The sequence below is a fragment of the Larimichthys crocea genome, chromosome X, assembly GCF_000972845.2.
Source record: "Larimichthys crocea isolate SSNF chromosome X, L_crocea_2.0, whole genome shotgun sequence".
NCBI lineage: Eukaryota > Metazoa > Chordata > Actinopteri > Sciaenidae > Larimichthys > Larimichthys crocea.
In genome coordinates, this window is record NC_040020.1 from 6,394,099 (window position 1) to 6,446,738 (window position 52,640).

Sequence of the window (52,640 nt, forward strand, 5' to 3'; positions counted from 1 at the left end):
ATGAATTAACTCTGTAATGCAAATTAAACCTGCACAATTCAATAAACCCAATCACAGTTTTAGCAACCACAACTAAACCTGATTAACTCCATAACAAGCATTAACCAGGATCTGCTTCCCAAGCATGATTGCAAACAGATTTGTCACTGCACAGACGACCTGCATGTATAATATAACTATGTGCTGCACAGAAGGGCAAATCCTTTCGGTCCATGTTTCTTTGTCGTTACCTCCTAAAGCAGAAAGGGCTGCTGACAAAAAGACAAGCTGAGCTTGCAAGAGTGGTGGACGCACACACATGACAACAGAACAGATCTCTCTTTTAAACGACTGGTGATTTTCACATCAATTAGCACTTGGATTTAAACAAAGAGAATGAAAGAAAAAATCCCATCTCAGCAACAAAGACAGCACAGAAGACAATAAATTGCTGTGTCCACTGCATTATCGGACAATCCATGAAATAAAAGTGCCACACACTGGGTTAGTTCGTTAGCCTTCCAAGTGAAGCTAAGCACATATAAAAAGGCAACTTGTTTTTGTTTGATTCTAACACAATAAGCGCCTATATCATCATCAATAAAGTCACTCAGGCAGTTGATAGTACGATGTTGAAGCCTGAAGGAATAGAGAAGACGACAAACAAAATCGACAGGCCTGTGGATGTGCAGCAGTTTATAATGAGGGCTTCTGTGAAAACAAATTGTCGTCGATATATATTGGTAGTGACTCAAGCTAGATGCTTTCATGTGGGAGGATGAGAGCACTGGTCCTTTGTGGCTCAGCTCTGCCTGTGTGACAAGGCCAGCGTGTGGGAGACGCTACCTACAATAAGCAGGCTGCCTTTTCTTTGGAAAAACATTTAATTAGTGTCAATGAACGAAAGAAAATTGGGGCACTGAATGTAGATCAAGTTGTGCAGGTTTGCAACAGTAAAAACAATTTGGCTGCTCATTCTTATTTCTAATTTAGGTAAAACATGAACATTTTTTCACATAATGAACACCCTGCTGTGCGGTGCACATTACTGTGTGGTGGTGTCAGTCTGTAGAGGTGTTTCATATTCCTACATATAGCTCATTGCCATGAAGCTTTCTGATCACACAGCTGTAGCAACAGAAACACCAGAATTAAATATTATTTTAATCTTGTAAAAATCCCTGTGTGAAAGGCTGCCCACATCATTTAATCACCACTGTTCAAAAGTAAAAATCATTTTTATGGGCGAAAGATTCGGTCAGCTTTGAAAATCTGATAAAAACACAACAACAAAGAGGAGGAGTAACAAGTTAAACAGTTACTTCACATTCAAAGATCTGCCATGATGTAATGTAAGCAAAAAATTTAATACGATGGCTGAGGTGTGAGGCTGAAAAGGTTCAGTAGTTTGTTTTTAGTCAAGACAAAAATGTACCCAACGTATCAGACACCCACCTCACAATATTAACAATTACTCTCTTCTTTTGATCCAGATAATGCAATGATTTATTTAGCCAGTGCTGATGTAGTTTTCTTCTCGATTAACTAATAATAAGTTAATAGGACTTCTATTTTTGAATATTCAAGCTTTTATCTGCAGGAGCAGCTCATTGAATGAACAAGGACGCAAGATCTGTGGGCACTGGTAACCCTTAGTAACAAATCTAAGCAAAAAGCAAAATACACAAATTACTTTTTTCTATATATTAGTCATCATGGAAGCTACAGTCTTTAAACTCGCTATACATTATTGTAGACTTCTAAAAAAACTGATATTACTGTTCTTTCGAGCTTAGTTCCATTTTAGTTGTGAAAATAATCAATAGTGTTACATTGATGATGTCAATGTAACACTCGATGCACTCTGCCCAACATCGTGCCCTATCGTTTTGTCTTATCATAGCTCTGCAGATCCATTTGCCATCAAGGGTCTCTGATGAGTCATTATAAGAAATCTAATCCTGTAAGATCACATAATGCCTTAGTCATTAGTCATGAGTGATATGTTAAAATTAAGTCCAAGATGGACGTGCAGCGGTGTACTGTAGGGAGCCTAAAATGGGTATAGTATGTTCCTGTCTATTCTTATGACAGTTTAATATAACTTAAGATTTTAAAGACTTTTCCATTATGAAAATCAAACTACTAACAGTCATAATCTTTTATAAGCTGTTGATGTAAAACAGTAAAACACATAAATTAAAGCACTGAGCAGTATGAAGTGATCCAAATCCAAGAGGTTAGAGTAGTGGTACAGCAGTAGTCACGGTACATTCAGAAGTCCTGTGAGCTTCTGCTTCGGTCTATATGTTTGCTAATTTCAATCTTTAGATTGGTGAAATCTGTTAAAATGAATACTGCAAATGCAACAAACATTGTTTTTTATTAGCAACGGGACTTTTCCGTAAAGATGCCCACCAATTTCTCCAACATGTTTTAACCTTTAACACTTACTTAAACAACCTTCAACATTTTTTCCACCAGCTAATGTCAAATAAGCTTTGCAGCCTTCACAGGGACTAATGTATACAAGAAAGTATGTAGATAACACCACCTGCTTCAGCTCGACCGCTATGAGCCTCATGCTAACCCAACACCATACATCCTGTCATTCAACACATGAAAATGTCATGCGATGCATGCCCTTGTTAGTAGCATTGAATAGAAAGATATCTGCTGAAAACGTAAATCTGAACGAAGTTTTGACTGAATATCTTTGAGCTTTAAGTCTGCAGGGACGTTAATGCAGCACTTAAATACTGAGTTATGGAGGTATTTAACAATTTAAAAAGGTTAAATGATGGGAATGACCCCGAATATCAGCACGTTGGCATGGGGTCAAAACACAAGAGTGTCAAGTAAGAAGAGGAGATGAAGCGTCTAATTCTGGTGACCTGAGCCTACAGCACCTGGAGCCCGGGAACACAATCTGTCCTCACCAGAGACATGCTAAAACATGCACAGACAGCTAAACAGCATCATATAATAAGCTTTTCCAGTGCATCGTCTACTTTAAATGTTTACACGTGTAGTTATTTGTGTTTGGACATTTCTGCCACATATATAATGCATGAACTTCATCTAACCCTACAGGGCACAAACATTCTTGGTCCAAACTTGGGTACAGATCCTCGAGAACAGCCCTGTGGCCGCTTATTTGACACATTCACACCACAGCTGTCAAAATGCACATATCATAGTTTGCAAGACTGCATACATATGATCTATGGGAACACACACAGGACCTTTAAGTGTAAGTAAGATATGAGTGTAAGTGATATGAAGGTAATCTATATCCTACGATTGCTACTACTGGTGCTCAGCACTTTGTATCCCTGAGTTTTTGAGTATAAATATATATAAATTAGGTTTCACAGGAGATAACTGCATGACGGTTTCAAATTCAGGTGAAATAACTGGTCTAAGATAGTTTTCTTCTCGATGAACTAGTCATCAGTTAACAGGACTTCTATTTTTGAATAGTCAAGCTTTTATCTGCAGGAGCAGCTCATTGAATGAACAAGGGCGCAAGATCTGTGGGCACTGGTAACACACAAACAACAAATCTAAGCAAAAGACAATCACTTTTTTCTATATATTGGTTATCATGGAAGCTACAGTCTTTAAACTCGCTATACATTATTGTAGACTTCTAAAAGAAAATGATTTGAATTGTTCTTCAAGGTGCCATTCAGCTGTCTTGAGAGCTTTTCAAGCATTCAAGCACTTTCGAGCTTAGTTCCATTTTAGTTTTGGACCTACGGTCGCACAAAGCAAAACATCTGAAGATGTCACCTTGCGTTGTGAAAATAATCGATAATGAAAAGATGCAGCCCTTCAACACTAGAGGAAACTGCAAAATAGTAGCTTAGGATCTAAAAACTGTTGTTCAACGTATTCTCTCTAGTTTTCTCTACTTTATTGTTTCATCTACCTATGTTTAGTATCAACTTTTTTGATCATTATGAATTTAAATCTGTTAGAGCTGCAACAGTTGGTTGATAATACATTGTTAACCATTACATTAATCGCAAACTTTCATCATTTTGAGGTATTTCTGTTAAGAAAAAATGTTCAGCTTCTTAAATGTGATTATTATTTTCTGTGTTCTTTAATCAAGTCAATGTCAAGTCAAATAAATCAAGTTAACAGACTAAACAAACCATTTGAGGACATTGCTTTGGGAAATAGTGATGGATCAAACAACTCATCCATTAAGCAAAATGACCGACTGGATGATAGAAAATGAAAATAATTGTTAGTTGCAGCCCAAAACATTACTTGGTTTTGCTTAATCAAGGCCAGATGAATCTGTCTTTTGCATCAATGAAATGTTAATTCTGATAAATTATTTACAGACTTTCATTAGTAATAAATGTTGATCTGTTCTTTCTAACACCACAAAACACTCCCAGCTGAACAAAACGTGTACATTCAACATCAAAGCCAGATGGCACACTAAAGCGACTTAAGACCCTGACAAACCTATCTGACAGCTGTGTCAGATGGTGAGAGGCGCACAGGAGCAAATTCAGACTAACTGCTATATTTAGGCCGATATAAGCAAGGGAGATATCTCCATCCAAGGCTCAGGCGCACATAACGCCGCTCTATATTGAGACCATAGGTATGACACAATATAGGAGACAACTGTGACAGTTAAGAGACAAACGCTCTTCAACAGTAATAATTAAACTCAATTGCTGTGCAGCTTCCTATTGTCAGAGGGGTGTGGAAAGGACAGCACACTAGTCATGAGACTACACTGCTGATGACAAATCTGACACAGCTTTAGTCATTACTCCCTGTTGAGATGAGAGTATCATCTCTGGTGTCCTTTATGTTAACATTAAGGAGAATGTGCCATATAAGAGTATAAAACATTGTTCAGGTAAGTATTGTTAACACAAAACACAAATTAAAATAGCACAAATACTGGATTAGGAGGGATGATGCTGATTCATACACATAACAGATGCACAAACTGTGCTGAAACAGGTTTTCTATAAACAATCTTAGGGCCTAAATACATAAAGATATGACATATCTATGATAAGCTAATATTTAGAGATGCTAGATTAATTGGATTTTCTCTTGTCAAAATCCACGTTGATGGATTGCAAACACAGCTTCTAGAAAAAAAATCTTGGCCAAGTCCATTTCCTCCAAATACAGGCCTGCTGAAACACAAAACAACAAACAGTCATGCCATCCGTCATCAGTGGAACGAGACACTGGCATCAGCATCCAAACACTGGTGCTGTGCTACATCAAAGCCTTTTGAACCGAGCACATTCATTCTGCTACTGAGGAAAGATCTGACAATCTGTCACATGTGTCTCTTCAACATCAAGCGCTCTTCCGTCTACAACCACAATCGTCGCTCATCGTGTCAGCGAGCGATCAATCAGTGAGGCATGAACGTGTTTGAAATTTTAACATTTCCTGAAACAGGCTTCCGTACGCTCTAAACATGAATGAAGTATTTACGAGGAGGCTGTGAAGTTATAATTACATCATGGTGTGCACTCATTCCTCGCACCTCGATCACAAACTGCAGAACTAAATGTTGACGATGCAAAGAAAGACCGTTCACTTTTACTTGTGTTAATCTGTTTTTCCAACAATTCTGCAGTTGTGACTACACTTGTATTGACACCGGTGATAAATGTTGCAATTAAGCATTTGTCCATTTATCTCCTGTTTGCTTGCACCGATTTTTGAGAGAGAGCTTTATTGGCCGAGTATATACAAGGAATTTGACTATCATTGCTCTCAATGTACTTAGAATAGACCACTAAAGACAAGGACAACGAAGCTCAACATATACAAGGTAAAGAATAAACAAATACTTAAATACCTTTTGGTACTGATGGCAGCAGTGTAATGTACTTCACTTCATCTTTCCATTTCACAACACTGTGATATGTTTCAGCTTTTATCTTCCCATCCAGCGAAGCAAACGTGTAGTCTTAGCGAGCTGTCGGGGCCTTAACAAATTCAGTGCTTCTTGTGATAGATTTTAAAAGCCCTGGTTTGTGGATACCATCGGTCTCCCTGACGGATAAATACTAAGTGATGTTTAAAAAACCCAGGAGGTCATTTAACAACACTTGCCATTTATCTAAATGTATTTTCAGAATCCTCAAAGACTCTTCAGACCATCTGGAGGAACAAATATTCAGCCTGCTGTAACTTATGACTATATGATACTAGTATTAAAGAAAGGTACTTGATACATCGTTCAATACTACAGCAAATTAAACAATTACTAAAGAAATAAAAAGGAGTCCTGAGGGAGGTCGCAATCAGAGAGCCTTGAAAGTAACGCATCACTTGCCACCTGCACTTTGACTCAGGATTGTTGTGCAATGGACAACATTCACTCGATGCAAGATTAGGAGAGACAGTAAAAGGTTCAAGACGAGACGGGACAAAGTGGGAATGTGAATAAATAAATCATGACTGGGTAGGTTGAGAGAGAAACTATACACCTTTTACTCTTTTCACAATCGGAAACGCTCCACAGTCCAGGCCTTTACTCACCAGTCACAGCTGTCATCTCTACTCTGTAGTTCAGTTTTTTAACCTCAGTTCATCATTGGTCTGTTTGGGCTTTTCCAAATATCTAATGTAGGTTTAATAGCCTATCTTCCTTTTAGTGCACTGCATGACTGTGCTGTGTAGTAACAGGTTTTAGCCAAAAGAGGGAGCTGTTGTTTTAAATATACCAGAGCACTGCACTGTGATGATAACCAAACACTGCCTGTGAGAAACTTCTGATATGTGTTATGCCTGCTGAAGACATATCCTAAAAAGGGTAGGCCCACCAAAATTACGTATTTTTACAATAAATTGGTTTATGTTTTATTTGCCTAAGACATAGATATCATTCTGAGATGTCTGCCTTTGCTCAAATACAGTGGAGGTACATCAAATATCTTCAGGGAAACAGTGTCCCTGTCATCTCTGGAGGCTTCACTGAACCGTTTACATAGTGTCCAACAAACAACAGCTGTGCTTACCTTCTTGTTGGAAGAGCTTTGGTGTGTACAACCGGAGTCCAGGTTGTTATTGGGGACAGACACATTGTTCCTGAGAGAGGGAGACCGCAGCCCTTCCTCCCCTTCTCCTTCCTCCTCCTCTTCCTCCTCCCTCCCACTCTCTGAATGTTCAAAGTCATCGCTGTCTTGGTCCATCTCCTCCTCGTCCTCATCCTCCTCCTCTTCCTCCTCGCCTTCTTCCCTCTCCTCTTCCTCCCTTCCCTGCTCCTCCCCTCCCTCTGTCCTCTCCTCCGCCTCCTCCTCCTCGTGCTGACTGCTGCTGTTGTTGTTCTCCTCCTCTTCCTCCTCCTCCTCCTCGTCTTCCTCGCCCAGCGGCTGGCCCCGTAGCCGCCTCTGCTCGGCCCCCCACATCCATCGAGCTCCTTTCTCTCCTCCGTTCACTTCGTTTGGAGGGCCCTCCTCGTCCTCCTCCCCCTCCTCATCTCCCCGAGGGCCGTTGCTGGCTCCCGACTCACTTGGCGCCCATGGTGGTTCTCTCTCTCCATCAACCTGCGACGCCTCAGGCTGTGAAGATTCACACAAAGAAAAACAATGCCACAGAGAAAAGGTCTGATGAAAAATTCAATCTGTTGCACAGCATACTTGCATAAAAGTTTCTCCTTGGTTACCACAGCACAAGTTTCCACAGTTACTTGATTTGATTTATACACTTTCACACCCCAGCTTATAACTCACTAACCCAATTTATCCTTATAGGTTTAATGCTTCATATCCCTCCATGTGATTACAGCATAATTTGTTGACTGTCAGCTGGCCTTACCCTTTGCTGCAGCTGCTCTTCCTCCTCTACTACCCGGTTGATGTGCTCATCCTCATCACCCTCCTCTGCTGCCTGCTGAGGTGCCCGGGCCGTGGAGGAGGCGTTACCTCGCACTGCCGGACCCGCCGGCCCTCGACTCCGCCTGCTGCTGCTGCCCCCCGACAGCAGATCCTGGTTCATTTCCAAAAGCCAGCTTGCTACCTCCTGGACCTTCGCTAGGCTGTCTGAGGAGGAGAAGGGCTTGGCATTCTGCATAGAAACACATAGACAAAAAAAAAAAGAACAAAAGACAGATGATCAGCATATGTTGATTGTTTTCGTCTCAGCTTGTGTTTCTGCTAAAGAGAAAGAAAAGACTTTTATTGGATATTATTTCATACACACAAACACATGCTCATTGCTTATTTCTTCCAAAAGAAAGTGTGAATGTCTGTGTTCATATTCTATTTTTGCATCTAAATTAAAATAATTAAACATTTGCTCTTGTAGCCACATTATTGCTGCTCAGCAGCAGACAAGGAAAAAAAGGTGGGTGTGATTGTGTTTGGCTTCACATCACACAGAATGGATGGGCAAAAAAAAAAAGCCTTGAGAGCTACTACTGTTCTAGCTTCCAACAAAGCCAATAAACAAAGTCCAATCTGTCAAATACAAAAGCAAAAAGATGGCTCAAATGTACCAGACGACACTCTTCAGCTTCAGAAAAAGGAAAGATGGTGTGCATCCCCTACATCTGCTGTTTAGCTGCTGCTATGCATTCACCAGTTTATAATGGCAATACCTACTGAATAAACACAAAGTCACATCTTGCTTCTGAAAAGTCTCAAACTGTAAGTAGAACTGAAGGAAAGGCACCAAAACTTTATCTACAATGAGGCAGCTTCTCCCCTGTGCTGTCACAGATGCAGCAAGGCAGACGAGGACTCGAGAGACAGTGCTGATCTGTCACCATCAAAGCATCCACTTTCATGAGCTTAGTTTCTCCGAGTCCATATGTCCTTCCGACTGCACATATGATGCTCCAACAAAATCGCTACGCAGTTAAACTACTCACAGGGATGTTGACAAAGACTGACCAGCCATGCTAGTCGAGAAGATTTGACCCAACGGTTACGATCAGTGCGACGATTCTGCTTTTTCTATCCAGACATCAAATTAAATAAACTCACTCAGGGTGTTGTGGGGTCACATGAGGCTCCTGTACACCTCTTCACTGTGAGTGTTCATGCAACAAAGCTTTCTTCAGGCTTGTGCAGATTTTATTAAAACTGTTTGTAAAGTTATTTATAAAGTCAAAAAACTAAGAAACAGTATTTATTGTGGATGATCAATGTTTCTGTTTTTCTGTGACAACATTGCCACCCGGGCATCAAAGTTGTTAAAAGGTTAATGTCTTTATAACCAACCAAAGGGTTCCCACACAGAAGACAAGTCATACTCATGCCCAAGTGTTTCTCATGTTGTGCTTTGATGCAGACTCTTATATTTTTTTACATTTCTAATTGCTAAAAAATTAACAGGTTGTTCTACCTGCAGATTCTGGATAGTTCTCCCGTGTAAACGTCTCTACAAGACCATGGGTAGCCTAAAAAAACATCAAATGGTATTACCATATCGATTGTATTGCAGAATTTTAATGGAGTTTTTCTTTATGTGTATTAGGAATCGAAGGAAAGAGGGTGGGTGTTGTAATTTATACAGATTGTAAAGCCCTCTGAGGCAAATTTGTGATATGTGGAGCAAAATAAATATAACTGACTTAATTCTTTCAGACATCTGGAAATGCTACCAAACAATCTGAGCTGTGATTGTCACTCCCAATCTATCCGGATTTAAAACACTAACAAACCCACATGATGTCAGTGGATTGACTAAATTGTTGAATCTAAAAAGGTCCCATCACAGTCTGTCTGTTACAAACTGATACTTGTAAAACGTTGGCTTGCTCTGTTGACATACACGCTGAATCTTACGTATGGTCTCACAAACCAAAAACATTTTTTTCAAAGAAATTACTGGCAATTTCAGTTCAGAGACGGTCCAAAAAAGTGGAACAAGCAGTACTAGTACTACAACTGCACACGTTTTTTGGGAACGTATTAGAGTTGCAAGTCGTTATTTTTCTACAGGGGCTGTCTTTGAATGAGTGCCAAGCATTCACAAGCAGCTGTAAGTGTTTTTTTTACTTTTGGAGGAAGAATTTTGGATGCATCATCAATGTTTCCTCTGTATTCATTTAGCAGTAGTGCACCATCACAGCCATGAAATTACCTCCACTGCAAACATATGTATGTATTCAAGACTTATTCTTAAGGCACTCAAAAGGAAATCGATTACACGTTATTATTTTATTCTGCTGATGCGAAAGTACATCTCATTCAACCATTCACACACTGATGGTGTGCATGCAAAGTGCCAACTGCTCGTCAGTTTTTGGGAGCCAACCATCCTTACACATTCACACACCGATGGCACAGCCTTAGGGAGCAATTTGAGGTTCAGTATCTTGCTCAAGGACACTTCAACGTGCAGAGTAGAGGAGCCAGGGTACGAACCACTGATCACCCGATTAGTGAGTGCTGGAGTGGAGCTTCTTTATGCAAGGAAACCAACTGTTTTTACATTAGCAGAAGCAGTTGTAGCATCGATAACAGATTATCTGCATTGTCATAAAATGTATGTACTGTGTATTAGAAGACATTAAAACATCACTGTAGCTGAACAAACACTTTCCCCCTGTCACTTAACCATTTAAAGGTCACGCTGTTACATAAATTCATCATAGTAGTCCACAAAATATATAAAAGGGGTCTCCCAAACAGATGTGAACAACACAAAGCAGTGACATTTGGCATAATTTTGGTCTAATCCTTAATCAGTAATCAATTCTTTCAGTTCAGTCAGTTTTAAGATTTTATTCTCTTGATTTCTTGTTTCATTTGTTCCCCATCAGTCACAAGGTCACTGGTTCACTTCTGGTCACACACACACACATTTAAAAGAAGAGGTTTATTTTTGTCTGTTGAATTTAACATAATCTCAGCTAATGTAGCTTTAAAAGGTGCCAATGGGCCTTTTAAATGCCCGCATGAGGTCTCAAGCTAATCTTAACTGTGACAAATTAAGGATCAGCTACACAGACGGCACTTCCAAATCTCCCCCCAATGCAGTGCATACGAGATGAGAGAATATTTTTGGGAGGCTCACATACTTTATCTGTCTCGGTGAAAACCAATTGCTTTGACCTTGAAGAAAAAGTCACTGGTCCCTTTGTAAGGCTTCTCCCTGTCTTTGCTGTATGGTCCCCGGTGCGGTGGTGGGAAGCATTAGACCTATCTCAGATTGCACAGGCCCCCTCGGGACTGCTAGTTCATTGCTGTGAGCTCAGAAGAGGAAGGCTATGAATAGCCAAAGTTGTCCCTGCCTTTTACCGGAACGACCCGAGGTTCCGTAATTAGTTTCCTTAAACGCAGCATGAAAATTGTTTGTTGTTATTGTTGTTCAAACAATTGTGAGTGGCGCAAACAGGATGAGAGAGATTGACGCACAATAAAAAAACGTGTTGCTGATGAAACAGGACAAATCTGACTGAGTTTTGGTTACATTTTCTGGATAAGAGCTGTAGTGTTCCTTTATATAACAGCGGAACCACTTTAAAAAGTTATTTTTTTTCCAAAGATGCTGATAGTTTCTTGACTCAAACACTCCTTCAGAACGACAAAATCATTTCAGAATAGCAGCTTTTAGGAAAACTGTTCTTCTGTTGTAGCTTTTGGTTGAAGTGTTCCAAGACAGCTAACACTTGTAGTGAACAAAGACTTGGCACATTTAGTATTGCATACACAAGTTTCATTCATCAGTCTCTATTCTTAGTCCTGCAAGAGGTATTAGGTGGACAAAAATAGCTTCGGGAAGCTGCAGAGGGCAGGTGTGAATTTGTCTCTCCTGAAACAAACAGGTGACACAGCTGCCCAGGAGATAGAGCGTCCCTGAGCGCAAACACTGAAAAATTGGATCTTTTCACAAGTTATGGATTATGATCACGTGGACGTCTGCTTGGTTTAGAGTCAAAGACACATCTTTTAATTTTTGTCTATTATGTTAGCTCGGTTGCTGGTAAGATGACATGTCAAAATGGACAATATTTAAAGCTGCTCTGATCAATTATTTTAACATTGTTACAATTTATTATACAACAGTTAGTCCCGAGCAAGTACTCTGATTGGACAAGAGTCGTTCCATGAGTCACTGGGACTTTTAACTGCATGCATCACTCTGCTTCACAGGTTTCAAATAAGCGTTACATTAATGTTACAATTATCTTCATTATCTCAGACTGTAACAAACTTTGCACCACAGAGAAGAAAATATTTGTGCAAGTCGTTTAAACACACACACGAGGGGAAACCATTTACTTCAGACTGATGTTACAAACTGAATAAAATCAGCTGATAGTAAGTGTTGACAAAACGTTAAAAAATAAACATATTAGCAGCATTGAATTAAGATAAAGTGTGTCTGCGCTGTCCTGGGAAAACATTACACAAAACTCCCCAATATGACATTTTAATAATTCCCTGTGTGTCCATAAAAAAACATGTAACACTAGAAGACTAAAAGACCACAAGATGAAGGACGCCGTACGTCGACAGTCTTCTCGTCAGTTCGGCATCAATACAATCCATAAAGATAAACTGTATGTTTTTTTTCTGCTTCCGGTTTTGTGCTGAAGAGAGTGCACCAACCTTCAGATAATATTCAACATTTTATCAAAACGTCAAGACGAGAAAGGGACATTTGGTATTTCCACCAAAGTGACTGTCAAGCAACTCTAAACGAGCTGTTGTATAAAAGCAATATAACACCTGAGCTCCATATGCGGCAGTGAAAATCAGCACCACTGAGATTATCTTCAGCACGGGGCCGAATCACAGTCGTGTTGGTATTCAGTATATCGCTCCCTCTCATGTGATATTGCTTAAATAAAATTAACGATTAGTCAAACAAGCTTTGGGTAATGTGAAAGTAGTCACTCTTAGTACTGAACACAAAGATTTCTCACAAAGTCTCCAGTTCCCTTGAGCTCTATGAAGCATTTTAGCATCTTTTGGCTCGCTGTTTTGGTTTTCCAGGCCACAAACTAGATGTCCGTAATGAAGCATGTAACAGCTAAAATGAAGTGAACATAAAGTCAGTGAATTCTGGAGATGCATTTGTCAGATGGCCTAACATGGATGTCATAATAGCTTATAAACGTGCCAATATAAACAGAAAAGTTTCACTTCTTTCAAAGTTTTAATGCAAGAGAAATAACTGGAAGCTTATCCTGTTGGCCTGAGCTTTTAAATACTTAGTGGCATGCCAATTTAACCAGAATCTCTTTAATTGTGCCCTTAAGCGTGTTATTATAAATGCTTAGTGGCCAAAAGATTTTCCATTTTCTTAGAATAATAAGATGCATCTAGACCAGCCTTGATAATGTGTGCCCAGCAGTCTGGCAGTGCAACATACATCCAAGCAGTCCCCGGTGTAGCTGCTGATGGGTAGAGGTTGGGATTTCTTCAGCGGGTGGTGCCAAGTTGGCACTTCACAGATAAAGCCACAGCTGTGGCACAAACAGACATTACTTTAGCCTCGTGCCGAGACTCAACATGGGGCACTTCAGTAAGAGTGTGCTTCACTTGGGTCGATTCAGAGTTCTCTACATGCTGATGGGTGGCCAACAGCGCTAACTTTCTATGGACAGAAAAGGAGAAGCAGCTGATGTCCAAACTAACAAAATCAAAACCACAAGTCAGTAAAACCTTTATGAGCTGCATTACAACAGTTTAATGTTCTTTGTTGAAACAGCTACAGCACTCGCTCACTCACTGCTGATTCAAATCAAATCCAAAGGCAGTCTGAGATACGATCTGTTCAGGGCTGCGATGTTTCGGGCCAAAAGTAAGCCATTTGATATTAGCTGTACGTTTTTCCAAGAGTATTTCTAGGGGTGTTTCAAGCCAATATGCAATATCAGGTTAGTAAAGGCATTTTAACTGCTCAGTACCAGTCATAAAGCCTGATCCATTTGCTGTCCAACTGCAACCAGATATTTAATTTGCAGTTGTTTTCAACCGAAATCCCTTCCTAAGCACAAAGTGTCTTGGGTCACAAGTCTTGACACAAATTTAAGGGATTCGTATTGTTTATGTCTAGAAAAACAAATGACTGAATGAGATTTTTGATACTTTAAAAAGGGGCCATGCAGATAAAGTTACAGATCTGAACTCAAATGCCGGTATTTAAAGAGCAAAATGTCACAAAGTGCTTCACAAAAGAAGTAAGGCAACTGACAAAAGACTTAGACATCATGAAACAGAAATAAATTAAAATAAAAGTGAACAAGTCAAGTCTAAATTGCTGCTTCTTTAACAAGGTATGAAGTCCAAAAGGGGAGAGACATGAGCCACATCCTCAATGCATCCATCCTAAAACATCCAGCACTGGGCAGACTGCAGAAGATGAGCGCTATTTTCTGCCATTAGACAGCCTTTATAGCTGTGCAATGGCAGAAATGTCCCAATAGTTATCCGATTTCACAGACTTAAACTGGTTGCCAGTAAATACCCATTTTATTTATGTTGATTGAGAAAAGCAATGTTTTCAGGCAGAGAGAAATTAGTCAAAAAGCCTTAGTCAAAAGTTTGAAAGTGGTCAAAAGCAACAGGAAAACTTTATACAACATCTGTCACCACAACCATTTCCAGCAAAGGATTATATGTAATTAAAGTATGGTTTAATGGGGTGTGAAGATTTTGGCCAAAGTAATCATGCCGTTTCTACAGACAGATGCTTGAAAAAACTAAAAAACGAGTAATCTATAAAATAATATTTGAAATTATCCATTTTGGGATCAAAGTGCTTATAACAGGGGTCTGTGTTTAACGATGGTTTGTAAAAACTGACAGACTCAAGTGTGATAATGACTTCCAGCTTTGAAAAGGATGAAATCTGAATACAGGCTACTGAATACAGCTAGCACATAAACCCTGTTGAGAAGACTGGACTGGACAGAGCTGAAAACCCCCAAAAGGCAGCGATAACTCACACCAATGTGACCTTAATAGAACAGCAGGAGAGAATGAAGAAAATATTGGCTATGGCACAGAGCACATAGTAACAGATATGGATTGAGCAGAGGATGTATAGTGGTTTCATATTAGTGTTTTACAGCTTTCAGATACATATTGCTGTCTCATACCTGCCTCCTGAAAAACGTGGCAGAAGAGTTACTAAGGATTCTGACTTTTGCATTATGAATTCTTTGAGCCCAGAAATCCAATATTAGGAAGCATTTTCCAGGATCCCTACAAAGTCTAGAAATCCTATAAATACACCGCGTTTGAAACCCTTGTGTCTCCAGTTCAATGCAGAAGCTATCAATCGATGGCTCTATTTAGAGCTGGTGCCCTGTGATGTCTCAGAGGAAGAAAGTGAAACCTCAAACCCTGAGCTGCTTGACAACATTTTTCCACACTCATTTCACTGTTGAGTGCTTTATTCTGTGCTTCCTCAAAGAAAAGAAAAATGAATTCTGTTCAACATAAAAGTGACATTAAGGTTTTGTCTATAAGCTTTACGCCGCCTCCTCCAAACTGTCACTCATAATCTATTTTTCATTTTGAATTGTTGCCATGCAACAGCTCAATAATACCACAACATTTTCCTTTGTGGTTTTCTATCATCACTCATGAGAGCATAAAATCTTCTTAGAAACTACGAGAATCAGTCTTCTAGACTGTGAGAACCGCCCACCGCCAGGAAGACTCTGGAAGGGTCTTAAAATCCCAGTCATTGCCGGCCAACTATTAAGACAGTCATGTGCATAACAAACAATGAAACGGAGGAAACCCTAGAAGCTACAGCCATGAGACAGAAGCCTGTTTTAGAGCAACGTCTTACTCCCATTCACACACACATACAGAGGCACGTGCACAAAAGCACTCAGACGCACACACAATCTTGTTTGGCTTTTATTTGTTCCATTAGGAAAAGCTTTTTCGCCAACTGATGAGGGGCAGCAATCACTGTAAACCACAGGCAGTCTGAAGGCATCCATTTAAATGACTCTGCAAGCTGAAAGCAAGTCCACTGTTGTCAAGGCAGCAAGACAGCCATTAAATCACCTGGTTCCATTAAAGAATCAATTACTGCGCTGCTCTGCCTGGCAGCGCAGTTCTTATACCTGAGACATCAGACAAGCAAAGCCGATAAACAAGGACGCTGTACTTCACACGCGGTGCTTTCTGCAATATGCTGTCAGGCCCCATATGTTTCCTGCATTGCACACGGGGTGATAAGCCAGAAAAGGCATACAGCTGGCTGGATCGGTGAGTCATGTGGACACGGATGTGTTTGAGTAAGTGGGCGCTGACGCATTGTTACCTTTGGTTGAGGTGGGCAGCCAGTGGCCAGTCGGTGCAGCTGTTCTGAAGTATGGCTGGAGAAGAGATCTGAGCAGCAAGCTGTGCGGCCCAGTCTCTTCATTAGAGAGGAGATAATGCTGCAGCCACAGCCACACATCGACTTGCTCATTAGTAGCCCGACTGTTCTGAGGTTAGAAGACGTGTAAAAGGGGGGGGCAAAAAAAAAAGAGAGACAAGCTGCTTGGCTGCAGCCACTTCCTGGTCCTTTGCTGAGTTTACCTCACAGCTGATGCCTTTTCTGTAATGTATTCCACATGGTGCTGATCCACAGGTACTCCGTCACTGAGATCAGATTGGCTTTATCTACTGTCAACATAACACAGATGCCGACGTTCACCTTAATCCACAGTGAGGGCACTTGAGTTGGAAAGTACTGTTTGCCGGTCCATTTCGCTCGTGATTGCTTCCCACTTACTCCACTCCCTATGCTGTACTTCTGTTTCTGAACAGCACACGCCTCCTGCTGTAGCTCCCCCCGTTTGTAAAATCCACTCCCATCCACAAAAACACCTTCTGATAGAGCAAGTAAAAAAAAAAAAAAGAAGAAGAAAAAAAAGGATGCAACGCCTGCCACTACTCTCCTTCTGTCTCACACAATTTCCATTCGTTTCTTTCCACTCCCTCCACTGCCTTCGGCTGCTGTGCAGTGAGGATGCTATCCCCCCGTCAACGCTGCTGCCACCACTGTACACCCCCACCACCACCCCTTCACCACCACCGGCAGCGGTAAACCACTCAGACTGAGCTCCTCCAACTTGCCGATAAAAGTGCTTCCTTCATATGACACTGGAGCTCCTAGTTGTTCCATTAATTGAGGAAGCAGTGGATAGAATATAATAAGAAATCTAAGCCACTCTGAATGCACCAGAAGGACTGATAAGCAGGACACAGTCTAGATGCAGCGGGGGAGGGGTCCAGGGTAAGCATTTAGGAGACAATAACCGAGCAGACAGGACTATTATGGTAATAATCTGTCACTGCGGTCAAGATGCCGCTGATGCCTGGTGTAATGCTCGGGGAAACAAAAGACATTTTCCTGTAACTGATCAAGAAGAACTAAAAAGGCAAGTAGGAAATAAAAACTCTTATCTGCAGTTATTAAATTCTATTATAGTAATTTAATAGTATTAAGCTTTTTACAGAGCCACGATATTATCTGCTATATATCGCCTGCATGTCTGTGATTGGCACCAGTTCAGACATCTGCAATAAAAAGTGCATCATTTTCACTCCCCTCTGTGTCAACATCTGTCCCACCTTCAGCGAGACTTCATGTCCGCTGCTCACCTAAATCACAGATGTTTGACCTAATGAGCTTAATGACGCGCAGGGACGACATTATTCAGCGCAGGAGCTAATAGTTATCAGAGCTGATGAAGCGGCGAGGCCTTAGGAGGGGAGAGACAGTGAGTGGGAGGGGCAGTAATAACGGCGAGGCAAACATAGGTTGATAAAAAAGAAAGAATGAGAATGGGCCCTTTGTTAAAGGAACGGCATCAGATTGCTATTAATAGCACACACCAATGTTAAATTAATCAAAATCATCGTCTGCTATCAGCACCAAGATGATGAAAAATGGTAAATGCTCTGCAGATGCTGCAAAATACCAACATGAAGCAACTAGACAGGCGGTTTCATGCACTTGGCAACAAGAAGGACAAGAGAAATATCTGTGTATTGATTAGTGGGCAATAAAGAACTATACTTAAACTTCCAGTGCTGATCCTGTATGTATTTTTAATTCTTAAAACCGTTATTTATTTTTTGTTAAATGTTGCGATTTAAAGCTGAGCTAAAGTCCAGTGTATAAGGGTGGGGAGTCATTTAGCAGCTTTTTTGCTTTACAAGTTTTAAAAAAACAGATAATTTAATGGTCCTGGCTTCTCTGTGAAGATGAGATGCTTATCTTTGTCTTATATCAGCGTTTTTCAAAGCGTGAGTCAACATTGTTCCTATATTCGCTTGCATTTTAGCAAACTGGCCCCATTAAAAGTGCTGAATTAGTTACTGTTTGCAGTGTGCTTATGGACGTACAGATAACCATCACTGGAATACTAAGATAATTTAAAAACCTGATTTTGAAACGTGATTTTTTTTTAGAATAAAGAAAGGTTCCTTTTTTTATATTTCTAATCAAATTATGGATGTTTATCATGATGGACAATGAGATAATTTATCTCCAAATAGTTATCCTTGAGATGTGTAAAACAGTGTCTTGTGTCTTTGTATTAAGAGTTGACTGAGATATGACTGCGAGAAGGAGTACAATGCTTAGGCGCGTAGATTGGGCCTCACAGTTCTGAGAATCCTCGGTCTTATATGATTATAAAGAGACAACACAAACTATTTGAAGGTTTCTGACATTTGCATGTTTCTGTAGTGGGTTTATTTGCACCAAACAGCCAATCAATGATCTAACTGTAAAAACATTTGCTGTAATTAAAACAACCTATTCAATGACCCTGTGCGTTTATTTGACAGCTCAAATCTAACTGCTCATTTCCAGGAATTTGTCATTTTCCCCACCAACGTTGTCTTTGGCTTCATGTTTGAATGTACCTTTAATAGGTCAATTAAAGCGTGTACAAAAGTATCTCTACACCTGGCCTGGCCACCCTGTTCAGTATTCGACATAATGGCTGGGTTAAATGACGCAAAAAGATCAGCTCTGCAATCAACTGCCATTAGTGTCTCTTCAGTTGGATATTGCAAAAATAAAAAAATGAGGAGCTGTTTTTTGCTCCATCCTTTTATTTGGGTGAAGTGCATCATGCTTCGGTGTGCAGCTGCGACCAACTGCCAATTGCTCCCTCAACATAAAAGGTGGTGGAAAGGGTAATAATGAAGCACTTTAGGCGTGTTCTCCGTGCTCGCTCACTGGCGCGTCTTTGTACTGTTGATAGAAGTGCTACCAAAAGGTGACAACTCACAATGATTCATTGCGAGAGAGATTTCCTAAAACACCAGGTTGCCATCTACCTGGAACAAACAGCACATCAGGAGAGAAATGGAACACGGCAAACACAGAGACCTCTATCTACAATCATCAGAAGCAATCTATACAGAGACTTGTAACACTGTCAAACGGAAACGAGGACAAAGGGTCGCATAAAAAAAAAAAGTTCTGCTTTCATGGAGTGTTCGCAGCAGTGAGAAAATGTGTTCTCTTAAATCATAATGCTCCATAAGCAAAAATAACAGTTTTGTTCTTTTCTTGGCCAGGACTGAAAGACAGGACAGGGTGAAAGGGTACCCCATTCATTATTTATGAATATTGCTTTTCACTGTGTCAGCTCACTGCTTCAGTATTGATCCATAAAGCGGAGACTCACTGCACCATAGCATAGGGTTTCAGAGGAAGACATAACGACACAAGGCTTACATGCGGCGGCTAGAGGGAGTATCAAACCCCAGCGGGTCAGCTAGACGGGCACATAACATGGCATGAATTTCACAGTTAGTAGTTTCTTTACAAAGGACGAATAATTGTGCAACGTAAAATTTACATTCTGCATGTGTCCACAAGCGCTATGTTAACAGAACAAAAGCCTCACTGATCAATACTCTGATCTATAATTATGTCTGTTCAACCATTAGACAGAAGTTCACAGGAAGTGCCATATGCAGTGTCAATTTAATGCCATTACCACTGTAACAAATCAAATTTAAAAAAAACTAAAATCTAACTTTTGAAAATTAAAGGCTAAAATATAAAAGTTCAGACATGACTGTTGAGGATGACGACTGTACCCATCCGACGACAAACAATCAGCGCGGCTCAAAAACAAAAACAAAAACTGCTGCATCACTGTTGTCTCATTTTCCGGCTGAAATGAAGCATCATCGCACCACATGCTGATCCCTTAATGCTCAAGGCTGACCTCTGTCACCAACCTTCAGTCTTCTTGCTTGTATGTTATGTCAGAAAGATTTTTTTTTTAATGATCATTACACCTGTAGGCCACCTGTCTGACGCTGATGCTACAAAACTAAGCCCATCTCTTATGCGGTATGTTTTGCCCGTGTCATCAGAAAGCACAAAATCCCACAAAAACACTGCTTTCAGGTGTCACTCCACTTTCTTGCTGTGTGTGCACCTCACTGTGAGCGATAAAGTATCACAGTTTGAGTATGGGTGTGTTTTAACCATCCCAAATTTTAGTTTTTAAATCATCCCTGGGAGCCCTGTTCTGTGTGCCCTGTTCTGTGTGCCGGACATCTATGTTAACACTACAGATAGTCTATGACTGGAGAAATATTTGATAGAAAAAGAGGGCCAATCGAGTACAAAGTGGGAAAAGGAAGGAATATGAAGCCTCGAGCAGCCTCTAACATGGTTTACTGTGCGGCTATGCAGGCCTGACAGCAGTAAGTTTTCTATGAGAAGTTCAGACCGCAAAGACAGAAAGATGCAAGACAAAGCCAACTGCAGCCTGACACTTTTTTAATATCCTCCCTCTAATAAACAATTTTCTGCTCTTGGTTTTTATGGACTAAAAAAGCAGCTTTCAGATACCATTTTCTGTTAAAGCTAGTGACGAACTGTAATCAACTTAAGCCCAACTTTTTCCCCTGCTTTTCCCACAAGTAACCATTTTATACCAGGAAATTAAATCATCATCATCCAAACCTGCATGTTGTTTGCATATCAGCATTCTCAGCACGCTGACATTTTTGTAACTCAAATAAAAAAATACTGTTGCACTGCCTCAAATATATCAACAATTCTATTTACAAAGGCTCAAACTCTTGCACTTTATCCTTAATTACTCTCTAGTGAGGCCTCCTGCTATTATTCTTCATTACTGAAAGAAAACATTTCATTAGATGGCTTTGCAACCATAAAAAATTACTTCTGAGCCGATTCCCAAAATATTAGACTATATTGGGACACACCAAATACATTTTTTACTTTTTTTTCTCTCCTGCTACCAACTTAGACACATAAATCCTTGATACAGTTGGATTCAGAGTGCTCTTTATCAATTTAGAAATTACATACCTTGCTATATGGATCCTTTTGGCACAAAATCATATAGTTTCTGTCAATATAAAGTACTTATTTAAAAACCAAACACTTCTCTGTTCTTCTATAAAGGTTTATCCATCATTATATCCTTGCATTAACAACGTCTAGTCATCATCCTCTTCGTTCTATAAAGCTAATTGTGCTCCGTCTGCTGTCTGTGGAATAAATCTATGGCATGCATTCACTGAGAAGACTGATGAAGCCACTAATTAAACTTTAATGTAGACCGTTGTAACCAATGTCTAATGAATAAAGCTTAGAGTCTATAAACATCCCGAAACAAAAAACAGCACAACTGTTAACGTTATCAGAACTTTGCCGGTGGAAATTATTCACCTGATATGTAGTGTTTAAATCTCAGAGTGACGAGCGACACACTTTAAAAAGAGTAATAAGATTTGGACTTAATCAAGCGACAAATACAGTATGTGATAATTAACATGGTGCCATTAATCTCTTTACAACAATTAGTGCTTGATGCATTTAAGTGGGCTTGCAAATTATGTCCTCAATTATGCTGAAGCACCTAAATTTTGACGCACTGAAAAGGAAAAACACTGATTAAGTGCGCATCCTTCACGGTTCGTCTTCAAGTTTGAATCGAGTCATATTAAAAAGGCAATTTATCCACATTCTGGTTGAAAGATTAAGGGATGATTTCAAGAAGAAAATCATCTGATCACAGAGACATGTCTAAGCTTGTAGATAGAGTGTTTCCTCTGAGTAGGCTGCACTCTAGTGGGCAAAGACCGAAAACTCAAGCAGCAATGTTAGTCATTGAAAAAAGGCAGTATGTGGATTATTTCCCACTACTTGAGACTATTCATGTACTCATTGGCACCGACACTCAGGTTGACTCTCACAGGTTAAATTTGGGCTCTGATGTGGTTGCGTCTCAAAATGACACAGAATGATAGATTTGGCCATCGCCAGAATTCATATTTGGGCAGCGAGCCAAAGCCAAAAAGAGGTCTAGTTAAGTCACGACTTCCTGTCTCCTCGACACAGGGACAAAGTTATATTTCCTGTTTTAAACAGGATCTCCGGAGCATGAAAGTGAAAACCACACCCCTCAAAAAAGGATGACACAGATGCTCACATTGACGAAACACCCATCTTTTCCTGTTACTGTTCTACAACACGACACAGAGTCTAAAAGTGCTGGGAAAACACAATACCCCTAAACAATTAAAGCTGATGTAATTTTTACTCTTCTTTTGTGTCATGATTACAAAGACATTCTTATTCTAACTACTGTCACTACTGACCTACTGTCTTAGGTCATGCCTTATTTTGAAATGCTGATCCATTTGGCTCACATTAGTAATAACTGTTCTTCTTCAGTGTATACAATTTGACAGTTTGTTTAAAAAGACACACATAGCACCTCATTTTTAGATTTAATCTGCTGCAAACTGTGTGTCTTTCATTTGGACTTGTAGACATGCACTGAGTCAACCACGAGCAAACTATGTCCACATTTAAAATGATATCAGGGTCGATGGTGTTTAAACTTTCTGGACTTGCAGTCGGTGCTGGAAGTGCTTCAGCAGCGCTTTTTACTGTCCCCAGCTATCCTCCATTATCAATTGTGTGTATGTCCTTCCTTGGAGCGGCTCTGAATTATTTACAAAGAATGAGTGGGTAAGAGGTGTGGGACTGATTAGGAGGTGACACAGAGGAGGGCTAAATCTCAGTCCCTTTCAACAGTGTGCTTAGGAAGCAGTTTCAAATTCAAATAAAAAAGGACCTTTTCAGGGAGTGACAGCGGCGCACCTCTTCTGGAGTAAGTCACCTTTTCACTGGAATTCACTTTTCTTCTGTTCCTTACTGTTCAAGGAAAAATCTCTTCCAGCAAATGTAACAGGAAGAAGCATACATCGTGTAGTGACTAAACTGAATATCCAAGTGATTTGGTTTCAAGACGAAATATGAAATATTTGCCATTCGTCTCCTGTTTGCAAGTGGGCAGACAAATTCATCATTCATAGCGCTCAAGTCTTGAGCACAAGGAGATAGCACTGGGATACAAATGGGGAAGTTGCACTTGGATCCAAATTCAATCCCAGACCATCATCCTGAATTATTCAAACTCCATATCAAATTTCCTTTATCCGGTCCCAGAGACCAGGGTAACAGTTTTAGGGGGAAGACAATGTTAACATTTTGACATTTGAGTGCCTGTCCACACTTTAAAAATGCAGCAGAGAGCCAAGCAAGGCTCTGCTATGTGCTATCACTTTACCTTTAATTCACCGGCGCGTGCCTAGGATGAATAATTCAAGACTTGCTCCTCACTCACGGCTTTAAGGAAGAATTCCCCTTACAGCAACGAGCGCTGAATACACTATAAACACATTAACTGTACGCCCTTGGCTCCACGGTCATTGTTGACTGCCATACAACGCATCAGCCTCTAGGTACACAATAAATATATGCAACCTAGGATATTGTGCTTAAAAAAAACATACATTTGTCAAGAAATTTATACAAGGTAATTTCCAAAATGTTAAATTATCCCAATGTGTAGACAAACGGTACAAACACAGCTATTTATTTTGCAGTGTTTTCAGCTCCCTGCCTCCACATACACACTTCCAACACACAGGATACCTCTGAGTGAATTCACCTCCTGTTTGTTCATAACAACGCCAACAACTTCCACTGTGTCTCGTGCGCAAGTGTGAAAGGTCTGCATCCTGCCTGAGATACTGACAATGAAACACAGGGTGGGGCCTTCCGTACATCAACTGGAGCAATCATTTTCTTGTCCTTCTTGATCTCTATGGCACTTCCCCCCCTGCACTCCATTAGATGACACATAAGCTCACATCATCCTGCTAATGTATATGACACACTCTGATGTGAAACATGTCGGAGATTTGAGACTTTTGTGGCGCGGTGGTTTCACTTTCTGTCGTAAAATTAAACACCAGTGTTAGAACAAAAAGGTTCAGGACCACACAGTAAACGAACAATAGGTAAGAAATGATAACACTGAGTTTGAGATGGCAAAGTTTTATGATGTGTGCACAGCTGAAACAATCAGTCAGTTAGTCATATGGCAGGAAATTAATCTGCAAGTAGCTGGATGATCAATTAATTGCTTTGCTTTTTTCTGTTTTATATCGCTGCAAGGACGTGTGAGGTTTTGCCACTATTTACCGTTTGTAGGCTGTATGACTAATCAAGAAAAAAACCTTCAGATTAGTGGCGAATGTACCGTGAACCTGCAGCTTATTTTCTCAGATCACTGCTAGGTTGTCCGGCAGTATGTGGGGGCTCCTGGGGGTCTGTCTATTTGTGCTGAACCTAACCACTGCGAAACAACCAAGAGATAACTTTGTTTTGCTTTCTCGATGGCTGCGCTCCTTCATTCCCATTCACGTCTACGTCTTTCAACCAATACTCGCTTTCTCTCAAACCAAAATAAACTATTTTGCAGCGTAAATTGCAAGCCAGACTCAGATTTAGAAGCTGGGTAACATGAAATAAAAGAGGTCAGAACACAAAAGGTAGAGTATCAGAGTTTAGTCCATGGGGTTTGCCTGATTAGCAGCCATAGCGTCATGTTGGGCTGCGTTCTTCCAAAAGCTGGATCCAGCTCAGCTTCACTGCCACAAGTCACTGCCCACACTACAACCACTCAATTGAATGGAAAAATCTTAGCTCAGTTAGTAGAGCAGCTGCCCCATGTGCGAAGGCTCAGTCCTTGATGCGGAAGCCCAGGGTTCAAATCTGACCTGTGGCTCTTTCCCGCGGCTCTTTCCCGCATGTCATTCCCCAACTCTCTCTCCCCACATTACTGTCACTCTTCAGTCTCTATAATAAAGCTTGAAAAGGCCCAAAAAATAATCTTAAAAAAAAAAAAAAAAAACCTTCAGCGCCCTGTCTGAATGCAGCCTATGAGGTGATGAAAATAAGATAAGTCACAGTAAGTATTTCTTCTGTACTACTATATAAAAATGTGCTGTAAGTAGCTCCAAAGTTAAAGCATGCTATCTGCTGAGTCCCATGACGTAAGAGTTGAAACAAACTGCCAGTAATCTACAACGGCATGTGATTGTGTTTTTTGGATTACTTCCAAACATAAAATGTCTCATCTTATAATTTGTCAGAGTCGAGACAAAAAAAACAAGTCATCGCCACGGGTCTACTTCTGTGGGAAAAAAAACAAAAACAGGCCTGTACAAGAGCCTTTGTGAGTTCATGATATTGTTTTTATCCCTTTCTGTAAAGCACTCTGTAACTCTGAAATTTAGTGTGTCACCAAAACCAGTGTTTCCTAGAGGTTAAAAACGTTTCATGGTAGTTGACACGATGGTGGAGTGTGAATTAATTTACTACATGGGAAATGTGTTGCTAGGAAACAACTGGGTTCAGGCTTACATCCCATCTGCTGCTGACAACACCAAACAAACGCTGACTTAAACGACTCAAACTTGAGCTGGTTGATAGTGTTTATCGATGTCCACAACAGTGTTGAATGGTCTACACAGTAGCAAAAATAGACTACCTTACTTGGACATTTGCCAGGCTACTTTTCATCACCTTTTCAATGGAAATGTAATATCCTTGTTTTCCTTTGTTCACCGTTTGTCTTCCAGGTTTTATTTTCTGAAAACAAAGCTTGTGAACACAATGCTGTCCACGGACAGAGACACAAAATACAAATCTGATTCCAGGAGCCTAAAAAAACTGTTAGATGTGCGAGATATTTCCAGTCATCTGCTGCATATTTTCGTCCCAGCTTTTTCAGATTCAGATACCAAAAGAACAATTCAGCTTCTTTGTGATCTACAAAAACCACATGTGTGCTCTCACCCACTGAAAACAACCATAAATCCCTACTATTCCTGTGTGTAAACCTATGCGATAAGCACAGCACTAAGTACACAAAAACTTCCTGACCCCTGAGAAGTTCACACGGTTGCAGTGTTTACTTACAGTTCTCTCTGTCTGTCTTTGTTCAGGCCACAATTGGTCTTCTCCACTCCAGGTCCCACTCTAAGGGCTGATTCTTTCCTGTGTGACAAAGAGAGAAAAAGAGCAGTCAGTACAGAAATCTCAAAAGGTCATCAAAGAGTTAACAGGCCATGGGGCCGTCTGGAATACGAGAGGAGAAAGCAGGAGAGAGGCCAGAGCAGTGAGATAAGGATGCTGGGATTTCACAGTTGTTGTTTTTTTTCCCCCCTCCCAAAAGCCAGACAGAACACGACAGTTCTTCAAAAGGTTTGCCCAAAAAAAAACTAACAGCAGAACAATTGAACAAACTGGCACAACATGGAACACCTGCATGAGCGTGTAACAGTGAGTCACCACCACAGATGCGTCAGTTCCTCTGACTCGTCTGGTGGGAAGTGAACGAGGGGCAGCTGCTGGCAAAAAAACCACAGCTAACAGCGTCAACGTGATGGTGCATCTTTGCAAAAATTAAAAAGCCAACTGAAGTGTGAATTCTCCTCAATTTCTCAATAAGGAATATGGATGTCCCGGTCAAGTTTTTGCTTCAATGCCAATCTCCTATTAACAACGCTTATTCAGAGTACAATCAAATACTTATATTAAACTGAATGTTGATTAGAGAATTGCATCTTACACAATGAAACAAAAATAAATCTGACCCTGAATTCTTTACAGGTTTCTTCCTGAGGTCCAGATTGAAATCTATTATTATGCCTATAACCCGATGCCTGAAAGTGATGTGATCCACTAGAGAGAAGATTTCACTCGGCTGGAGCTACAGAAACACTCACAGTCTATTTGTGGTTGTACAGTGGTGCTACAGAGTGGGTGGGTGGGTGTCGAGCTAACGTTAGATTGCTGTCTTTCATGGGTCCAGTACTGGTGACAGCAAAATGACCAAACTGTCAAAACTCACATCAATGGCAAGTCCTGTAATCTCAGTAGTCTGTCTATTGCCCATGACAAAGTAAGGTGCTGTGGCAATTTACCACAGGGTTGTGTGGCACTGTGTGGAGTTTGAGGGGGTCTGCTGAATGTTACCGCTAAGAAACAATCAGGAAATAACTTTTTATTTTGCCAATTAACCAGCTTTATCGATGCGAGCTCTCCCTCGCTCTCATTCACTGTCTATATCACTTGATCGATGTTCGCTCTTGCCCTCAAATCATTGGACACAAACCAAAAGAAACTTCTTTGAGTCACTATTTGCAGCTTAAATTGTGATTCAGACACTGATTTAAAAGCTGGGTACATAAAAATAAACACAACAGGTAGAGTATCAGAGTTCAGTCCATGAATCCACCTGGATAGCCTCAGTTTCAGTCACATTTCAGGCTGACTGTGGAGAGTTTGACTGATCTGAGCCTCTTTTGGTAGCCTGCACCGCCACAGCCACATGTTTTCACCATAGCACTGGATTCTGTCTGAATGCACCCCAATGTATAGAGATATGACTAGCAACGGCTAACAGCACTGACCCTTCAGCCAGCTAACTGCACCTCACAGTACACCACACAATTTTTAAAATGAAATGTTATTTCAGTAGGTCAACTTTAAGATAATAACACCTGTCCCTGTGATCCTTCTAACCCTAACTGTTGAAATTCTCAATCTTAAATCAACACTGCAGAAAGCGTCCAATACTGAATAGCTCATTTCATTTCCCTAGGGTATAATTTGCTCAATAACAGGTCAAAAGACAGATAAGGGTGTTCTAATATGTGAAATTGACTGTTGGTTTTGAGCAGCTGCCTACAAACATAATTAGACCCACTAGACTCCCCAGCAGAGCCATGGAGCTGGCTTGTGCGAAAAGAACAGGATTTCTAAAGTTGACGTAAACAAAACTGGATATGGACATCGAGTTCTGGGAAGCGGGCAGATGCCCAGACAAGGCTATCCAGCTGTTTGACACTTGATAACCGTGAGACGTAAAGATGGTCAAACTGAAAACCTCACAATTCAGGATTCTTACATAGGCTTTATTTGCAACGAGCTGCTGAGCTCAAGTTGTGAAGGAGTACTTAGTTTATTGCAACATAATTACACAACAGACGATTAGTGGATGTTTCCAGATGTGGGAACATACTGCCAATGACTTCACCGTTTTAAAAAACAGAATTCCAGAAAGGTGAATTCAACAAGAAATGCTCAAACATGGAAACAACAATTCAATATTTTTTCACCCCATTCTCTTTGATTGTTATGAAATAGGTCACGAATAACCAACTATGTTATGTGTTCATGTTATGTATGGCTGTATTTTCTAGGAATGTCTTTTCTGGTACTTTTACATTGGGTGTCTATACGAAGATTGATCCAACAAATAAATCAACAATAATCAACAAGATTATTGATAATACAACAAAATACAAACAAAAGTTTATCTGTGCAGCGGATTTTGATCCAATTTTTAATACCAATATATTCAAACATGTCTGGTTCGGCCCAGACATCGACCATTAGGGTCAGCTCAGGAAGAAAGCATCACTTCATCAATACGTCGTCCACACACGTATGACCTAGAGTTAGCTCAGCTTAGCACAACACATAAACCACAACTGTACTCTGCTGGTTAGTCACACAAACTCATAAAACTGTATTGTAAGTATTGAATAAAAAAAGTTTTAATGCTGCTTCCGGGGCGTCCTAGAGGTTTGGAGTTTGGGACGCACGCTATGTGGTCTTAGCATTCATAGTTCAATTCCAGGCGGACTTTTGATGCACGTCATACCCCTCTCTCCCCTCATATTTCCTGTCTCTAGCTATTCTTTTAACCATCTGATAATGGCAAAACGCCCAAAAAATAATGCTTCCAAGATGAATAGAAGATTAGTACTTAGTCAGAGTCACTTTAACCTAAAAGTAGAGAGCAAGTAATACACTTGTTTGTGATACAGCAGGCTATACAAGTGAGTGAGAGTCTTCTTAAGATGCACACAAAGGTCTGCCCGTTTCTCTTTCACCCACTGCAAGCAACATGTTGGCCAACGCTGTTCAGAAACAAAATAAGTAACTTTTGAACTATATCACGGGGAAAGTTCAAAGCTTTCTAGGAAAAGTTCAAAATGTTTCCCAGAGGCCTTTAAGTGAGGCATGCACAAAGGTTATGGATGCCAGCTACTTCAGTCTGGGTCAGCTGTGTGTGTGGATGTGCCAAAAAAAAAGAAAAAGAGTCCACATGGAGGAATGCTGCAACTGCTGTGTTTCCTGGCCTCTGTTCAGTTTGAGTAACTCTGGTCAAAATATGAGAGAAGCACTGGGTTATGCAACTCAGTGAGAGAAATCATTGCTCTCATCAAGAGTTTGTCCACTTTAAATATATCTCAATTGTAAATGCACTTACATGTGCCTTAATTTAGAAGACACACCAGTGATACACCTCTCTTTCAGTAGTTTTAGTCAGCAATAAACTTAATATAACTGTCCTTTCGTCTTCATTCTTTTACATAACCAGGATGCATAACAATGTTATTTTTACGTAACAAATCAGCCAATAGCATCGCAAATAAATACCCAAAGTTACATAACAAAAATAACTTGAAGCTGCAACTAAATACCGCAAAATACTTACAGCATAACAGCTTGATAACATTACTGCATTTGGGCTCTCTTCAGTGTAGTTGGCTAACTTTACACAACATTTGACTGAAACATGAGTCATGTGGAAAAGAAAACAAGGTACACTTTGAGACTTTTCTAATACTTCAGTGAAATAAAAAAAAAGTAGTTGTAGTCACCCTAAATTTTTTGATTTCATTCCGACATATTTTGAACGGTGTGCCATGAAATTTAAAAAGAGGTCCTTGCTCCAGGTTTAACAGCCTGGTAGCATTATTTCTGAAATGCAGAACTAATCTCTGAATGTAATATTTTGGAGTGAATTATTCAATTTTAGGTCACACTATTGATGCAATAGTTTCCATCGCAATCATAATACCAAAACATATTGTATATTTTAGAGTATTATACTGTTGTTCAAACATAGACCCGAGAGGTGTTACAAGAATGTCTTTAATTCCTGTTGCAGGTGTGAACTTGGGGCCCAGTGCGGTTGACATGTTCTCACACAGCAGCACCAAAGTCTCTTTCACATTAATGATGAAACAGGCCATGTCAGTGTTTAAGACGTGAATCATTCTGCAGTCTGACAGCATTTAGTTTTCCTTCCAAGCTCTGTGGTCCACATGAGAGCTTGATTTAGGATACGTCGAAGAAGATTAACTTTATTGATCCCTTTATGAAGAACCTCTTCTTTTACATGTATAGGCCTGAAATACAACCACATACTCACAAAGGGCTTATAGACATGCAAATAAATAGTGGAAAGATAGTTTGAGTGATGGGCAGTTACGTAGTGGCGCTATGGGAGCAGTTAGAGCAAGGGTACCTCGGCACTGCCCAGGAGGTGAACTGGCACCTCTCCAGCTACCAGACCATGCTCCATACTGTGATCCGTGCTGGACTTAAACCAGCCACCCTCCGGTTCCAAAGCCAAGTCTCTATAGATTAAGCTGCTACCACATCAAAGCGGGGGATTGCAAGGGTGGTAAAATATACAAGCTACTGCTTATAAAGCCATGCACTGATGGTGTTTTAGTGAAATATTGTCAAACAAAACAAATAGGGAAGACATTTTTTTAGATGAATCTTCAATACAGCACATTTCTCAGATGGTAACTCATGAAATCCTGTCGATATCTACGCTGAGATGGGTCCAGGTCTACTGAAGTCAGAGAGCTGTCTGGAGCAGCTGCAAACTAACCTCTAGCACAGCTAGAATGAAAGACACTTCATAAATCTCTGCTGGAATGTAGCCTCATTTCCTCTTCGACCCCACCTTCTCAACAGCTTCGTTCTCCAATTCCAGGAGCTTTCTACACCACGCAACTGAGACCTGAACATCAAAATCATGACATAATTTGCAGCTGTGAGTCTCAGCGGTAGGGAGGGAAAAAAAAAAAAAAAAGATTTCCACACAACTAACTTGCTCATATTTCAGTCATGCAGAATTACAAAGCAAAATAGAAAATGATGAGAGGAGGCGGAATTAATGAACGAGTGAGGTCATACATGTTTACGTCAGGCCGTTGATTCAGATTTGATTAATGTTATTACAAAGAAAAAAATCATTTCAGGCCTTTGCACACATTGCTCTCACCCTTTTAAGTTTCCATTACACTTCTGAGTTGAGATATTTAAACCTTAAAGCCCATCTCGTCTCTGTATCGTTTTACTGGCTCTGCGGAGACTCACAACCATTTTTACTGAGAAACGGTAACATCTGCTGGATTGTGGTCATGATCACTAGTGCAGTTTTTAGTTTTATTATGAATAACAGAGGCAATAAGGATGACGGTGATCGTAGTAGATGCATAGGGATGATGATGATAGAATGGTTGTGTTGCTGTCTCTGCGTCAATGTTGCACTACAGCATACCATCAACAGATGATCTGATCTATATGGGACCTGAATGAGTTTATTTTATATTGTAATCAAGGTACATTGTACGCATTAACATTCAGTTTGCAAATATGATGTGGCCAACACATTAAAGAGACGAGCAATAATTCTTATAAAAGTCCACTTTCTCTGTGTGGCTTCATAAATGTGGCCTGTGCTGTGAAATTTGCCAAAGTTATACTCACTCCAAATGTTATTGCAGCAGAAGCTAGTTTATTTCTAATGACTACAAATAATGATCCAATACAAACATGTAACCTGCATAAATATGTCAACAAGATAAATAGCAGGTCTAAAAGTAACTTATTATTGCGATTGTTTTATACTAAAATATAATTTCAAATGATGGATGATCAGTTTACATGATACTGAGAGAGGCATACACCAACATGCGTCTACTGCCAGAGAACAAATAAAATAAATTTGTAGTTGTACTCCAAATAACTTTGGTGTCTTTAAAGTTGAGTAATCTTTTGTCCAGCTTGTAGACTTCTGATAAACCGATATTAAGTGTTATGCAAACAACGAGCCCAACAGTTTGGTGTAACTTATTATTACTAAACATAATCTACATTCATCTACGTGACATCAGGTGATTTATCTGGCTCCTGACTACACTGAAGGCTTGTATAACAGTCCCTTTTCACTAGAGACAGTATATACCACTGAAATCCCCCGATGGACAAAGATGTTCTTAGAGAGCAGACTAAGAGGTGTTTCATCCCAGAGGAAATCATGAGGAACCTGAGCAGCAAAGTGCTGCTGCCATGGAAACACTGATAAGCCAACAGATGCCATGACTGTGAGCATTAGCAAAATACTTTAAGTACTCCAACATAAAGCCGTCATCTGTTGTCCATTACGATTGTGAAGGTTACATTTCAGGTGCTTGTTTTATGCATGCTCTGATACATAAAACAGAACAGTACATTTATATCACAGTATTCATAGAAGTAAAATAATAATAACATAATGTCATTCTTTAAGTTCTCCTACTTCTTTTTCAACTTGTAAAGAATTTAATTAGGGTTTATATCTCTGCCAACCATCAGGTCATGAATCAAACTGAAAGATTCAGAAGCCAAACATTCACACAACTTGTCTGTACTGGAAAATTAGATTTTTATAATTGTCGTGCAGAGGGTGAGACAAGCTATAGTTAATAATTGGTGCTTTTGAAACAAATAGTGGACATTTTAAATCGTTTAGAAAAGCAATGCCAAAAAGTGGTGGCTTGTGCCGAATCTCTAATGTAAAGGCATTGTGTGTCAATATGAGAAAATGACCAAACATTATCAGATCAGTCAATATACTAATCATGTTTGACACAAAATATAATAAAACCACCGAACTTAATTCAAAGAGGATTGTAGCATGACATCAGTGCCAAATATTATTATAATTATGTCAATAATAATTACTCAAAACTGCATGTTAAAAAGTGAAATAGTACTCTTACTAAATAGATACCAAGAAGTTTACATTCCTTTCATCTTTTCAAGTTCCACGAGTGCATACAAATGCTGCGAGGCGACAGTGGAATTCAAGTGTACATTTAAGACCGGGGCTCATCAGAACAATGAAAAGAGACGTAGCAAAAGGGGGGTGGGGATTACTAGAAACATCAGCAAAGAAACAGGAGTAGCAGAAACAGTTTGCCACAAAACACAGAAGGGGTCCAAACCTGTCAGTCGAGGCACTGTGTAGGGGCTCTGAAAAAGCCTGTCGGTGCTTGGGGGTACAGCGTGTTATCTGCAGCTCCGCAGACCTTCCCCTTTGAAGTGGTGCTGAGCCACCGACTGAGCCAGGGGCAGTGAAGGTGGTAGGTGGGAGGCTGGAGAAAGTGTAGAGAAAGCAACAAAGGTGAGAAAACAACTGTGGGTTACAAATGATACAGCAACAGCAGAAAACCAAACAAAACATGCCTGTTTCATCTTGTAATGTCAAAAAAATGCATCTCGGAGACCGCTTATAGCAAATTTGTTTGGAGCTGAGCAAAGACTTGGAGGCCATGCAACGCACATCTTTGAATTTTCTTTATCTTTAACGTCTTGTTTAGGGAGGCCGTCTGTGAGGGAGTAACGAAGAAAGCATATGGTGGCCACGTGTTGAAGAACGACTGGCTGCATCACGAAGGATTGTACAAGAGATACAATCACATGGCAAAAATGAGGAAAGTGAATTGACAGACTGTTTTGCTCCGCTCCTTCTGTTCACTGAACTCTCCCTCAAGGATTATCCTCTCTAATAGACTTAAAGGCACTTTAACTGAGCTGCCAGCTGCCCGAGTCTCCGGCGGAAAGCCACCCAGGTCAAGTCTGAGGGAGGATATCCTACCATGACAATGCAGCACATTCCTATAGTGCCTCCGATACTTCATCACACCAAAATAATCCATTATTGAACTTTGAACTGAAGAGGAACAGAGTCAAATACAATCTATGGAACGCATGTGTGACCCAACCTACTTTAATTTTGATTAACAGTAAATAATTCATCCATACGAATAAGCATGAGGGCTGGAGATCTACATAACTTCAAATTGAAACAATTTCTAGGCAGTTTCTATGTTGGCAAACAGTGGTGCAAAAAAAATGACCTCAAAAGACTCTCAGTTAGCAAAATGCATTGAATCTGCAAGCAGACTAATTACAATGTTTTAGACTTAATTGCTATAAATGGTTGGGTTGGTTTTGGCCATGCTGAAACTGGATATTATGAGGGCAAAATTCTTTTGCTCGTGTATAACAGATTATTATTTTCCCAAACAGTGCAATCAGACTTTTAATCATAATTTCTGGTCTCAATATGAAGGACGAAGGTGTGCCAACTGTGAACACCTGTGGGTCAGTGAGGATGCTGAACTGACCTTGGCCTTTTTTGTTGATTCAACTGAATTTGGAGATGAATAGTTAGGTCAGTGGTTCTTGATCCACAGAGTACAAGAAGTTACTGTTTTTCTTTCACGTATAAATTATACAAATAACCTGGAAAACAAACAATGCGTTTCTTTGTAAGATGTGTGCATCACTTTTGGAATATCGTTGATTTACCTTTATCATTCATGGGTTTTTCTTTCCTCACCCCTCTCGCGCTGACGAAATGCCAGCTAATTAACATTTGACTTCATGTTTGCATCACTGACCGTATAAAGAACAGTCAGCGTACACGTGAGGTCACCCGCAGTTTTCTAAAGAGACATTTTAAAGCTCAAAATCTGTGGCGCTGGCCACCACCATGTTCCATCTCCCTGCTAATCTAAAAATCGGCAGACGTGGATCATCGGCACACTGGATGACGCCTGGTTGCTCAAACAAGCCATCTGTAACGGCATCCATCTGTCACTCTAAGCAGCAACACTGTTAATTCGGCCTAACTTTAAGCCTTAATATAATCTGAACAGGTGAGTTTGAGGAAGTGCCGTTTTTGGCACTTCCGCATTGGGTTCACTTCTCAGCCACGGAGGTTTCCGCTTGGTTTGCATGTAACATTTGGATAATCAAGTGATTGTAAAAGCAAAGCTACCGTTTTCATGAAGGCAATTCTCATGTTTGATACATTTTTTTCTTTTTTTTTTAAACCTACATATAATGCAAACGTAATCGTAATCTGGGTCACTGTCTGGACACAATCATATCAGGGATGCTCGAGGTCATTTCAAAGTAACTGGGAAAAGCTCATTTAGCTGAAAAACCAACGATAAGTCGACTAATCAACAACAAAAAGGCACAGCATCAATTGTAATTATGAGCTGAAATTGATTATTTTGCAGAGCATTTGGTTAAAAATACTCACATTTTTGACTTCCTACTCAATCCAGCCATCTTTAGGGATTAATAAAGTATTTCTAATCTCATCTAAATATCTATTTCTCTCACCTTTAGGTGGGCTTTAGGCTCTACTGTTCACATAATGTTGGAACCAAACCTAATACCAGTCACATAATCACACAGTAACAATCAACAGTAAAACCAGCAGAGGGCATGACCAAAGAAGCACCATCAAACAAAAATAAACGCAGGTTTGGTGAACTTGTAAAAAGAGACTCAACCTCTTGGACCATGAGACAGTGGGAAACCCCTGACCAGGCGCGTAAGAGAAGCCTTCATTCACAAAGACAGCCGTTTCCATGCCAACAGGGCCTCTGCTGGGAGAGGCCTCTTTTCAAATGGTTTTCATCCTGCACCTCTGCTACAGTCTCAGAGAAGGACTGCTGGGTATTTGAGAGGGAATGAGTTGTGGGTGGCAGTGAAGAGATGCAATTGTGTTATGGCAAGATGGAAAAAGGTCTGAGCTGAAAACCCTCAAAGCCTATGCAGCCTATGTCTCTGATAGGAAATCACACAGAGGCTGGTGTGCTTGGGGGAGCTGCTTATTTGCTTTCACACCGACGTGCGACATGGTAAAAACGCATTTTGTGTCAGTCTGTATGCTTTAAAGCTGCAAGTCATGGTTATTTGCAAGTATCTGGGTGATATGACAAAATATAATCATGAGACAAGAGAAATGAGTCAACATCAGAGATTTTCCATGCTGTGACTAACTGTTGCAAATCAATGAGAGCTGCTTAAGGTAATATTGGGTTTACAAAAGCTATAATTTATATCTTTATAATAACATACATGGGAAAACAATGTTAGAATGTAAAGAGGATGAACCTACAGAGAATTATCACCTGAATCTGCAGCTCACCTCAGCTTTACGCAGCTTTGTAGAGAGAGTCTTGGCTCGTTGTTTATCTGTCCAGTCCACAGATTTAGTGTTCTGGGTCACTCTCAGCATTCATAAGAATTCAGTGAAAATGCTCCAAGAATATGCTGCACACTGCCTCCTCAACACCAAACGACTGACAGACAAGGTTAGTAACAACATAGTGGAGCATTTAGTAGCTAAAGAGTCAAATGATTTCTTTAGGAGTTGGTGGAGACCAAAATAGGAACTAGAAATGGTGCATATGTAAGCTGATGTTGCTCTGCCAGCACTATGTAAATAAGTAACTGTATAATAAAATGAATAACTGTGTACATGTTGATATTGTGTAAGATGAAATGTGACAAAGTACCTTTCTTTGTCAGATATTTAATTTAGACAAACGCCAGACAACTAAAACACTATCTATAAAATGTCCCGTTATTAATTATGAATATCGACTTCATAATACATTACAGACACCTTTTTTTTTTAAGATTGTGTTTATATACAACCCACCCCTCTAGTCTAAGCACAGGAAACTGACACAGCACAGATGTCTTGATCTACTTGGGGAGAAAAACCCTGGCTTATGAGGCGAGGTCCGCTCTTTGTGTTCCTGTAGACATGATGAGCGAAAGGATACTGCGACTGTTAAAAATGTGCTTGTTCAGCAACACGAAACAAAGAAAGTGTCTCTCCAGAATAAAGCGAGACTCTCCTCATTCTTCGGTCTGTACTTTGACTTCTCTGTGAGAACCCACAAGATCGTCTACCACAGCAAGATTTTTCAATATATCCGCTACTGACTTGTTTTGTCCCAATCTGCCACTTCTTGTCCCTGCACTGTGCCACACAGCGTTCACACTATAGCCCACATCAAAGCAATATGCCTGAGAGATTCCTCCCCGTGTTCATTAACCAACTCAGAGCTACATGGCACAGCACTGAATTATTAACGTACTCCTTGTGCCTCACAGATACAGAGCGCAGGGCCATTCACAACTGCAGAACACACCCACACTCCACTGTAGTTGCCTGTAAATCTGTAGTAAACCCTGACAGCGAAACTCATTAAGTATATTAAAAGCAGCACAGACCAGAAAACACCACCACATGATCGATGACGGCGTTGCAGACAGGAAGAAATTAGAAGATGAAAACATGCAATAAAACCAAAATAAAAATAAAGAGATGGAGTTTAATTTTTCAGGAGTGTGAGAAGACCAAACAATATGAGAGTGCTGCTGCTTTGTCTGAAGGCTGATTTGAGGTGAGGTCTCAAAATGAAATTGGGCTTTATTAAGAATACTGTCAACTTTTACTGACGCTAACAACTAAATCTGACTTAGGCTGAAAATCAGTGTAAAGAACAACCTCAATAAACTTTTAAACAGGATCCATGACGCAGAAAAATATCTGAAGACAACTTGTTTCCTCAAACCCAGATTTCTCTTATGTTGCTACAAAGCATAAGCGTATTGTCTCGTTTCAGGTTGCCTTTGTAGTGTATTTTTACCGCTCTGGTTCAACCCAGTTAATGATCGTGGCCGTTGTAGTCAATGTTTCAAACACAACCAGAAGCACCGTGGTCCGTTTCAGAAGTGTCCCAGAAGCAGCTCTCCACTCTGTTCCACCGAGAATACACGGCTATTCTATTTTTGACGGACGCAGGAAGCAGCCTATGTCAGTCTGCACAGAGCAGATCGATCTGGCCAGAAGTTACACGCAGAAGAGGTTAATTCTCAAAAATAAAACACCATGTGCAAACTTCCAATTGTATCAACAGCCGAAAGGAAACATGGCAAACTATGTCGCATAGTTACTCATGGTAGAAGCACATAAACCGGGAAAAAATGACCAAATCTGAGCTAAGTTAACAAAGTCTGGGAAATTCATTTGGAGTAGCTTTACAAAGAATAACCGGTAAAATAACATCACAGCCACAATGTGACACAGACATGTCCGATGGGGTTTTGGCATAATACTAACAAGTAGCTGGCTAACATGAGTCAAAAACAAAAACATGCGCTGCGTACAAAAACTGCTCCTTATTTACTATATTTACTTCAAATTACCCTTTTATTTGACTGTCAAACAGTGAATGTGAAAATGTTCTATATGTTCTATATAGTGCCCTCAAAAAGTTATGATGATGATGATGTAAAATCATAAATAAACTCATTATATTGTTTACAGCCGTGTACGCTACTGAGTGTTTATTATATAATAGTAGTGAATGTGAGAACAAAGGATTGATGTTGGACACAGAAATCAGGAGGCTGAGGGTGCTCCAGAGTTTGAATATCAAAAAGACCCAACATGTGTGTTATAATGGCCAAACATCTGACCTACTTACAGTTATTTCAGGCCTCTTTGATGTTGTTGTCTGCTTCTTCTTTTTTTTAACTAAGTCATCAACTAGGACTTTAGGGCAACAACATAGTTCACGAGATTTCCTGGAAATGGGAGATCCCTGTCTTCTTCAAGGTGACTTGGACCTCCCCACAGAAAAGCCCTTTAATTTCCTCTTTCATTGATCTCACTTTCTCTCAAGTGTCTCTGCCCCCACACACACACACACACACACACACACACACACACACACACAGTTGACAGCAGGCTGGACTTTGGTAGAGTCTGCTCCTGTAATCTTTTCGTTTCTCCTCTTCGTGCTTATGAAAACCGTTTTATTTCCTTCTGCTTTTACCAAACACCTCCAGATCCCTCCCTCGTGTCTTTCTTCAGATTTCTCCACATCTACATTTTTAGATGTCCTCTCTCCTCCAAACCTGCCCGTGACGGCTGAATTCATTAAACTGGATGAAAAAAAAAAAACTGAGAAAAGGTGGCACATTAACACTTCCTACTAACTTCAAATTATGCAGCTAGAACATGTCTTTACCACTTCAGGATCTAACTACCTTTTCATAAACACCGCTCTGGTTTGTACTCACTGTAAGTCCTCATACTCATCTTGACCAGTAGCTTAGTCCCAATTTGTGCCCTCATTCCCTCCTCTCTATCAAAACATGAATCATGTCATGAATCACTCATTATCCAAATGTCCTTGTGTCTTTCCCTAAACTGTGTTTTGGGTCCCCAATGACCTGGAAGACAGCCCATTCAAATCAGACCGCACTCATTGCCTTACTAAAGCACTCCACTTCAACACAGAGGCTTCTCTCTTCAGTCTTCATTCTCCTGCCTCCGAGACCATCAGCCAATTGGTCCTTGCCATCCTTGTTGACGTGAGGTATTCTCAATGTACGGCAGGAAACGTAAACCTCCACGCTGCCTCTTCTTACTCTGATAAAGACATGCTTTGTGTTGAAACAGCTTTGCTGCACCTCATTGACAAGCACGAACTCGCAATAGCTGCGACCACGTACGTGCATGCATGCATCCACCAGCCTTACATCCACAGAAAACTGTGGCCTGCCAAACAGCTGGGAAACTTTTGTGGATTGACCAACTAACTAACAGAGCGAAATGTAGGGCTGCTGGATTGCAGCTGAAAAGCTCCAATGATAACTGTGTCCGCCACGCCTCATCATTGAAAATCCTGCCAATGTTTCTCTGGTTTGTCTCATAAAAACTGGATACAACTGAACGGTTATTACACAGTCCATTTAGGTGAAAATTACAAGAGCATGGTGGCAATCACAACAAAAATCAAGTCCAGCTGCAGACTATTGTTGCAAGTAAGGCTCTACCCAAACCACAATTTTCCAAATTGGCTTAGAGTCGCTAGTTAAGGCCAAATATTTGGCTGAAAACACACCTGATTTCCACACCAGCCCACCAACATCTACCAACTAACATTCAGCACCCGAGCTCAGAGTCAAGCTGTACCTCATTTCCCCCACCCTTCTTTTTTTCCATTAGTTGGTTTTGTGGTTACCCAATTTTGAAATCTTAAAATCTAAAAGTTCATAGCCTGCTTAAAAGGTCCAGTGTAAAGATTTGGGGCTATTTCTTTGAAGGAATTGAATATAATATTTATTAGCATGTTTCATTAGTGTATAGTAACCTGAATATAAGAATATGTGCGTTTTCGTTGTCTTAAAATGAGCCCTTTAAATCTACAATAAGAGCGGGTCCTCTCCCATGGAGTCCACCATTTTTGTAGACAAACTACAACTGATCTAAATATGGACTTCTGCTTTTTATGTGAATTTTGCAGCCAGAGTTTTTCCTGAATGTCTGGGAGAAGAGGGTGAAACATGGGTGAGTATTCATTTCGTTGCAATCAGCAACTTTGCTGTTAGGTGCCACTAAATCCTTTATAATAAAAGAAAAAGGAGCCATTACTGGCTTCTCCAGTAATGCTAATCATTGACATTCGCGGGGAAAGCCCTAGCTGCAAGTTTCCTCATATTTTATGTCCTGTCTTTTCCGGCTTCAGTCAGTGAAGGTTAAAAAGCCATCCTCAGATCTACAGTAGAGTTAGCAGTGACGAGGAACACAGTACGAAGGGCAGAAAACTGTTGGGAAATCCAAAAAACCTTCTAGATGTTGGCGCTTTCCCCATTTCTCTAATAAATTCTGATTACATTATGTTTCACAACAGGATTAAGGGTTATGTGGCTGCCTGCAGAAAGCGTCTTACCGGTCCAGCTCCACAACATTACTCTGATTAATTGTGTGTTAATCACCAATTATTGGTCTCACTTTAAAAAGAAGTGTGCCACATGAAACACCTCCACTTTATTGACATCCTTAATAACCAATCTCACTCATTCACCTCTTCATGTTTTGTCAATATGAGCTTCAAAGCCGGGAAATCTCACTGTCCATATGAGAATGGTTTTAGGAAGGCCCGAGGGTCAGTTACACAGCAACAGTGTGGGAATGTGAAGCTTTCTGCAAACAAAGTCTAGGATACCCCTCATCTCTCTCTCTCTAAGGCCTTGCAGCAATAATCACATCCAGAAAAATGGTATTTCATCACAGTAATCCATGTGAACTGAAAATTTGCCATTCTTTACCCAATACTGTGAGCCTGTCTTTGTATTTGCATTCTCTATACTTTGCCTATTTATATTCTCTTCACCATACAGATGGACGAACACGACGTCATAACGTCATAAACTGAACTGATGGTTCAGTAATTGATCGTGGTATAAGCACTTCCTCCAAGGAAGCATTTGACTCTTAATAACAGTTGTGGGAATTGTTGGGTCTCTGTAATTAATATTACAAAGAGCACAGTCTAGACTTGATCCGTAGGGAAGGTGTCATAAGATAACTTCTGTTGCTGATCTGGTGCTGTATAAATTAAATTGAAAATAAAAAGACCTGTAGCTCGGCCTGCCTCTTACAATAGTAATTTGGAAAAGTTGCCAAACAGTGACAAGTAGTTACGAGCAAGCAATCTGATTGGTCAACTAGACGTTTACAATGTCCTTAAAATCAACAAAATACTTTTAAAAAATAGAAAATCTCAGCCATCTCCACATTATCACATCCTGAAAATATATAACATGAGTAAATAAATATAATTAAGTACACCAGAAGTCAACTTTTGATACGTTGCTATCAGACCGCCTCGTCCATACAGCTGTGTTCCTCATTTGTGTGCAGCATTTCGGAGATCAAACAGAAAACGTTGTTTCTGTAGGACTAAAGGTCGACTAATGCGGACTGAAGTTGAATATTCGTTTGATAAAAACATGTTGTGAATTTTGGAAATGATTACATCGATCTTTTTTCAACACATTTTGACGCTGTGGAGTCACTTTGGAAATGTTCACATCACATCCTCCTTCAGCTGTGTGGTGAGTAACAAATACAGCGCTATTAGTTCAAAAATAAACGTGAAGTCTGTCTGTCCGTGGAAAAATTATCTTTTCAGCAGATATCTTAGTCACTACAAGACTGAACTAGCAAAGCATATTAATTGTAAATTGTCCAAAAATATGAGTACCTTTTTATTTAAGTTAGTAATTGGATTAGATTAGATTAGATATATACTTTATTTATCCCACCACGGGGAAATTTACTTTTAATTGTTGTATAATCACAATATGACATGAGCTGGGTGTGCTTTATCGTCATTATTGGCACGACAGTGAAGCAGTCAGGTCTGTTAGCAGCACTGAAGTCTCATCTAATATTGCTTAAATCACCAATGTCCTTTTCTACCTATTATTTATCAAGCTCGTCTCGAGTTCATCTTGTTTTTGACGACAGGCACTGTACACCACAGCAGACGCCATACAATCTGTAATCAGTCCTCATGCTTGTAAAATCTTTAAATCACACTAAGATGCAAAATTGTCAATTACTGGACGGCAAACAGACCAGCAATATTGAGTAATGAGAGGGTTCATGCCATGAGGGCAAATATTAATATTCAACATCAACAGCAAAAAGTTTAGGATGTTTACATTGAAATTCCCAGAGAGGTTACGGTCACATTACTGCTTTATAAAGCAGAAAAAGCTGAACTCCAGACAACAACGTGCTGCTTTTAAATCGAACATTATTTTCCTTTTGATGAAGTCACTATGGTCGTGTTTGTAACAAATGTATGGTAGGTTGTCAGAGCTGGTAAATACAAAACGTCAACAAATTGAGCCACAGTTTCAGTATTAGCTGGAAACCTGCAAATGTTGCTGGCTGTCCACATTACTTCATCTGTTACACAAATGCCTCCCAAAGCACCTCTTTGCAGTGTGCTGCTAAAAATGTAATGAAATGACAGAAAATCTAATAACTGATACAACCCAGAGCGGATCTATAAAGCAGGGCTGAAATAAATCAGACTTTAAAGCTTCATGCATTCAGCTTTTGTTGACACTATGTCAGAGATGTTGACTCAACACTATGTTGTTGGGGGTTTTTTTTAACAACTCTTAATACAGTAAGTTGTTTTAAATTATCGGCTGAGGAAAAACCTTGTTTAACTTGTTGTAGGTCTAATACGAGTATAAATAATTAAGTATCTGTCTGTCGGCTGTGTGTAAACAGTTGGATTGTGTGGTTAGGCTCTGAGCATTATGTGGATCTAAAAACACCTTTGCAGTCGTACTTTTGTAAGCAGTGTGATGTCAAACATTTCTACAATGTTTCACCTGGAGGAAGTTGTGTCAAGACGAGACTCTTATCTGACATTGTCTTTAAAAGGACACTGCTCCAAGTACAGACAGGAAAAGCATGATCTATTTCTCTTTCCTTTCCTTCTTTTCTTACCAGAGTTTTCTTACAGATCAATGTAACCCACACACACTTTACAGTGCTGTTTCTGCCAGACAGAAAACCACTTGTCACTGTTTCTAATACCAGCGCACAGGACAGGTATCCCAAGTTCAGCAAAACGTGGATTTTAAATTATTTGAACACGTTTGCACCCAAATGTGACAGTCTCCAATTCAGAAATTGAATTTCTAATGAAAACAGACTTCAGTGTTTCCAATACGACTCTTAAAAGATAGCCTAACTTCTCATCTAGGATCCAGGACTTTTGTAAATTATTGCGGCATACTGGGGTTATGTGGTTACACATGCTTGGGTGGGTTCATTTACAGTGGTCTTGCCAAATGAAAATATAGTCGTTGATGCAGAAAACCGGTTTCCAATCTTGATTTCAGGACTGAGATACAGATGTTCTGTCTCAGACCTAACAAGGTCAAAGAATGCACTTAACTAGCAGGTAGGGCGGAGAAGCTGCTTCCAAACTGACACAGTGCTGTAGGTTAAACCTGTGCGGACTGTGTGTCTAAATCTGTAAACATGTGACATTTGACCTGACTTCACAACCCTGTTCCTGTCTTGGTTTGCACTGAACACGTCCATGGATTGGGGGTTACGATTTGGCTATACTGTGATGGGGTCAGTCTCAGGTTGAAAGTGAGTGCACTCCTAGTGCTATCACGGTTATGTGTTGCACCTGTAAACATCACATGTGGGTATCAGAAACATTGATAAAACTTTATCCAAGTTCTGAAAAACCTGAATATGTGCCACGGCCTCAACTCAAAGATCCCTGGCATGTAAACGGGCACGCTATGGCAGGAGCTTTTGTCCCTTCTGCCACAGCATTACACTCCGGTAACAACCACGTGCCGAGAGGTATATGGGCGGGAAAATGTTTCTGTATTGAATGTCTGTTTTTGTCTGTTGTGTTATTGGTATGTGAGGCTTTGTAAAGACTGTGGGAACAAATTTCCTTGTAAATACAAAGTATCATCTATCATCATCTACCTGGAGTAGTCACATTAAAAAAAGGCAGGTAAACAGGTGCATTTTTTAACTTTAGTTATGTTGCAGTGAGTAGAAAAGTTGAATAAGTTCATCCTCGCTTGTTGAACTCATCAGTAAATAGAGAAATAACAGATCTGCTGGATGTCGAGAAGTCAAAGACGTGGCTGTGCGACCACAGACGAGAAATGAGAAACCACTGACATAAACAACTGGGTTTCTTTTTGCTCCATATTCACATCCAGCAGCAACAAAACCAGGATATGACGCAAACTGAAATACTACTTTTTTAAAAAGGCATCAACAAACGTGGAGTAAATATTAAGAAACGTCTCCACAAACTAACTCGCCGGACTATTTCAACAAAACCTGGATATTATAACCTGCATGAATTAGATCAGACTGAGCTGTGTGTACCTAATAAAGTGACAACAGATGAAGGGACAGACTGTGAAGACCTTTCTAACAAATCAGCCAATCCATCCTGACTACAACAAGTGCCTTCTTTCAGTGTGAGATTGGCTCCTGAGCAGAATCAAAGCAGTCCTCTGTGTTTTTCCTCAAAATTTTAGCAAACCCAAAAAAAAAAAAAAAATCTATAAACAACTTAGAAAACAGTCGGGTGTCTGTCATCCATGTGCCGGTGAAAATATCTGGATTTAGCCACACAAAAGTTAAACTTGTGGTCTGCTCTCAACTATCAGAGAGAAAGAAAAAAAGAGTATTACCTCTTGTATATATATTTATTTATTCAGATTTATATAAAACTCACTGGTAAAGTTTTGAGCTAACGTGTTGCATGCACGGGCTTGAAGTGAAGTGCTCGCTCAGTTTGTGCAGCTTTAGTTTACAAAAAAATAAAAATAAAGAGAAAGAGAGAGAGCAAAACTTTTAAATCCGGCTGCTTTTTTTTTCCTTTCTCCTTTTTAAAATTATAACACAACATTAGTGAGCTTGCATCTGCCACCGTTTAACTTCACATCAACACAAGTGCGTTAGCCTCAGCGATGCTAACTCGGCTAACCAACAACGACGAGCTCTCCGTTAGCTCGTAAATGCTGAATGCTAGGCCGCTTCACACCGGCTGCTTTCCTTTTATTTACACTCATCCTCCAGTTGTTGCTGCTGCTGTGAAGATGTGTGAATGTGTGAATGTGTGAGTGTGTTTACCTCTCAGGAGATGTTGTGATGAACAAAAGACAACCAGGCCTCTCCTGGTGATTCCCTTTTTTTTTTTTTTTTTTTTATTAATGGGTCGTGTATCCAAACCGAGATATCCTCTCTGGAGCTTGGTGAAGCTAACGCCACAGGGTCCCTCTGCTCCTTCGTCTCTTGGTTTCCCACCAGCAGCAGCTCCAGCAGCCAGTGTTTGGAGCTAGCACCTGCTAACTAGCCTCCACCAGCCAAGTTCGTGTGATGTTAGCTGGCTAACGTTAGCTGAGTGTTTTGGTTGCTTCAGTGGGAGACAACACGACGGACGGCCCTTTCGATTATCACAGGAGGGAGGAGAAACAACGTCCACCGAGGCCACGGAGCGTGTGAGTCCTGTGTGTGTGTTGATCCGCCGCTCGCAGCCTCTTCTCCAGCAGCCGCCAGCTCTGCTCGTCTCCACCGACTGGAGAGAAATGGCTGTCGCAACATGATGATGGCACGTTTTTTTTTTTTTTTTTTTTTTTTTTGTTTGCCAGTGGGCGCCCGAATGTGATGTAACAATTTAACTCACAACATGGTGAGAAAGTAATAGAGTAGTTGTTGTTTCTAGGTTTTGTGCACTTTTCCCCTCAGTGTTTGTGATTCTGCATGTAAAGAAATTAATAATATGTTTGTGAATGTTGTATGGAAGAATAAGCATCATCTTCTGTAATCTGACACTAATATGGTCAATCACTTTGTAAAGCTGTTGCACATTATTTAACTGTAAATTTGATCTTTTATATACATTTAAAAGTTTCCAGGTAACTATGCACAGTATTTCTGTCTCGAATAAGTGATAAGTATTCATTTTAACCTTTAAAACCACTGTGCTGCAGATACCAAATGTTCCCTTGCTCTGCAGTTAATGCAGTTAATGAGTATGTGGTCATCTTAAAAGCATGTAGGCCTCATAGTTATGACTGCTTGTAGTTCCTGCTGATGGCTTCTCTTCAGCTCAAGCCTCTTGTTGAATTACATATGTGACTCCCTTCAGCTGCACGGTTTTAATGGGGAAATATCCTGTTCCAGTTTGTTGGCATGCATACAGAGAAGGCCACTCCTTTCTATGCCTTCTATGCAGAGCTGGTTAGAGTTCACTGAAAAGAAATTCGTGTGGAAATCAGCCGGATTCTGCCTTTTCAGTCGTTTGATGAATTATTACTGTTTCCGAAAAAGCTTTCTAAAAGCTGCTACTGATAAGATTTTCATCGCACCAGAGTTATTGACTCTCTGCATGAATACTTTATGTCTACAGATGCCGTTCAGATGTTTTGTTTCCAGTTTTGGCTTTAAAATGTTGAATATAAGCAGTCCTGACACTGATCTAAATGTGAGTGCAACTTTCTAAATGTGGCAGTCAGTCGTATTTTGCAGTATCTTGCACTGTAAGTATACCAAAAGATTTATTTTCAAGGAATGCCTTTTGTAAATATTTCATAGGCTGTAATATGTTGTTTTTCTGAAGAAGCTTTAATGAAAATTCAAGAAATAAAATCTCTTGATAATATTATGATGTCTGAAACTTCTTAGCCAAGCTGGCAGTGTGACTCCTTGAAATATTGCAGCAAACTACTGGATGGCTTACCATGAATATTGTTCAGGCGTTCAGAGTTCCCAGAGGATGAATCCAAATTAGGTAATTTCCATTTTTAGACTACCAAGACATTTGTTACACTTACACTCATGTATTCCAGAGGATGAATTGCAATAATTCTGGTGATCCTTTTACTTTCCATCTAGCGCCATTATCAGGTCAGTTCCGGACCCAATATTGCAACTAAGCCAATTAGGATTGTCTGCATGCTAACACAATGAACCCACATGAACAACATGGTACTGTAAACATTTCACCTGCTAAACATCAGCATCTTAGTTTAGCTCAAGGTTCTACGAAACACTGCCTCACCACGTCACCTAGTCTTGTTGAGTATGGTTGTCTAAACCATGTATTTCCCAACAATAGTTAAGGTTTATGTCGTACTCTGGTTGAAATTGACATGACAATAAATATAAACAGCAGGTTTAGTGTGTTACATCTGTCTGATGTGTGTCTGACTTGATGTTCACGGCTGTAAATGCACTGATGAATTGCTCTGCTTTCATCTTTGAGCTCTCTATGTCTGATGGAAGAAGGTCTGAGGAAGTGAAGGACAGACTACCCATGCAAACCAATGAATACAAATGAGAAATAAGTCTCACTCCATTTATCTGCTCCTTTTCACTCTCTTTCTGATTAGATTTCCAGACAGCAGTTGTGTCTGTCACACAGGTCTGTCTGTCTGGCTGGCTGGTGAGATGATGCTGACTAATTAACATTTTCATGATCAACACTAACTAATCTGAATACTGTTACACTATATAACTCCATTTCGCGTTACATGGAGCTATACGTAGAGCTTGTTATCATGTTGTATCACCTTAAATAGATCTATTCAATTTGAAGAAAAACAAGACTATATTTACATGCTTTATCTTTTCATGCTTTGATTATTATTAATTATGTGTGCCATATTACACCTGACTCCCAGTATTTTATAATCTTTTATTGTATGTTTATTTGTGTAGTATACTCAGCCTGTGAAATCAGTTGTATGATGTCTTCTGTGGCTCTGGGGGAGCTCTTTGAAATCTGAACTCATTTGAAATCAGGTTTTCATAACTTTAGCTTGGACACAATAACCCACGAGACGTTAATGTGGGTGTTTACCATCATGGAAGCTCAGACGAAAGATATTGTGTTATAGAATCCAGCATCTGATCCATATTAGGACTAAAAGTCAGGACATCTCGGCCTCTGCCGCATTCATTTTCATTGATTTTCAATCTCACAAGTCCCATTAATTGTATTAAAAAACAATCAGTGGAGTGAGTACTCTTTTAGGCTGTATTTTAATGTTATTCCTCCTGTTTATTCTGACCTTTTAGTCCCATAGAGAGCTTGACAACTGTCTGAGTTCAGGCTTGATTCACTTGGTTATCCTTATTTCTGTGTGTGTTACCTGCATAGTATTTTATTCTTACTCTACTTTTATTAGCACTGGAGATTTAAACAGAGCTGAAATGCTTCCCATCGATTAATCATTAGTTGATGGACGAAAAATTCACTGTTATGGTTTGTTGGGTTATTTTTCAAGCGAAATACAAAACATTCCCTTGTTCCAGCTTATAAAATTAAGAATTGCTGTTTTTCTTTGTCTCATGATAGCTATCTATCTCTCTGACATTTTATTAAACAATCGGTCAGAAAAAATAATCTGCAGATTAACTGATAAAAAGAAAAAAAAATGTAGTTGCTGCCCTGTTTCGTTGCTTCTACAAAAAAAACATAATGGTATTTTTATTACATTGTAAACTCATGAATACAAACACAATATTGCCTTTTTGATAAAGTACAAATACTGTAAGTCTACACTCCTGCCCTTAGATGCTGTACAGCAGCTGGTGTTGGGGCAGCATTGTTTACGCTGTGTCAAATTCAGGCTGAACTGGTTTATATGTAAATGAAACAGCAATGCATCTTACCAAACATGATGTGGGTAATGTATTAACCAAGAAATCTGAAATATAGCATGAGACTTACAAGTTGTCTCACACCAGGTAAGGTATATTTACCGTGTGTGTGTGTGTGTGAGGACGGCGTGTTTATAATTTTGATTAAAGGCATGTCTGTCACTGGGAACAGAATTGTGATGTAATCCCCCAGAGGACGCATTCATAACATAATATTTCAGTGACCCGTCTCTTTGAATTTACCAAGCTTTGTAGACTGAATCAGTGTCTACCCAGCAGGCACTGTTGCTGCCTGTCACACTCTATCAGCTCCATTTCACCGTCGTGTTTGTTTGCCTTCAAGGCTGTGAAGTTACAGAGCATCGTCCGTCTGTCGCAATCATCACATTCACTCATTCTTGGGCAATCTCAGGTGGAAAACACAGCGTGCACCAGGGAATGTGTGTGTGTGTGGTGATTATGGGAAACTTACTTCACAATACTTTTAAGTTTGGTCCTTTGTGAGTCATGGTGATGATTTAAAACCGTGTGAACTTTCCACTGCCTCTTATGAAACACTGCCTCTTGCACCATTTGGACAAACTTTGATAAAAACAGACATCGATCAGAATTTTTAAAGGGTGAGACCAACATTTTAGTCATGATGTGGCATAATTCTGGACAAACTTTTTCCTCATGTAATTCCTCTGGGAGGAGGGAAAGATCTTCAAAAACAGCTTTTAGATCACGTTTCCCGTCAAAGGGGAGAACCAAACATTTGTATTACACTATAATGTTATCTTGTTTATTCATTCTATATTTTATTTTCCCATTTTTATTCTAAGAAAGAAAAACATGAAAAGGACTGTTTTAGAAATACATTTTGGGGCATAAAAAACTGTTTTTTATGAATGAAAGATCAAAAGAGGTTGTATGAATCGATGTTGTTTCTGAGATCCTAGTCGAGCATGTTTTAGTGAAACAGGTATGTTTATTTAATTTGCCTCCTTGATAGCATGCAGAAAATCCTCCTCCTTACACCACCTTCTAGTGCCTCTTGGCTACATGATATGTGTCTTTCTTAGCCTGGAGAAGATCTCATTGCAGGGTTCAACTGGGCTCAACAAGTTTTTCATCACCAGCAACACTTATTTACTACTTTAAAGGTCCAGTATGTAAAATGTATTTATTATTTGAATTAATATGCCTAACTATATTTTCATTACCTGAGAATAGGAATAATTTTGGATTGTAGATTTTTCTTTGGATTGCACGCCCACAGTAGAGCCTACTTTGCCTCTTAGCGGCCTTGTGGTTACTAAGCCACTGTAGTTTCTCCTTCACACTAGGAAGGAAAGAGTGAAACAAGGGGGGTTGAAATTAGTTACCGCTAGATGCCACTGAATCCTACACACATGGTCCTTTAGAGTTATCTGCTCTCTCCCCTCACAAGGTAATTCTTAAGCTGAGCTATCGCTTAGGATGAATTTATCTTAAAGTCCTGCCTTTTGTCATTAGGGATGTTATTTATTGCTTATTTATCTTTCTTTCATTTGTACATATTGTATGTATATATATTATTTCTTTTCCTATTATTGTTATCAGCTCAACAAGGGATATGTTGTGTCTTTGTTTGAATATGTTTCTCGTTGCCTTCCTTTATTTAGATTTATTTCATGATGTGAAATAATTCAAAAATGTAATAATATAAACTAAACAGGTCTGTGTGTGTGGAAAAATTGGACACCATCTCTGTATTTCTATAATCCTGTCTGGCTCCGGCCCAGACCTAAACACATACTGCACTCAGGATTATGTAGCATATTTTAGTGTTTTGTTTAACAAAGTGACCAAAAACATCACATAGAGGACGACACGATGAAAAGCTTAAGCGTTGAGTTAGATTTTCTGTGAAGAGTGGCTTACAGGAGAAATTTCCATAAAAGCACAACAGCTAAGAGAGTGTTTAGTAACAAAGTGAGGATATTTACAGTCTTCCTTTGTTTCCAGGGTCTGCTTTTCAGTCTTCGTTGACCAGATGCCAGTCTCAATTCCACACTACTCAGGATCACATGTTTGGTGCTTAGTGATATCTCACGGTTTCAGACTGTCCCTGGGGATCCAGATACAGGGCATGAAAATGACCCTGAGCCAGACTACCATGGCTGGCACTGCAGGGCTAACTTGGCAGCAGCAGCAGCAGCAGCAGCAGGCAAACTAATCCACAATAACTTGCCCCCCACCCCCTTGCTTATGAATAAATGAGGCTCAATATGCTGGAAAGATTAGGTCTAGCATGATTTCTGACACACCATGCAAATTTGGATTTGGATCTCTACCATCCACATGCCTCCCAACCAAAAAAAAAAACTTTATTCATTAAAATATATTTACATTTTGTCATAACAAGGAACTAAATGGAACGTGCAATTAAAGCGTTTATAGTACAAAATAAAGAAAGATGGCAGCAGGAATAGGAAAGAAAAGCAGATTTAACTCTAACCTACAAATGCAATTTTAAACATTTTTCATTCGAATTTATACATGTGAAGTCTTATAAGGAAAACAATACATTTATAAACATTTGTGAATAATTTAACCGTTTGTAAAGTGTTTTTACTAAGCAGATATAAAGCTGTAGCAGTTGTAACAAATGAATTTCCCCGGTGTGACATCAATAAAGTTTATCTTGTCTTGTCTTATTAATCTACTTGTATTATTAATTTCTTTACATGCAGAATTGCATTTCACCTTAAATGTGTAGTTCAAGTCCATAAAGTCCAGTAGATCGATACGAACCCCTTTGGCTTTAGGTCCAGAAAGCAGTTTTTTTTTTTAGATGATCAGAATCGAATCAGAATACTTTAATAATCCAGAAATATTTTTTACAATACTCCAGTATACAAACAAACAAAAACAACATATGTAAAAAGTAACCATCTATTAAGAAAATATATATATATATATATATTAAAGTATATAAAAAGATCAAATTTACAGTTAAATAATGTGCAACAGCTTTACAAAGTGATTGACCATATTAGTGTCAGATTACAGAAGATGATGCTTATTCTTCCATACAACATTCACAAAACATATTAGTAATTTCTTTACATGCAGAAACTGCTACCTTGGTAGTTTCCAAGTCCATAAAGTCCAGTAATCGAAACCACCTTTGGCTTCGGTCCAGAAAGCAGGGTTGTTTTTCAGATGATCAGAATCACATAATCTAAAATCCAGGAAATATTACTATAATATATATATATATATATATATATATAATATAATATAATAGATATATATATATATATATATATATAATATATTAAAGGTT

The 52,640-nt window shown here is 39.7% G+C and overlaps 1 protein-coding gene across 1 annotated transcript; it reads right to left on the reverse strand.

The window, feature by feature from the left end:
* Positions 1–6,854: 6,854 nt before the first annotated feature.
* LOC113746523 (cilia- and flagella-associated protein 251-like) lies at positions 6,855–46,286 on the reverse strand. The gene is made up of 5 exons (XM_027282521.1): positions 45,794–46,286; positions 33,414–33,563; positions 26,248–26,325; positions 7,804–8,052; positions 6,855–7,547 (listed from the first exon to the last, which is right to left on the reverse strand). Exons 4-5 carry the CDS (start codon positions 7,981–7,983, stop codon positions 6,855–6,857), a joined length of 873 nt encoding a protein of 290 aa, XP_027138322.1. The 5' UTR covers positions 7,984–8,052; positions 26,248–26,325; positions 33,414–33,563; positions 45,794–46,286.
* Between the last annotated feature and the right edge of the window lie 6,354 nt (positions 46,287–52,640).

What these genes read in the sequence shown, in the direction of transcription:
- LOC113746523 (XM_027282521.1), bottom strand. Translation starts at nt 7,983, where the DNA reads ATGAACCAGGATCTGCTGTCGGGGGGCAGCAGCAGCAGGCGGAGTCGA. An exon ending in AAGAGCAGCTGCAGCAAAGG is followed by an intron (nt 7,548 to 7,803) that starts GTAAGGCCAGCT and finishes GAATCTTCACAG; the next exon opens with CCTGAGGCGTCGCAGGTTGA.